The 71,838-nt window shown below is 44.7% G+C and overlaps 2 protein-coding genes and 1 non-coding gene across 3 annotated transcripts; all 3 read right to left on the bottom strand.

The window, feature by feature from the left end:
• Positions 1–20,961: 20,961 nt before the first annotated feature.
• LOC125931424 (melanoma-associated antigen 9-like) lies at positions 20,962–24,026 on the bottom strand. The gene is given in 5 exon segments (XM_049643309.1): positions 20,962–21,196; positions 21,340–21,509; positions 21,511–22,800; positions 22,957–23,059; positions 23,928–24,026. Coding segments are annotated over 2 exon segments (1,332 nt in total). The 5' UTR covers positions 22,786–22,800; positions 22,957–23,059; positions 23,928–24,026; the 3' UTR covers positions 20,962–21,196; positions 21,340–21,452.
• Positions 24,027–41,423: 17,397 nt separating this feature from the next.
• On the bottom strand, positions 41,424–41,576 carry LOC125932458 (small nucleolar RNA SNORA62/SNORA6 family). The gene has a single exon (XR_007460620.1). It is a non-coding gene; the product is annotated as a small nucleolar RNA SNORA62/SNORA6 family (small nucleolar RNA).
• A 5,892-nt stretch (positions 41,577–47,468) lies between these two features.
• GABRQ (gamma-aminobutyric acid type A receptor subunit theta) lies at positions 47,469–65,020 on the bottom strand. Its single transcript, XM_049644440.1, has 10 exons — positions 64,872–65,020; positions 62,584–62,672; positions 55,849–55,916; positions 54,027–54,247; positions 52,200–52,282; positions 51,593–51,730; positions 50,904–51,056; positions 49,112–49,362; positions 47,858–48,314; positions 47,469–47,794 (listed from the first exon to the last, which is right to left on the bottom strand). The coding sequence occupies exons 1-10, from the start codon at positions 65,018–65,020 to the stop codon at positions 47,511–47,513; spliced, it is 1,893 nt and encodes a 630-aa protein (XP_049500397.1). The 3' UTR covers positions 47,469–47,510.
• Positions 65,021–71,838: the final 6,818 nt, after the last annotated feature.

The following is a 71,838-nucleotide window of genomic DNA, read 5'->3' as shown; positions in this document are numbered from 1 at the left end:
TGATCCATTAGATAATTCCGTTTATGTAACTTGCTCTGCAAAGTCACTTTTCAGACAGAGGCTCAAATTTATTCTGGATGTTGCTAAGAGAATCACGCAGTCCCTGCTCCTTGCACTGTATATTGTGCAACAGCCTTTGACCACAAGCAATAAAACCTGACATGAACATTAGACAGGCACTGACTGTTCTGGCCTCAGAAACAGTTTCTAAGTCAGACAAGAAGCTCAGTTTCATTTCTCTATAATCATATCTTGTTCCTGATGCCAGTGGCACCTTCTGAGCCATCCCATTTGGTCTGAACTGTTTCTCCTAAGCTGTTTGATACCCCTAAGGCTTCACACATCCTTTTGTCTACAATGTCCTCTAATTTCTCCTCTACCCCCAGCAGATTCACTTTTAGCCTACAAGATCCAGCTGACCTGTCACATGCTTTAGGGGAGTTTTTTGTGACTGGCCCCAGGCTGGATCTATACTCCTCTCTGTGCTCCCCCAGCCCATGTCCTCTCCATCATAGCTCTGGTCCTGCTAGATTAGCAAGATCATCCACTCCACTGACCTTGTGCTTCAACTCTGCATCCTTGGGGCCCAATATCTACCATGGCCAGAGTTGACATACTATGTATGGAGACTTTGTAGCAGAGAGGTGGGGATTTATATTTAAAACCACAACTACCCAGGACACCTGGGTGGCTCAGTTCATTGAGTGTCCAACTTCGGTTCAGGTCATGATCTCATGGTTCACGAGTTTGAGCCCCATGTCAGGCTCTGTGCTGACAGCTTAGAGCCTGGAGCCTGCTTCTCTGTGTGTGTCTCTCTCTGCCCCTCCCCTGCTCGTACTCTGTCTCTGTCTCAAAAATAAATAAAACATTTAAAAAATTTAAAAAATATGTAAAAATAAAACCACACTACCATTTTGAACTTGGTGATGATTACATGGAAGTGTACCCTTGTCAAATTTCTCATTGAACTTTACACTTACAATCTGGGCAGTTTATTAGATGTATATTATACCTTGGTAAAACACTAGTAACCTACAATTTTTTTTTACTTTAGAGAGAGAGACAGCACAAGCAGCTCCACAAAATGGAGAGAGAGAGAGAGAGAGAGAGAGAGAGAGAGAGAGAGAATGAATCTTAAGCAGGTTCCACGCTCAGCATGGAGCCTGTTGTGGGGCTCAATACCATGATCATGATGACCTCATGACCTGACCTGAAATCAAGAATTGGACGCCCAACCAACTGAGCCACCCAGGTACCCCTAGAAAATTTTTTTAAAAAGAAAAAAAGAAGAAAAATCTCTTTAACTACCTGCAGTTGCTTTTGCTTTCCAGGGGAGTAACACAGTTTTGTCTTGGGGATGAGAGGAGAAATTCAAAGAGAGGGCTTAATTGCTCCCCCATGTGAAGGCAGCAGAATCTGGGATTTCCTGATGCAGCCACTTTAACACTAAAGAAAGGTGTCCCCCTAGTACTGAAGGGCTTAAGGACTTCATGCAGCTGCCACTTTACTTTGTAACACCTATCAAAGGCCTTGCATATCCACTCTATTTATTGTTTGGTCTTCAGGACCAATGTCTACATAGCCTCAGAGTCTTTCTGTGAAAGGAACCAACCTGGGTGATCATCTCAGCCTGGGGCATGGGTGCCAACCACCAGGAAGCTTTGAGACACTGGAATGCTAAGCAGAAATATGCTAGTCATGGGCAATAGGGCAGGAGAACTGTGCCAGAAGTCCTTGAGTCCACAGGACAGCAGAGGGACAGACATGCCCTGGGAAGTGCTCCAGATGTTCATAATTGGATGAGCTGGGGTGCAGTTCATCTAGGCCTGCTGAGTTGTAAACAGAGGCTTGGGGGGCAAACTTAGCTGAGTCCAAGTCCTGGCATGACAGCCTGGTAGCTTGGGTGATGCTGAGCAAGATATTTAACCCCTGAGTTTTGGGTCCCTTCTCTGTGAGATAGTCATAGTCCTTGTTTCACAGGAGTGGAACTGAAGGATACTGTATTAGTCTGCTTGGGCTGCCATAACCAGGTACCACAGACTGAGGGCTTAAACAACAGAAACATATTGTCTCCCAGTTTTTGGAGGCTGGAAATCTGAGATCCAAGTGTCAGCAGAGTTGGTTCCTTCCGAGGCCTTTCTCCTTGGCTCATAGATGGTCCTCTTCTCCCTGTGCCCTCACAGAATCTTTCTTTTGTGTGTCTGTGTCTTAATCTCTTCTTATAAGGGCACCAATCAGATTGGATTAGGGACCACCCATAGGACCTCATTTAACTTTAATTACCTCCTTAAAGACCCTGTATCTAAATATAGTCACATTCTGGCACTCCTGGGTAGCTCAGGTGGTTAAGTATCTGACAACTTCCACTCAAGTCATGATCTCACAGTTCATGGGTTCCAGCCCCATATCGGACTCTGTGCTGACAGCTCAGAGCCTAGAGCCTGCTTCGGATTCTGTGTCTCCCTCTCTCTCTGCCTCTCTCTCTTTCTCTCTCTAAAATAAACCTTAAAAAAATAAATATAGTTACATTCTGAGGTACTGTTGTTGAGACTTCAGCATGTGAATTTGGGAGGACACAATTCAGCTGAGAACAGATATTATCCCAGAGTCTGGCATGCAGGAATCTCTAAATCTAAATATGTATATGTATATAATTTTGCATGGTTATTTTCCCATTGCCATAGAATTAGTGCCTATGGGACAAAGAGATGGGAAAAGTCCACTTTCTAAAGAATCCCAGGCAGTAGGAAGCTGACATACTTTTCAGGGCTTTCTAAGACATGAGTAGAACCAGTAACTGCTACAACCCTGCCACCCACCCACCCCTGCCAACAGACTTGCCACTGCCCCAGACCTTATTCCAATTATATGTCCTTAATGCTGGCAGTTTCCTGTACTAGACTGGAGCTCCCTGAAACTCTACTTTCTCCAGTTCTCTGTTCAACCCCCAGAACAACTGAGAGGACCATGACTCTGGTCATTCTTATCTTCCTGCCATTGCAATCCCAGGGAAGCCTCCCCATGCTGAAAACCTGTTTGGGTTAAGCCCTTCCAGCTGCTGGTGTCTGAAAGCAGCTAAGGGCAAATACAGTCACCAGTAAGATGTGCTTTCTGACACATGAACTTGGGCTAATTTTATCTGCTTCCTATCGGTCAGTTTTCTCCTTTGTAAAATGAGGGTTATAATTATGATTGGATACATAATTTGTGGATCCCAGCACAAAATAAAAATCCAAGGCTTCTTGTTCAAAAATTGAATTTCAAGGTGACAACAGAGCATTATACCAACCATTCAGAGCCCTTTTAAGTAGGGGCTCTGTGGGACTGCCTAGGTTACACACCCATGAGGGAGGCTGGCATTAGTTCTAACCTTGGGCTTTCTTTTGAAACCAAACAGGTGTGTGCTGCATGATACTCTTAGGGAAAGTGCTTTATAGACAGCCAAATGTTGGACTTGAAGACTAAAACGCTTCCCAAAGCCCACCATCTTCCACCTCTTGGTATCTATTGAGCTCATTTGGAATTTTCTAATTAGTTTGCTTATTGTACAGCACTCCCTCCTGATCCCCCTCTCAAGACCTCTCACCCGGTGTGCATCCCCCTTTCACTTGGCTATGGGCCAGGATGACCTAAAATGATCAGAATCAAAAGGGATCATCTATTCCCTAGGAATAGACCCACAGCTGTGCTCACACCTCTGCCCTCGGGCTAGAGAAGTCTTGCTCAAGGGGCAACCTGGGAAATCCCAGCGTTCCCTAGCAACAAGGCAGAACCAGAACTGTTGCTAAGGAAACCCTGGGATTTCCATAGCTACCGAGAGCGCAGTGAGCATCTCTGCTTCCACAGCTGAATATATCTGGTGTCAGCAGAAGAGGGGGAAGGGCAGCTGATGTTTTGCTGCCAAGAGAGGCAGGGCTGGTTCCTCTGAATTTCATTATCTGTGCAAAGGGGGGCAAACAGGTCACCAAGGGCAAAACATCCTCAAGGCTGACAAGTGGATGGTCTCTCCTTTTTTTTTTTTATCTTATTTTTTTAATTTAACTTAATTTTTTAAATTTGCATCCAAATTAGTTAGCATATAGTGCAACAGTGATTTCAGGAGTAGATTCCTTAGTGCCCCTTACCCACTTAACCCATCTCCCCTCCCAAATCCCTCCAGTAACCCTCAGTTTGTTCTCCATATTTATGAGTCTCTTATGCTTTGTTCCCCTCCCTGTTTTTATATTATTTTTGTTCCCCTTCCCTTATGTTCATCTGTTTTGTCTCTTAAAGTTCTAATATGAGTGAAGTCATATGATATTTGTCTTTCTCTGACTGACTAATTTCACTTAGGGCATAATACCCTCCAGTTCCATCCACTTAGTTGCAAATGGCAAGATTTCATTCTTCTTGATTGCCGAGTAATACTCCATTGTACATATATACCACATCTTCTTTCTCCATTCATCCATCAATGGACATTTGGGCTCTTCCCATACTTTGGCTATTGTTGATAGTGCTGCTATAAACATTGGGTTGCATGTGTCCCTTCAAAACAGCACACTTGTATCCTGTGGATAAATGCTTAGTAGTGCAATTGCTGGATCATAGGGTAGTTCGATTTTTAGCTTTTTTGAGGAACCTCCATACTGTTTTCCAGAGTGGCTGCACCAGTTTGCATTCCCACCAGCAGTGCAAAAGAGATCCTCTTTCTCCGCATCCTCGCTGACATCTGTTGTTGCCTGAGTTGTTAATGTTCGCCATTCTGACAGGTGTGAGGTGGTATCTCATGGTGGTTTTGATTTGTATTTGCCTGATGATGAGTGATGTTGAGCATTTTTTCATGTGTCAGTTGGCCATCTGGATGTCTTCTTTGGAGAAGTGTCTATTTATGTCTTTTGCCCATTTTTTCACTGGATTATTTGAACAGATGAACACTAGGGAAGGGAAACAAAAATAATATAAAAACAGAGTAAGACAAAACATAAGAGACTTAAATATGGAGAACAGAGGGTTACTGGAGGGGTTGTGGGAGGGGGGATGGGCTAAATGGGTAAGGGGCATTAAGGAATCTACTCCTGAAATCATTGTTGCACTATATGCTAACTAATTTGGATGTAAATTAAAAAAATATAATTAAAATTAAAAAATTAAAATAAAAAGCAAAAAAAAAGTGAAGGTGAAATTTACTTTTCAGAAATTGTGCTATTGGGCATTTATCACAGAAATAGGAACTTAAGGAGATTTAACCTCAGTACTCAGTCTTTATCCAGTCCTTGTACCCAATGTCTGGCTAACTGGACCTAAAAGTCTGGCCTCAACCCTGCAGAACCCACCTTCCTCCCTTCTCACATACGTGCTTCTTCCCGTCCCCCCTCCCCACCATCAAAAACTTGCAGAGACACACATCTTCTCACAACACTTTGATTTTATTTTAGTCATTACTGTTGGTGTACCCTATTGGTGTAAATTTTGATGTCTATACAGTTCATCATTTCTCAGAAGCCAGATCCCAGAGACTTTGTAGATAGTTCTGAGGCCTCGGTCATCATTCCAAAGTTACTGGCTGCTCAGGTTGTCACTTGAAGTAGTGGGATTCTCCATGCTCTCTTGGTCCTGGTATGGCTCATTTTTATTCAGCCTATGATAGTGGCCTAGTAGTGTTGATACTCTAGGTTTCTTAGATTTTATGGAAGGGGTGGGAATTTTTGGAGAGGATTTTTTTCCCCTAAAACTCCTTTAAAGGAATCTTTTTACCCCCATGGTTGTCTTTGCCACCTGGAAGGACAATAGGATGAGCATAGAAAGGCACTGGTTTGGGGGAACAGGGTGAGGGGTGGATGAAACTAGCAGCTTCAGGAGAAGGGGTGCACTCTTCTTGTGAGGAGGGGATGTGTGCCACACAAATACAGGAGAGTAGTCTTGTTGAGGGTGTTAATGGAGAAGAGGAGAAAGAGCTTGGGTGTGGTCACCTTACCTTAACACTGCATCTGGACATGGGTTGACAAGGCATCTTCCTCTTCTTCATCCCTTTGGTGCCTAGAGTAGGTTGTTCCATAAATGTGCTAGGAGTTTGAGGTTTCCTGGTCACCTTTGCCATATCACCACTTCCCAGTGGTCTACTCCAGATTTCTTGAACTCCTTATATGTATATACCCTTCCCCCAGACAATGAGGGGCTACACCTTTCAGCTTTGATTGGTCAGCAAGGCATTCCCCCAGTCAATGGTAGCCCTTAGAGCAGCTTAGCTATCACAAACACCCTCTTGACATTCCCATAGTGGGCGAGGAGATGCTGGGGAAGCCAAGATGCAGCTTACACATCTCACAATGCATCACCCTGACCCCTGGCTGAGGGAGGGATGATGGAGAGCCTAAATATTCTGGTTGGAGAAAGCGAGTATTTTTAGCACCCCTAAAGGGCCCTTCCAACTGACCTTCCACCCCCTTATCATCTTCCCATGTTTAATCCTGGTGAGTCACATGGCAGGGAGAAGGAAATACTTTTCCCCCTGGTCACCCTATTCAGTGGTTCACTGTGTTCTCTCCCACCCATCATTACCTAGTGTTTGTATGGTTTACCTAAAATTACTCCAAAGCATTGTGGATGTATTTAAGTCTTTGTGGAGATGTGAATAATCCCACTTCCCACTTTCAAACTGCTCTTATGCACCGTGAAAACCATCCACTTTTTGGCTACACCAGGGAATTTTTCTAACCATCTCATTTTTTCAGTGTCCATGTCCCACTCTCCTAATTTGCTCAGTCCAAAACAACTGATTTTGGCTGTCAAGACTTCAGTGAATAAACTTGTTCCACTGAATATCTTGTTTCAAATTAAGTCTTGTTTCAAATCTGGCGATCATGTTCATCTCAGTAGGTGTAGTATCTAGTCTTGGGTTTTAACAGTGTAGGGGCTATAAAGGAAATATTTCCATATGGATGTTGTGCAGGATGTTTTCATGTAGAAAACTAAAGCCTAAAACTAATGATATCACAGTGTGGGGGTGAGGAGGGGGTTAACACTGTACTTGAAGTTCTGTCTAGTACAAGGGGGAAAAAGACCTCCTGATTGAAAGAGAAGAGTAAAACTGTCTTTATTTAAAGACCACAAGACAGCATAAAATTCTATCAACCTAAAAAAATGCTTTTAGAACTAATAATTGGGTTTAGCAAAATTGCAGAATACAAGATCGATATGAAATATCAATTGTATTTTGTATATTATAGCAATGAATATTTGGAAATTGAAATAAACAACAGTGCAATTTAAAATATCTTTAGAAAATATAGTATATTTAGAAATAAATCTCAAAAATATATGTAGAGGTTTGTACACTGAATACTATAAAACATTGCAGAGATAAATTAATTAAAACCTAAATATATGGAAATAGATATCTTGTTCAAGGGCTTGAAGACTCAGTACTATTAAGATATCAATTCTTTCCAAGTTTATTGATAGGTTTAATGCAATCCCAACTAAAATCCAGAAAACTTTTTAGTAGAAATTGGCAGTTAGATTCTAACACTCATATGGACAGTGGATAGGACCTACATAACTAAAAGAACTGTACATAGGGGAACAAAGATGGAGGGGTTACACTAATTGATTTTAAGGCATATTATAAAGTGGGAATAATCAGTACAGCATGATATTGGCATAATGACAGAAATATATCAATGGAACAGAATAGAGAGTGCAGAAATAGACTCAAACATGTCCACATATACAGACAATTGATTTTATTTTTAAATTGTTTTTAAAAATGTTTATCTATTTTTGAGAGAGAGAGTGCACAAGCTGGGGAGGGGCAGAGAGAGAGGGAGACACAGAATATGAAGCAGGCTCTAGGCTCTGAGCTGTCAGCACAGAGCCCAACACGGGGTTCGAACCCACAAACTGTAAGATCATGACCTGAGCTGGAGCCAGACGCTTAACTTACTGAACCACCCAGGTGCCCCACACAATTGATTTTAAATAGGGATGCAAAGAAAGATTAGAGAGGGAGAAATTGTCTTTTCTTGTGTGTGTGTGTGTTTCCACAACGTTTGGTTTATTACTTTTTTTTTAAGTTTATTTATTTAGAGAGAGACAGAGAAAGAGAGTGGGAAAAGAGCAGAGAGAGAGGGAGAGACAGAATCCCAAGCAGACTCTGCACTGTCAGCACGGAGCTCAAAGAAGGGCTAGAACTCAAGAACAATGAGATCGTGACCTGAGCCAAAACCAGGAGTGGGACACTTAACCGACTGAGCCAACCAGGTGCCCCTCCTTTTCAAATTTAGATTCAAGTTAGTTAACATATTGTGTAGTATTGATTTCAGGAGTAGAATTTAGTGATTCATCACTTACTTATAACACCCAGTGCTCATCACAAGTACCCTCCTTAATGTCTATCACCCATCTAGTCCATCATCCATTCACCTCCCTCCATCAACTCTCAGTTTGTTCTCTATTGTTAAGAGTCTCTTGTGGTTTGTTTCCCTGTCTTCTCTTACACTCTTCCCATATGTTCATCTGTTTTATTTCTGAAATTCCACATATGAGTGAAATCATATGATATTTATTTTTCTAACTAACTTATTTTGTTTAGCATAATACACTCTAGTTCCATCCATGTTGTTGCAAATGGCAAGATTTCATTCTCTTTAATCTCTCAGTAATATTTCATTGTATATATATATATATGTGTGTGTGTGTGTGTGTGTGTGTGTGTGTGTATACACACACACACACACACACACCATTCCATTGTGTGTGTGTGTGTGTGTGTGTGTGTGTGTATACCACATCTCCTTTATTCATTAGTCAATGGACATTTGGGCTCTTTCCATAATTTGGCTATTGTTGATAGTTCTGCTATAAATATTGGGGTGTATGTGCCCCTTCAAATCAGCATTTTTTAATCCTTTGGATAAATACCTAGTAGTGCAATTGCTGGGTCATAGGCTAGTTCTATTTTTAATTTTTTGAGGAACCTCCATACTGTTTTACAGAGTGGCTGCACCAGTTTGCATTCCCATCAATAGTGCAAAAGTGTTTCCCTTCCTCTGCATGTATGATTCCATTTATATGAACAGGCAAACTTGTAGAAACAGAAAGTAGACTAATTAAAGTGTCTATGGCTGGGGGTGTGGGATTGGGAGGAAATGAGAGTGAACACTAATGATACAGGATTTCTTATTGGGTTGATGGAAATGTTCTAAGGTTGACTGTGGTGATGGTTGCATAACTGTGAACATACTAAAAATCACTGAATTGTATACTTTAAGTGGGCGAATTTTATGGTATGTGAATTATATCTCAATAAAGCTGTTTTTAAGAAAGAAAGTTGCAGCATAATGTGAGCAATATGATGAAATTTATGTAAATTAATGGATGGTTGGGAATATTGGAAACCTCTCATAAACAGCTGACATTTATACTTACTGAATCAATTACTAATTTGAGTAAATATTATATATCCCCATTGACAGCCTAATTCTGTGTTAGCTGGTCTGCTTTTATCCCATGACAACAGGCCATGCAGGAAACTTGATGGCATCTCTAAGTCTCCACATACCCCCAGTGACAGAAGAGACAGACCCAGAGAAGGGATTACACTTGTAACTTAGTAAATCAGTGGCAGAGCAGTGACTAGAATGTGAATTCCCTAAAAATCCCTGTCCTAGGTTTTTACCACTAGACAGTTTTTCATTAACCATTTTTTACTTCCTTTTGCTTCCCTTTCTTTTCTGCTCGCCCAATAACCCCCTCCAGATCAGCCCTTTCAATTATTTGCTTCATGAATTCATAAATAATTTTCCTTTCCTCCTTCCCTCTCTCTCTCTTTCCTTTCCTCCCTTTTCTCCTTCCTCCCTACCTCCTTTTCTTCCTTCCTTCCTCCCTTTCCTTCCTGTTTTAAAAAACAAAGTTACTATTTTCTCAGGGAGCAATTTTACCTGGTTCTATATAGTCTACTGTAATCAAGGCCACACTTTCCCTTTAATCCTCATCATTCTTCAAAGTTTCAAGTTCATCCCTCTGAGGTTTGCTTTACAAGCACCATAGGCAGTGAGGATTGAAGACTTAGCAGGGGATGGGGGAAGGTCAGTCAAGAATGGGGGTGGGAGAGGGTTGGGGCAATCGCCATTCCACACAGGTCTGAGGCTGTGCACTTTCTAACTGAGTGTCTTGGTTTCTTAATCTTATTTCCTCCTCTCCTCAGTGCTGCTGAGTGTCTTTACATTCCAAGTGGGAAATATGCATTTAAATCATTCTGTCTGGTTCTTGGACCAAAGACTGTTATTTTTTTCTCCTTAATAGTCTGTCTTATATTTGCAGCCTTTGTTTCTGATTATTTAGAGGGTGACTCATGTCTAGCTGTTGGATGGAGGGAGAGAAGAAGCCTTCAGGAGCATGGTGTGGGTAGGGCATGTGGAGAAACTCATCCATTAATGCCTGAAGTCTTGCTGCATTTCAGGTAGTCCTAAGAAGGCAAATGGGGCCTTAGGTAGGGGTGGGTGCTCTGCAGGTTGATATTGCCCCAACGATAGTGTTTTCCACAACTTGGTGGGGGGGAGGGTGTTCTTTTCAGAGAACCAGGTCTGGACTGACTGCCCAGGTTTGGCTTTCCTGTTGTCTCTGATTTTCAAAGATCCTTACTTTCCCCTTCACAGCACCTTCAGAACACTATTAAATCAGATTTCTGTATTTGAAATATAACCACAGCAGACTATCGGCTTCCCTCTTACATACAAAGAGATTACTATTCATTTCCTTCCCCAATACTTGTGCATTGTTGGTCTGTTTCTGCAGTCCTGATATTCAGCCTAGAGATCAGGTATACTCTTCCTTCCTCCTTTCTCTTACTATTTTTCTCTTTCCACTCTTTTGCTTGGAAACTGACTAGAGTGGAAGCTGTAGCTGCAGTGGGTCCAGAACAGGTGGGAGTGGAATACCCCAGGGATCTTGCCTTAGTCAAAGGGCAGGACTGACCCTGACTCCCCCGACTTCTAGAAGCCTTCTTAAGCACCATTCAGAATTTAGTACACAGTGGGTACTGGACACAACTGCCCTTAGTCTCCTTTCTGGTGCAAAGAATGTATCATGACTCTAACCTCTACTTCTTAGGACCAAAGGGCTTAGGCTAAGTGGGTAGGCCTCTGGCTGGCCAGTCCATGATCTTTTCAGTGGGTGAAGCACTAGGCATTGTGTCACCTTTACTAGTGAGGGTACAGCTTAGGAAGGCTTGGAACGCATCTGCTGGCTTGGCACTCTGTGGGCCTTTTCATATCAGACAGCCTGGGAGGGACGCAGAGACTATCACAAGGAAACTACAAGTTCAGCAAGGTTGCAGGATACAAGATCAATACACAAAATTAATTATACTTACACACAGCTACAATTAAAAAATTGGAAACCCAAAATTAAAAACTTACCATTTTCAATAGCTACAAAAATGCAATACTTAGGTATAAATCTAGTAAGACTTGCACAGGATCTGTATGCTGAAAACTACAAAATGTTGATAAAAGAAATCAAGACCTAAATAAATAGTAAGTACAGAGACATACTGTGTTCATGGACTGGTAGACTCAACATAGTGAAGATGTCAGTTCTCACTAAATTGATCTATACATTCAAAGCAATCCAATCAAAATTCTAGCAGGATATTTTTTTTGGATATAAACTAGCTGATTCAACAAGTTTATGGAAAAGCAAAGGAACTAGAATAGCTAAAACAACTATGAAAAAGCAGAATAAAGTTGGAAGAATCACACTATTTGATTTTAAGACAAGGCTATAGTAATCAAGATGGTGTGATATTGGATAGAGGATACACATATAGATCAGTGGAACTGATTAGGGAGTCCAGAAATAGACCCACACAAATAAGATCAATGGAGTTTTTTTACGAAGGAGTAAGACAATTCAATTGAGAAATGTTGGTCTTTTCAATAAACGGTAACAGAACAATTAGACACCCATATTAAATAAAAGAAACAAAAGAAAAAAGAATCTGTACTTAAACCTCACACTTTATGGTACAAAAATAAAATATATCACAGATCTAAATATTAGGTGAAAATTATAAAATTTTAAAAGAAAATATAGGAGAAAATCTCATGACCTGGATTTAGGCTTACTCAAAATTAAAAACTTGCTCTGAGAAAAAAAGAGTAAAACGTCAAGCTAAAGACTGTTAGAAAATATTTGCAAATCATATATTCAACAAAAGACTTGTATCCAGAATACATAAAAGTTTTTCAAAACTCAAAAATTGGGAAACAAATGACCCAATTTTAAAAATGGGCAAACAATCTTGATAGACACTTCACCAAAGTGGGCATATGGATGGCAAATATGCACATGGAAATTGTTCTACACTAATAAAGAGAAATGCAAATTAAAATCAAGATGAGGTAACACAACACAAATTTGAGATGTGCTAGATGGGTAATGGGTATTAAGAAAGGCACTTGTGATGAGCACTGGGAATTGTATGTAAGCGATGAATCACTGAATTCTACTCCTGGAACCAATATTGCACTGTATGTTAACAAACTAAAATTTAAATTAAAAAAAAAGAAAAAAAGAGAGTGACTAAAATTAAAAAAAAATTACTGACATTACTAAATGTTAGCAAGGATAAAGAACAACTTGAAATCTCATATTACTGGTCAGAATGTAAAATGGTACAGCCTCTGTGGAAAATGATTTGGTAATTTCTTCTAAACATACAGACCCTACATGACTCAGAAATGCCACTCTTGGAAGAAATAAAAACTCATGTTCACACAAAAACCTACTAATGAATGTTTATAATAGCTATATCCATATTTGCCAAAATCTGTTCATATTTATTTAAATGTCCTTCCATGGGTGAATGGATAAACAAACTGTGGTGTATCCATACAATGGGGTACTACTCAGCAACAAAAAAGTAATGAACTATTGATACACACAACAACTTGAATGAACCTCAAATACAATTTCCTGAGTGAAAGAAACCAGTCTTAATAAATTACATGCTCTGTTCTTCCATATCTGTAACATTTTTAAAAAGACAAAACTACAGTGATAGAAAACAGATGAGTGGTTACCAAGGTTAGGTGTTGGGGAAAAGTATGATTATAAATAAATAGCATATGAGAGTTTTTTTTTTTTTGGAAGGAGCATGAGGAAACAATTTTGTGTTATGGTTGTGGCTACATAAATCTATACATCACTTTTAGCTGTACACCAAAAGAAAAAACTAATTTTACTGTTTGAAAATTTAAAAATAAGAAATATAGAAATCTAGAGTGACTATATTAATATCAGAAAAAGTTGACTTTATAAGAAGGAAATGTACCATGGACAAAAAGGAACATCACAGGGGCGCCTGGGTGGCTCAGTTGGTTAAGTGTCTGACTTTGGCTCAGGTCATGATCTCACGGTTTGTGAATTCGAGCCCTGTGTCGAGCTCTGTGCTGAAGCTCAGAGCCTGGAGCCTGCTTCAGGTTCCATGTCTCCCTCTCTCTCTGCCTCTCCACCGCTCACACTCTGTCTCTCTCTCTCTCTCTCTCAAAAATAAATCAATAAACATTTACAAAAAGGAGCATCACATAATGATAAAAGAGTCAATTTGCCAAGAAGACATAACAATCCTAAGTGTGTATACACCTAAAAGCAGAGCTTCAAAATATAAGAAACAAAGTTTGATTGAACTGAAAGAATAGTCACATCTACAGTTAAATTTGGAGACTAAACACTCCTCTCATAGAAGTAAACAAAATGTCTTTGCAATGTTCTGGGGAAGCAGAGGCAATAGATGTAAATAAAATGAGCCAAGCTCCACACTCTTGTTGAAGGTGCTTGAACTTGATCTGAGGATACTTTAAAAAAAAAAAAATTTTTTTTTAATGTTTATTTATTTTTGAGACAGAGAGAGACAGAGCATGAATGGGGGAGGGGCAGAGAGAGAGGGAGACCCAGAATCAGAAGCAGGCTCTAGGCTCTGAGCCATCAGCCCAGAGCCTGACGCGGGGCTCGAACTCACGAACCGCGAGATCGTGACTTGAGCTGAAATCGGAGGCTCAACCGACTGAGCCATCCAGGCGCCCCTACCTGAGGATACTTTTAAAAGAAGGAAACATGGGTAAGAAGGTAAAGAAGGCCCATAATGTTTCTTGGGGCTGAGAGCTAGCAGGTAAAGCACAAGTAGAAGCCTCTTTTATTTCTTTTTTTTTAAATTATTTTTTGAAGTTTATTTATTTTGAGAGAGACAGACACAATATGAGTGGGGGGAGGGGCACAGAGAGAGGGAGACAGAATCCCAAGCAGGCTCCATGCCATCAGTGCAGAACCCAATGTGGGGCTCAAACTCACAAAACTGTGAGATCATGACCTGAGCCAAAACCAAGAGTCAGATGCTTCACTACTGAGCCACCTAGGTGCTCATAGAAGCCTCTTTTCAAATTAGAATTTAAGGCAGGTCTGGAAAGAAAAAACAGGGATGGTGGGTTGGAGGGAGGGTAGCCAATTCTGTTCTGACAGTAGAGAATAGTAGAAAGATAATGTGTGCTTATGTGTGTCTGGATTGAGGTGGGGGGGGGCAATGGGCAATGAGGACTTTGGAAAATAAATGGGATTATAACGTATGTTGAACACACAGAGGTTAGGGCACCACTTGCTTTTGGCAGTGCTGGAAAACCCAACAGCAAAATTAGAAGTCAGTGCGTTGGGTGCATTGGAGTCCACACAGATAGGTGTCTATGCAGGAGCATGAGGAAGTCCATGTCTGAAGAAGGGCCTTGTAGCACACAGCTTTCACATCTATGCTCAGGAAGACCCTAGAGTCTGTGGCTGAGTGTCAGGGTCCACTTCTTTTAAGGCTTAGGTAGGACTTTAGGATTATAGTCCTCACTTCAACAGTTCAACCAGAGTTCTCTGCCTTGCTCGTGTATATGGAGTGGATTTCTGTGGAAGGCTTCAGTTGAAATAAGAGGTCCTACATCTAAAATTTTGATGTCCACTAAATGACCCATCATGGGTCTAGCCTCTAGAGACTTGAGTCCAAGGGTGTCCTCCAGGCCCCTAGTCTGTTTGTAATGAGCAACTTCTGTTACTGAAGAGCTGCCAACTGCCTAAAATGCACACACTAGGTTTGAAAAGATAGTGTCTGGATATTGGAGGCAACAGAGAGAGAGTGTAAGCTTAGTTTTGCCAAAGGCTATCAAGAGTAAAGTCCTTAAAAGTGATCCAACACAGCAGATGTGAAATTGAAAGGTCATTAGTGTAACTGTACGTGAGCCACAAATGCAAGAATATATATATATATACATATGTATATATATATATGTACATATACTATACTAGTATAGTATATGTACATATACTATAAAAACTTTCTGTAATTATATTTTCTGGTTCTTTTCTCCCATTAAAGTCTTTCCTAAATTTAATATGTGACTTTAGTTTCCAACTGTGTTTGCTAACACAGCCTAACAATGTCCAGTCCAAGCTCCTCTCCTGTTAGACCCATGTTTCCTACTACCCACTGGATAGACCCACCTGGACAACCAGCAGAAGTTCACCACCCACATGGCTCATACTGACTGCATTCTCCATATTTTCCTCATCAACTCACCACTACCTCTTCCTCTCTCATCCTCAATCTGAGATGAGAGCAAAAGCTCCAACAAAGTGAGAAACCTCAGAACTCTGGGTCATTATACACTCTCCCCACCATCACACAGTTCCTGAAACTCTTTTACATCACATCTCTCACCATCCTCCCACTCAGGCTGAATTAAGTGCTTTGTCGTCTTATTTGGCTTTGTTTGCTTAATATTCTTTCTCAGCATATGTTCAGTAAATGTTTACTGTATGAATGAGTGAATCAACCAAATTACTGGAAAGTGCCATTCATCAGCTCAAAATGTGGAGCCTGGCCCCTGCCTGAGCCTTCCACTTCCATAGATGAAACCTACAGTTCTCCAATGGCTCATGAACTTCAGAATTCCCATAGGAAATTATTTCTGAGGGTGTCCATGGTGCTTCCTTCCTAGGAAACATAGTCTATCAGAAGGTTTCCCCAGCCCATTCATGTTCCTTGTCGTGCATTGGGGCCCACACCTCCTCATCAGTTGAACAAGAAAAAGTGCCATCTTTACAGGTTTTCCATCCACCTTGCAAACATCTGCATCTTGGGCCAGTCCTGTATCCCAGACAGAATCTGATGGCAACACAGGCCAGTCATCATGGCCACAGGACATCCGCTCCTTCTATGCCAAGGCCCCAGAAGCCCTGCAAGGCAGTCCGAGCCAGGGACACCATTTGGACAGCGTTCAAGCGTGTCCATGCCCAGCCGTTTATCTGCAGAGTCTGAGATGATTAGTCCCAGGGCTTTCTCCTTCTGATTTCGCCCTCCTTGCCACTGCACACTTCCTTCCACTGCTCTTGGCTGTTCCTGGCCCTTCTCAGCCATCATTCCTCGGCTCACTAACCCCTCACTCACATAGCCCCGCCCTTTGTGGGGGGTTGCACTGCACCCAGAGGGAAAGTCCCCAGCCTCCAGCAGGCATCCTGACAGCTTCCAGCCCCAGGACCCTGGCAAGGATGCACTAGATAATGCTATAATGCTAGAGTAATCCAGAGATGTCGCTCACCTGAATGACGCAGGGAGCCAAGTGTACTGTTCCTGACAGAGGTAGGGGGACTCTAAGGCAGCGGGGTGTCTGGCATGGTGCTGGTCCATTCATCCAATAGACCTGCCCTGTTCAGACCACCCTGAAACTTCCAGCTAGTGATAATGATTCAGAGATTTCCCCAGCCTGTTCATGTTCTTTGTCCCAGGTCCCTCTCCCTCCCCACCTTCTCTCCTTCTGGCCCCTTTGCCCCTAAGCTAGACTCTAGATTCAGAGCCCCAACTCCCAGCCTGCCTGGGGGCTCCCTGGACTTGGTTTTGTACTCCTTTTCTCTCATGGACTGTGGCAATCGCTTTCCGCTGGATGCTCTCAATGCCCCTTCCTAGCTGAGGGTGTCCTGTCTGGTTCCCTCCCCTGGCTCCTGGTCACTCTGGCCAAATCCTTCTTTCTCAAAGTAAAGGGGAAATATCTTGTTGGTATTGCATAATCTCAAATCATTTGCAATTTTTATGAGAATACAAATCAGTATAGCATTTTTGGAATAAAATTTCAGACGTATCTATAAAATGTTAAACTGTCCACACCCTTTCCACTTTAACCCAATGTCTATGTTAGTATGTATATGTCATTAGAAAACAATGTTTTCTAACGTTTACCCAGGCATTCGTATTCAAAGATGTTGTTTTCACTTCATTAATCATAGGACACAGGGAAAACCACTTACATCTCCACCAGGAAAAAAAAATGTTTATGTTATTAATTGTGGTATATACATACTTTAACACTCCAGGGAGTAGTTTCAAAAGTGAGGTGGATCTATATGTGCTGTCACGGGAATATCCTGCGTCCATTTTATTAAGTACCAAAAGCTAGTGGCAGAACAATATGTCCACTCTTACCTATTATGTTGAAGAAAACCGATATATTCTGACAGCACACTATTGAAAACCGTAGTCACCTTTAAATAACACACACTAGATTGTTAGTCGTGGGGACTTCTGAGGAGAAGGCTGAACTGTGGAAGATCTTTGAAAAGGGAACATTGTGACTTACCTGTATTTTTAGAGTTTTTTGGAAGCAGGAAGATATGCACTACTACCTTTGTACTTGAAATTTCCATGTAAGTCTAACAACAGAAAAGCAGCCATGTCAAAGTAACTGCTAACTGATGCAACAGACAAACCCTGACACTTGAAGGGCTAGCACAACAAAAGTGCATGCTGGTGCACGTAAATTCTGATACAGTTTGGCAGGGGCCCTCCGCTTTTCCTAGACCCTGGAGAGACAGGTTGCTTTCATCCTGTGGCTCCCCAATCTCAACATGGGGTGGCCATGGTGAATCAAGGGAGACAGCACGGAGCTGACATACCGACATACTGGCTCTGAGATGCCTGGATGTGACGAACGATGCTTCTGCTCACGTCTCCGTGGCAAAGGGTCATCACATGACCCTTCCTAACTACAAGTGGACTGGAAATGCAGGGTCCCCTGTGTCCAGGAAGGAAAGCAAAGACACGGTATGGATGAGCGTTGAAATTTCTCCCACGTATCGCTACACAGTAGGTGCTCAACCAAAGGCAACTATCATAATTTGTTAGGACAACCGACTTTATTGCTCGGAGGAGTAATCGGAGGTCAGATTTGCCTTGGTTTTCTTTGAATTTTCAAGTGCCTACCACATGACAGATACTTTCAAATAGAGAACCACATCTAATGTTAAGAGGATCCTGTACCTCTCAGCAGGAAGCGTTCACCTTCTTCACTCAATAGTACTTTTCTGCATTGCCTGCAGAAAATCCCTGCATTGCCATCTGTAATCACAATAGGCGAGGATTTCCTCCTTCTTTTTGAAACATGGGTAAAGTCTGAACCTGTGAGTCTCTGCTACCCTCCACGTGACTAAACTTGCCTCAACACCTTACCTGCACAGGTGCCATTAGGCTCACTGGCCGCCAGGGCTTTTCCGTGGGGCTGGTACCAGACAAGAGGCAGTGGGAGGATGGTTCTTTCTTTCTGGTTCAATTTGGCCTAATATGTCCACCGAGGAACCATTTTTTGCCACCCAGGAGCATTCCAGGGATTTTAGGAATTTGACTTCAGTGGATGTTTGCTCATCTACCACTTGTGATGAAGCATTACTATCTGACCACCTAAATAAGCTCCTTCATCTGAATATGTGTTCCGTTCCCAGCTTCAAATAAGAAAATCATTGAAGTCCTACTGCAAACACCAGGGTGGCTTCAAATATCCGCTGTGTAACATCAGGGTTAATCCCCAAGTCCCTGTAGGTTATAGGTGCAATGAGACATTCCTCACAGCCCATTGGGAAAACAGAGAGTGTATGGAAGACTCCCTGGGGAGGGATGAACAGATGTCTTAAGGTCACAGTCCAAGTCCCGTTTCCCATCAAAAGGGCTTTAGCTGTCAGAGGGGTTGGAGGGTAAGCTCCAGGAGAGCCAGGGAACCTGGGCAGGGAGGAGGCATGCTCTATGTCATGGGAGGGCATGAAGCCCTTGTGCAGCCAGGAGAGGAGGCGGTGGTGATGAGCTGGCCGGCAGGCCAGGTTCCAGAGTTGGACAGGAGGGCACATGTGGGAAGACCAGGGGCTGTCATGGGGGAAAGTGTTGGGACTGGAAAGAAACGGCGGCACCTAGCAGAGTCTGCTCTGGACAAGACTCGGAAAATCCCCAAGTTGTGTTTGATTCTTCTTGTCACCTTTCTTCCTTAGGCCTGTTTTTACTACCTGGGCCTCGGGGTCCTACTTTATGTCACCTGGGAAACACCATGGGAGCGAGAAGAGAAACGTAGGAGTCAGACGGTCGGCCACAGGCTGGGGTGGGTGGGAACAGCGTGGGCTCTCCATGAATTCAGACCAGGGGTCCGGTTTCTGCCCTGTCACTTACTAGCCGTGTGATCCTGGGAAAACGACCAAGCCCTGTGGGCCTCAGGTTCTTCATCTGTGAAGTAAGTGGGTTTCATAAGCCCCATCTTGCAGGACTGCAGGAATGTATGTGATGTATGGAAAGCACCTCGCACTGTGCCGGGCACATATCGGAACTGTGATGAATGGCAGTTGTTTCTAATGTTGTTTTGATCCCAGACCCTTCTACTCTCTCCTCTGGGATATTTTTTGTTTTCCAGGTCATGCTAGAGAATATGCAGCTCAACAGAACATGGAACAGCTAATAAGCCAAAGAGGGTGCTTCATAAATAAAACTCAGTCCATTTTCTTTTTTTAATTTTTAAAACATGTTTTATTTATTTTTGAGAGAGAGGGACAGAGCACGAGCAGGGGAGGGCCAGAGAGGAAGGAGACACAGAAACTGAAGCAGGCTCCAGGCTCTGAGCTGTCATCAGATGCTTAACCGACTGAGCCGCCCAGGGTCCCCACAGTCCATTTTCCAAATAGGGGATATATGTGGGATATATGAGAATATGCGTGGAATGTAGGCGTGGGGGAGTCGTCCCAGCTGGATACAGCACAAAGCTGCTAGAATTTGAATCAAAGACCAACTTCCTCCCTCCTTCCACATGCTCTTCCGTCCAAACCACAACTTTCATTCATTTCTCCCACACCAAAACCTAGACCTGGCTTACAGCTGTCTAAGGACACTCAAGATAATCAAATGAAAACATCTTTATAATGCACTTGGTTCTGGTTTCCCATGGCCAGGAACAACAGTGTCCGTCTAGAGCCTTCTGGGCTCGACTTTAAAGGAATATTATTGCATTTCTCCAGAAATCCTTGCAGATGATGGGTAGAAAACACCTAGTCCGTGCACTGTGTTCAACTACACCGGGACAAGAGTGCAGGACACTTTCACTTCCTGACCCAGGAGGAGATTTCTTTGGTTTGTCCATGATCCAAAAGGAACTTCTCAGAGCAATTATCTATTTGAGATTTTGCTCATACCCCTAAGGGACACCATCTGTGGGCCTGGCCACTGTCAACATCCAGTTTCATTGTGATCAGCTGCGCAGAAGGCATCACACTGACCAGAGACACCAAGCCAGCCTGGCTCAGGATGTCTCCATTGTAGGGCTCCCCCTGGAGCCACACTGCCTCACCCTTCTTTGGTTTGTTCTGCTCCTCTTAGGGGACCTTTCCCTGCCTTCCCATGGGGACCGCAGCTGCTAGATAGTCACCTATGGGCGAGACGTGTCCTGCCTCTCCTAGTGTCCTCACTGCCAACACAGGGCCCTTCCGAGAGCGAGCAGAGCTCGGCGAATGTCCGGCCACAAATGTCCCAGTGAGCTGGGGACCTCTGCTCAGATCGAGTGTCTCCTCCTTTCTTGGAGACCCAAGCAAAGGCAGGCACACATCTCTACGTCCCTTGTCCAGAATGACAGACGACAAGGGACGAGAAGCAAGAACGAACATCTTTTACTTCTCCATGGCCTGAAACCATCCGTTTACTGCCAAGGTCTTCACGTTTGCAAGACATCCCTGTCTGTGCCCAGCCCAGGCACCGCGATTCCCTTCTGGATCCCGAACGAGGACGGAAGGGTTCCCAGCTCGTTGCACCAAACGGCAAAACTCTGACTCTCGAACACCTGCGGCGTGGGTGCCACTCCCACGCTGAGCCCGAAGCTCACGAAACCTTCTGTGACAAGGAACAACATCTGAAAACTTCCTCGAGGAAACAAAGATCGATTTCCGAGGCCACGTAGACAGAGAACAAGAACCCACCCAAACGTGCTCTTGGCCCCGCTTTCCCCCAAGCCGCCCTGGCCCTCCACTACTCACAACGCCCAGCGCCCGCTCTGCTCGCACTCGCAGGCGAGAAGTGGCCTGGCTTCGTGCCCCGCAGGAGAAGCTGCTCGACCCCAGGCGGGAACGGGCCCGGCTGCCCCTCGGGCTCAGGCCCGCTCTTCCTCATGGCTCACAGCCTCTTCGGACAGACACGGAGACCCCGGGCTGCCTGCTGTTGACCGCGAGGATGTGCTGCAGCACCTGCACGCCGCTGGTTTCTGCGTGGGCCCTGGGACCCCACAGGAACTCGTAGCGTGCGGGCTCGCTGCCGGGCACCTGCCGGTACTCCAGGTACCCTTCCTGCACCCAGACTTCGGTCAGCAGCTCCCTGGGCTCCCCATAGAATACGTGCTCCCTGCCGGCATACACCCCCATGACCCCCAGCGCTTCCCACACCGCCTCCTCAGGGGCACGGTCGTCCTCCAGGAGGATCACCCACAGGACCAGCACCAGGAGGCTGGTCTTGGGCATGCCGTCCCTACCACTCGGCGTCCCATCGCAGCTGAGGCCCAGGATGCTGACCAGGACGTAGGAGTGCTCGCGGGGGTCCACTTCCTTCACGTCGACTCCAAAGACCAGCTGCAGATACTCGCAGGCTCGGCGGAAGATCACGGGGAAGCGGTCCCGGTCATCTCGGCTGACCGCCGCCAGCATCTCCGCCCGTGTGGTCGGCTGCTTGGTGCGATACTTGAGGAGCAGCAGCAGCACCAGGCCGGCCACCTTCACGCGGAGCGCATCTGGGAGCGAGGCCTGGGCCCCCGCCGGGGCCCCCCAGGTGCTCGACCCCTCCTCATCGGGGCTGCTGGAGCCCTGGTGGGACTGGCTCCCCGGAGCGCCTGCCATGGCACTGGGGGAGGGGCAGGTGCTCCGAGGGCTCTGGGGAGGACTCGGGGACCGGGCAGCAGCAGATCCCTCCTCCAGGGGGACCAGAATGAGGACAGAGCAGGAGGAGGACACGGAGGAAGAGGAGATGGAGGAGGAGGTGGAGTTAGAGGAGGAGGTGGAGTTGGAGGAGGAGAAAGCAGAGGAGTAGGAGGGGCGGGGCCCGTCTCCCTCCTCCTCCTCCTCCTCCTCCTCCTCCTCTTCTTCCTCCGACTCTACCTCCTCCACCTCCACCTCCACCTCCAACTCCACCTCCAACTCCTCCTCCTCCAACTCCTCTTCCTCCGACTCCACGTCCTCCTCCTCCACCTTCAACTCCACCTCCTCCACCTCCTCCACCTCCTCCTCCACCTCCTCCACCTCCTCCTTCTTCAACTCCACCTCCTCCACCTCCAACTCCACCTCCAACTCCACCTCCTCCTCCACCTCCTCCACCTCCTCCTTCTTCAACTCCACCTCCTTGTCCTCAGGCTCTGGCAGCGGTGCATCCCATGGCAGCGGGACCTCTCTTGGCTCCTCCTTAAGCTTGCAGAGCGCACCCCTCTCACCCAGGGGCATGATGGTCGCGAGACCCTGAAGACAGATGAGGGGTGGCTCCTCAGGGGGAGGCCCAGCCCACAGAGCCCGAGCTCCCAGGCCTGAGAGCGGGGCCGCGTGGGGGTTGGGGGCCGAGGGGTCCCCTCTGGGGTGGGATGGGCGAGCCCGCGGCCCCACGCGCGGAGCACGCACCTCGCCTGGACAACCGACTGGCACGCGGCCGCGCCTCCTCTGCTCTGTGACCTCGGGACTCCTGCCTCAGACCAAGGCCTCAACTCCAGAGCTCTCCGAGCCCCTGGAAGACGGAGGGAGGGAGGGAGGGACGGAGGGACAGACGGAGGGAGGGACGGAGGGGGCGCCTCAGGGTCTCAGGGTGGGTGCAGACCGCGTGCACCGCCCCGGGCCCCCACCCCCCACTGCGGCCAGGAGGTTCTGGCCAGGACTCTGGGCGCCCCCCCACCCCGGGAGCCCCCACCCCATCCAGCCTGGACCTGCCCCTTCTGGGCCTCCGCTGACAGCCAGAGCGGACCCGAGCGGCAGGGCAGGCCTCCTGGGCCCTACGTAGGTGTCCTGGGCTGGGAGGCAGCGCCTCCTCTCTCCCCTGCACCCCGGCCAGGGCCCGGGATCCTGCCTCGGCTGACCGGGGTCCAGCCCCGCACACCAAGGCCCTCCCCTCGCCCAGACCCACCGCGGGGGCGGCTTTCCGACGGCGGCCCCGGGGCTGGGGTCCAAGGGGCCTCCGGCCGTCCTCCCGCACGGCTCTCCCGGGGAGCCCCGGGCCCGCTGCCTCCCACCAGAGCCCTCCCGGCCCGGCGAGGTCCGGGCCAAGGCGGCTGGCGTCGCAGGAGGCGACCAAGTCCGGGGAGGCCCGGGGCCGATGGCAGGGGCTCACAGGGGTTCCTTGGGGTCCCTCAGCCCTGTCCTCTCGTCCCCATCCGGACTCCCTGGGCGGCCTGGGCCTCGGGCTCTGCCGCCTGACGCCGGCTCCTCGCGCGCAACCAGCTCTCGGTCGGGCTGGGACCCAGAGCCCGAGGCCGCCCACGCCTCACGCCCTGGTCACAGTCGTCGTGGTCGCGCCACCCTGCGGCCTCCACCGCCGCCCCCACCGCCGGACTCATTCCCCTCTGGGTCCCGGCTCCCTCGCTCCTCCCTCTGGGCCTCACCTCGAAGCCCACGAGGCTCGGCGCCCTTCCCGCGCCCGACGGGCTTCGAGGCGCAGGCCGGAAGACGCCGACGACGCCGAGGCCCCCTCGCCTCGCCTCGCCCCGCCCCGCCCCGCCTCGCCCCGCCCCGCCAGTCTCTTGAGACCCGGATGCGGAAGTCCAGACACCCCAGCGGGGCCTCATTCCCACTAGGGGCTTCCCTAGGCTGCCGCTAGGGGTCGCCTTCCGGGCCGGGGCCTCCGTTCTGGGGGCCGGAGTCCCTCCCTCGGTGCTCCCTCCGTGGCCTCCTGCACCCCGGGGATGGCCTGGGCGCGTGGCCGCTGACGAAGGGAACTCGTGCCCCTCAGACCAGGGTCCGAAGGTCTCTGGGACGCACCGCCCAGGCTCAGTGACGGGGCGCCCGCCACCTCTGGCCACCCGATGCAGGGGCTCCCCGGGCCTGCGGCACGGACTGACTTCATAGCTCTGGGCTGGGGTGGACCTGGTCTCCTGACAGCACCTGGGCCCTCTTCACCTCTGCCCACCTGAGCGGCTGCTCCCGACAGACAGACGGTCCCCTGTCCTCCCCAGCTCACCGATCCTTCCCCCTGTTCTGCCCTTTCGCACCCCACTCCGCGGCCCTGGCTACCTGAGACCCGGATGCATGAATCCAGTCTTGCCCAGTGTCTCCATCCCGCCCGGGGGCCTTACAGGACTGATTCTGATGTTGGGTCCAGGCTCCTTCCGTCCTCTGCATCCTCACCAGGAATCGCCGCAGGACCTGGGCCCTGCCCTCTGACAAACTGAGGTGTCGAGCCCTCTCCTCGCCCCCCCACCCCCTACTCTGCCCCGTGTCTCTGAGACCCTGCTGTGGAAGTCTGGCCCGACTTGCCTCCAGGAGTCCCCATCCCGCCCCGGGCCCTTACTGGAAGGATGCCAGGGCCCAAACTCTGTGAGGTCCCCTCTGTGTGTCCTGGGGTCCTGAGTCCCTTGGCCCTGGCCCGGCCCGTGTCCCTGCTCTCTCCTAACTGGGATCTTGCCCCTCACCCCAAGGTCCTCAGCTCCCTCGGATCTCGGAGGAGCAGGTGGCTGGACGCGGCCTGCAGCCACCCTCTCCAGGGACCCCAGGGCCGCTGCAGGGGCAGAGCGCCTGTCGCCGGGGTGGAGTGGGCTCCACGGTTGTCCCTCAGGTCCCAACACCTGCTCCATGAAGAGCCGGGGCGCGTCCCTCTGGGGCCCCGTGTAGACAGCCCTGCTGGGAGAGGGGCTCCGCCTGACGACCCTGCCGGGGTCTCTCTGGGCTGCCGGCGGGGCTGACCTGGATTCCTGGCTGCGGTGGCCCGCTGTGCTCCCTCACAGGTCGATGTATATGCCTGTTTGCCGGGTCTGGGCCCCTTCCCTTGGCTGACCTGAATTGGGCCTTCTGGACCGAGACCCCCACCTCTGTCACCCCTGTCTGCAGGGAGGACGTCGGCGGACGTCACGTCTGGACCCCATGGCCACCGGTCCCCAGGCATTGATAATATCCCTCAGAGGTGGGTTTCGGAGGCTGGCGGAGGTTGGGGGGGGGGAGTCTTCCCTCCTCTCTGGGATCCTCACCTTGATTCTGGCAGGCTTGGGTCAGAGCCTCATTTTTACTTTGGCACCGGCAGGTCAGAGCCTCAGACCCAGGCTCTCACTCCCTATCTTTCCTGAAGACATGAGGGAACGTTTTTGAGGGTTGTGCCCAGCCTTTTGCCCTGGCTTGAGGTCTCTCATAGCTGCCAACAGGGGCACAGGTGGGCTAAGTAGCCCCCAGTATTCTGAGTCATGTGCCATCTTCAATCCTTACCCAGGAGGCTCTCATCAACACTTAGGGAATGCACGCAGTTGCAGGACAAATGCCTGAAGTGGAGCTTTAGTGCCCATAAACCTGGGCAAGGGTCAGAGAACATGCACTGCTTCCCATGTGGTCCCTTTGCCAGCACCCAGACTTCAGAAATATGTTCAAGATTTAATTTACTGAGGAGGCTGAGGAGCTCCAAGGGTTTTGGGGGATGATCCTACGATTTTATGGTTATCTAATATTGCAGGGTCCAGTGCAGTGAGTTTTCCTTTGTCATGCTCATCCATAGTAAGAAGTACATTGTCCAACTCTACCTAGTGTGTGTACTATATACATATATATGTATACACACATATATATGCATGCCTCTTTATGTTATATATTTATATGAGTGTGCATATATATGTGTATATGTGTGTAGACTATACTTATTTGATGAAGACTAACTTGTCTTACTACATGTGATTTGCTTTGATACTCTCTATTCTAGTCTGTTGTTTATATTCTATTTACATAATAATTTTTGGAAAGGGTATTCCTCCCTGCTAAGATGATTTCAGATGGTTATTAGCACAGACTCTGGACTCAAATGCCTCAATCATCCCATCTTTCCCTCTGTCTTGGTATTACTCCAGGGCTACTGGCATGTGTGCTGCCAGAACCCGCCTCAGATTTGTGCCAGGATGTAGGGGCAGAAGTTTAAAATAATTTCTCCTATCCATCCTGTCATTTGCATCTATGCAGCCTACAGTACCTTCCCACATCCCTGTTGCTCTTCACACCCCAAGCCCAGACACAGGCACCAACTCACTACTCCCTATTCTCCCGAAGAACTTTCTCCTGTTTGTTGTTTATAATTTGTTGTTGATTCCCCTTCTCCCCTTCCTTCTATAGTCTTCCAGGTTTGGTATGGGGAGAAGTCAGCAGTCTGAGCTTGATAGTCATCTTGCCAGCTACACGGTAGGGCACTAAATCTGTAAATCATTTAAACAGAATTCTGTGTTTAGAATATTCTGGAACAATATATACTGGTTCATTTATTTGGGACCTCTTTTACCTGAATCTATCAGTAAACCTGTGTACTTGTATACTTAACTATATTTATAAAGATATATAAAGCTATGTGTCATATATATGTATAATTGATATGATTATGTATAGGCTTTTTTTTTTTGAGAAAGAGAGAGAGAGAGGGCGCAAGTGAGCAGGGGTGGGGGAGAGAGAGAGAGAGAGAAGCAGGGGTCACCCAAAGCAGGTCTCTAGCTCACCCGAAGTGGGACTTGAATTCACAAACTGTGAGATCATGACCTGAGCCGAAGTCAGATGCTTAACCGACTGAGCCACTCAGGTTCCCTAGTTATATAGTTTTCTGTATAGTTACATAGATCTTGTCATTTTTGCTGGGCTTCTTTATAGGTAATTTTTGAATTTTGTTGTCATTGTGAATGGGGTATATTCTATTACATGTTCTAATTTGTTAATAATTTTGTGTGGCAGAGCTAGGTAGTTTGCTATAAGGATCTTTCATACACTATCTGAAGTCTCATCCCCTTGAATATCGCACGTGCCTATTCCTTTGACTTTTCAAAATAAGTGAAGAGATTGTTATTAAACACTATCTCTTTATTTTCAATGTGCATACATATTATTTATATGACACTCATAGGTCTGGCTTTGTGTTCCAGTACAGGTATGAATGGTGAAGGTGAGAGTATCTACCTAAATGTAGTTCCTGTCTTTAATGGGAATGCCTCCAACATTTGACATTTAAATATGTTCACTATTTTAGGAAATGGAAGTTCTTCTCATCTTAGTTTGCTAAAACTTTTTACTATGAATTCATCTTGAATTTCTTTAAAATACTTTTTCTTTACTAACTGATGTGATCAAATGCTTTTTATTTCCTCTAATTTGTCAATGTAGGGAATTACAATTGAAATTATTTTTTAATGTTAAGTCATATTTTCATCCCTTAGACATTACTGCTCATTTAATTCACTGTTGGGTTGAATATGCTATTAATTTACTTAGGATATTTGCTGCTATATGAATGAACTTGGCACAAGTATTCTTTTTGTGGTATGTCCACATTTAATTTTTGAATAAAGAATAGCTAGGGGCACCTGGGTGGCTCAGTCGGTTGAGCATCCAACTCTTGATTTTGGCTCAGGTCATGATCCCAGGTTGTGGGATCAAGCCCCACATCAGGATCTGTGCTGAGTGTGGAGCCTGCTTAAGATTCTCTCTCTCTCTCTCTCTCTCTCTCTCTCTCTCTCTCTCCCCCCCCTCCCCCCCTCTTCCCCCCAAAAAAAAAAAAAAAAAAGAATAGCTAGCTTGGGAGAATGAGTTGAACAGTTGCCCATCTTTCTATAGTTTTGGAAGAGTTGACATAAGATGGTGATTAGTTTTCCCTGATATTTTGTAGAATTGGCTCCCAAAACTGCCTGTCCTAGAACTTTTGAGGGTGACTTTAGTTTTGAAAACAGTTTCAGTTTGTATTGTTAAGGTTTTTTTTTTTAATTTCTGTATGGGCCAATTTGGACATTTTTCCCCCCTAAAAATGATCATTTTCACTTAGGATTTCAAATTTAATAAAATGATAATTATAATGAAATGTTTTCTTGTGGAAAGTTATAAATATATACAATAGTGGAGAGAATAGTATAATGAACTCAATATACCTGACCCTCATCATCAAAAACCTTAATTATATGGCCAATCTGGTTCCAATTATTTCTCCACCTACTTTGCACCTCAGCTGCTGGAATAATTATTTTATGTCTAAATATTTCAACGTACATTTCTAAGCATGAAATGTTAAATATTGAAAATATCCAGTTATTTTTCATATTTACCTGAGGGCCTTATACTTTTTCAAAAATTTGAATTTGTGTCCAAATATGGTTCACAGCTGTGATTATTCATTATGTTCCTTAAATCTTTAAAAATCTATAAATTCCCCTCACATCACATCTTTTTCCGTACAATTTTTTTGTTGTTGGAAAAAAGAAAACAAACCAAGTCTTCTATTGTGACCTGTTTCTTGTAGTGTAGATTTTACTTAATGTAACAATTTGGTGTCCCATAACATGTGTTTTAGCCTCTTGTGTTTCTTTTAATTAGTGGTTAGAAGTGTAAGCTTGATCAGATTAATTTGCTTGTGTTTGTTTTGTTTTATTGTTGTTATTATTGTTGTTTTGCAAGACCACTCCATAGGTGATGCTATGTACTTCCATTAGACATTACATATTGTCTGGTTGTCTCTCTTTGTGCTGATGCCGGCAGTCATTAATAATTACCACCTTTATCAGGGCACCTTGGTGGCCCAGTCGGTTAAGCATCCAACTTTGGCTCGGGTCATGATCTCACAGTCTATGGGTTCGAGCCCCGCACCAGGCTCTGTGCTGACAGCTCAGAGCCTGGAGCCTGCTTCAGATTCTTTGTCTCTCTAGCCTTCTGCCCCTCCCCCACTCACACTCTGTGTCTCTCTCTCTCTCTCTCTCTCTCTCTCTCTCAAAAATAAACATTAAAAAATAAAAAAAAACAATTACCACCTTTATTAATGCAGGATGGTAATTCTCTCATTTTCTCTTTCATAGTTTATTGGCTGAAATACTTCTATATGTTATGTTAACCTTAAAAATAAAACAGCCAAGTATTTTACCAGCAAAATGTTTTTTTTTTTTTTTTGTAATAAAAGAGAATTGCAATATTAGGACACACAAGCTACTGCAAAACCATAGGCAATGCTGGAGAACAAAGGAGGGGTTCTTTTATAGAGAAAAGGGGAAAGTTTGGAGGGCTCTTATGAGCAGAAAAGCCTATGGGAGTAAACTGGGAGTTTGAAATATAGTGGCTTTTCATTGGCTAAATTGTGACCTTCTCTCATTGGCTGGGCTGTTGCTAGGTGATAAGGAAACCTTATTACCTTTGTTGGGATTATAAAGTAGTTGCTAAAGTAGAATCTACTTGCAAGGTGGGGCGCTTTCTGTTGGGTCTGCAATTGACCAAGAGTGGTAGTATGTGAGAGCTCCCCCTACTGGACTTCTGACTCCATTTTAACCAACGTTTCCTTAGTTTTCACAGTAGAGACCTTTCCTTGTCCACATCCACCATTGGTTACACTGAGGAAAAGGTGGAACATATTTGTAGTGTTCTCTTATAATATTTAAATCTCCTGTGCACCTATATTTTGTCCAATTTTATTTAAATTAATTTGTTTATTTGTGCTTTTTTTCAGTAATTGATCATATTTGCAAAAGTATTTTGTAAGTATTTTCAAAGAACTGGCTTTTGTTATTTAGCTCAACTGTTATTTGTTTCATTATTTCTTTAAAAATTTTTTAACGTTTATTTATTTTTGAGAGAGAGAGAGAGACAGAGTGTGAGCTGGCGAGGGGCAGAGAGAGAGGGAGACACAGTATCCGAAGCAGGCTCCAGGCTCTGAGCTGTCAGCACAAAGCCCAACAAGGGTCTTGAACCCATGAACTGTGAGATCATGACCTGAGCCAAAGTCAGGCGCTTAACCAACTGAGCCACCCAGGTGCCCCTTTAAAAAATTTTTTTTCTAAAGTTTATTTATTTTTGAGAGAGAGAGAGACAGAGTGTGAACAGGCACATTATTTCTGCATTTATATTCATTATGTCTAATTTTCTACTTCTTTAGGTTTATTATAGTATTCATTGCCTAGCTTCTTGAATTCCTTGGATGTTATAAATATTTCTTATTTTTTAATACATTCAAGGGTATATATTTCCAGTTAAGTATCATTTAGACTAGTATCCAGATAAGTAGCATTTAGACAAAGGTAATATTGTATAGCTTTATGTGTATTACTTAAATATTTTACAAGTTGAATATATCACTCTATAACTTATGGTATTAGAAGTTTTTAGACATACATATACAAAAACTAGAGTGTAGAATTATTATTTTTATTTATTTATTTTTATTAAGACAATATTTTAGAGCAGTTTAAGGGTCATAGCAAAATTAAGGGAAAGGTACAGAGATTTCTTATATACCCTCTGTCCCCACACATGCATACCCTCCTCCATTATCAACACCCCCCACTAGAGTGATAATTCCCTCTAATGTTTTTTAAATTTCAGTTATTGTATTATTCAACTTTGATGGGTTCTTCTCTATATTTTCTATCTCTTTAAAATTTTTTTAATGTTTATTTTTTTGAGAGAGAGAGAGAGAGAGAGAGAGACAGAGTGCAAGTGGGAGAGGGATAGAGAAAGAGGGAGACACAGAATGTGAAGCAAGCTCCAGGCTCTGAGCTATCAGCACAGAGCTCAACATGGGGCTCGAACTCATGAACCACAAGATCATGACCTGAGCCAAAGTTGGATGCTTAACTGACTGAGCCACCGAGGCATCCCTCTATCTCTTTGTTGAAGTTCTCACTCATTTTTTTCTACTCTTCTCTCCAGCCTTGTGGGTATCTTTATGATCATTACTTTCTTTATCAGGCATATTATTTATCTGTTTACTTTAGTTCTTTTTTAGAGTTTTTTTTTCTTGTTCTCTCTTTTGGAACATATTCCTGCCTCCCCATTTTACTTGACTTTCTGTGTTTGTTTCTATGGATTAGGTGGAATAGCCACTTCTCCTCAGCTGGAAGGAATATATTTGTGTATCATCATCCCCTGTGTTAACTGTGTGTGCTTGGTAAATTTGCTGGCTGGGTGGAGCTGTGGCTGGCATGGGCTGAGCGTCCTGGGGCTTTCCACATAGCAGGTGCCCTGTCAGGACAGCTAAAGTGGATGCAGGCCAGGGTGTCCCGGGGTTTCTATGTGCTGAAGGAACCCTAGAAGGACTGTAAAAGCTGAGATGGGTGCAAGATGGAGTGTCTCATGGTGCTCTGTGCAGAGGGTACCTTGGCAGGGTGGCTAGAGCTGATGCGATGTATGGGCCCTAGTAAGTTCTCTATGCTGAGGGTGCTCTAGTAAGATCGCTGAAACTATAGTGGGTGAAAGCTGGGGGGACCCAAGGCTCTACAAACAGAGGGCACCTTGGCAGGAATAGGTGAAGCAGATGTGGATGTAATCAGGGGTGTTTATGGACTCTCTGCATAGAGGGTGCCCTAAAGTGGCAGCTGGAGCTAAGGTGAAGTACAGACTGGGAGGTCTTGGGGCACTCCAGGGGGCATCCTGGCAGGACAGCTAAAAGCTAAAATGGGCACAGGCTGATGTGGTCCCTAGGCTCTTCATACAAAATGTGCCCTAGCAGGACAGCTGAAGCTGAATTGTGTGCAAGCCATGGTGTCTCAAGCTGTTTAGCACAGTGGGTGTGCTGGTTGAGATACTGAAGCCAAGGCCTTTGCAAGTGGGTTTGTTCTAGAATACTCCATATAGGGAGCATCCTGGTGGGTTAGCGGAAACTGATGCAGGCACAAACCTGGGATTCCTGGGGTGCTCATCTTAGAAGACACCCTGGCAGGGTGACTGGATTTAAAACAGACATCAGATGAGGTGTTCTAGAGAGCTCTGCACCCGGAGGGTCCTAGCAAGACATCTGAAGCCAAAGTGGTGTGGGCCTGGAGTGTTCTAGGGTGCTTTGTGTCTGCGTCACCTTGGCACGAAGGCTGGGGCCATTTTGAGTGCTAACTAGTGGTGTCCCAGTGTTCATTGCCCTTTGGCCACCTTGGTAGGTCAGCTGGGGCTGGTGTGGGCTAGGGGCCTGGGGCTCACTGAGGCAGCAGGCCAGTTAGGGTGCCCAGACTATGCACTGGTCTGTGATTCAAGGTGGAGATGGGGTGTAGACTGTATCTGTTAGCTTCTCCCATCTGGAGAGTGTTCCATCAGCTCCCCTCACTGGTGGAGTTCTAGGGCTGACTGTTTTATATCATAGTTGGTCTTTTGAACAGTGGTTTTTTAAAGAAATAAAATAATAATAATATAAAATAATTTTTAAAATAAATAAAAGAAAAAAGAAAAAGAAGCAACAAAGAAAAAAAAAAGCAAAAAGAACAAAAACAAAACAAGACCAAAAAACCACAAAACAAAACCAAAACGAAAAACCAAAAAAACACACACAACAACAAACCCCTTATTGTCTGTTCCCCAGTGCTACTGGTGCTAGTGTGGGCTTGCAGACTCTGGGATCACTGTGGTCCCAAGCTTGTTGTGATGCCCAGACTTGCCAGTTTGGACCCTGCTCCCTTTTGGATATTTAAACAGGAGTGGGAATGTAAACCATGTTGTTCTCCAGTCTCTCTGACCTGGAGAGTGTTCCCGCAGCTCCTCTACCTTTTGGCAGAGTTCTAGTGGTTGTCTCTTTCATATGCTATTTGCTCTTTTAAACTGTGGCTTTCTTTCTGTGCCCAAGGACAGAGGAATCTGTTCCTGGTCCCTTGGTACTATCCTTCCCCACTGCTGTTCACAGCATCAAGGGTAGGGCTTCCCTTTGTTACTGCGTCTCCATCTTTCTTGCTGTTCTCTTTTGTAGTTCTATTTCTGGTTGTGCAGAAATTGTTCAGTCAGCCCTCTGTTCTTATTTAGGAGGAGTTGTTCAATTAACAGGTGTAATTTGGTGTGTTCCGTGGAGAAGATGAGTTCAGGGTCTTCCTACATTGCCATCTTGGACCCAACAGTTACTTTAAAAGTACGCATTTTAACCTGTATATCTTTTTTAGTAAGGTGTCTGTTAAGGTCTTTGGCCCATTTTAAAATCAAAATTTCTTAGTTTTGAGTTTTAGGTGTGCATTTTATATTTTGGATGACAGTCCTTAATCAGATGTGTCTTTTGCAAATATTTTCTCCCAGCCTGTTATTTCTCATCTCATTCTCTTTATATTCTTTTTCATGGAACAGAACGTTGTCAATTTTAATGAAGTCCAGTTTAATCAATTATTTCTTTCATAGATTGTGTGTTGCATCTAAGAGGTCATTGCCATATCCCAGGGCATCTAGGATTTCTCCCATTATTTTCTAGGAGTTTCATAATTTTGCATTTCACATTTAGGTTTGTGATCCATTTTGAGTTAATTTTGGTGAAGGGTGTAAGGTCTCTGTCTAAATTAATTTTTTTTGCATGTGGATATTTAGTTGTCCAACACTATATGTTTGAAAGCACTATCTTTTCCCCCATTGTATTGTCTTTGCTCCTTTGTCAAAGATCAGTTGACTATATTTATATTGTCTATTTCTGGGATCTCTGTTGTGTTCTGTTGTTCTATTCATCTATTCTTTCACCAATACCACACTATCTTGATTACTATAGTTTTATAATAAGTCTTGAGGTTGGGTAGTGTCAGTCTTCCAACTTTATTTTTCTCTTTCAATATTGTTTTTGGTCTCTCACATTTCTTTCTGGTTCTTAAATTTTTTTTTCTTTCTACTTACCTTGCCTAGCCAATCTTGCATGCTGTCTATCTTATCCATCAGATCCATTAGCATGTCAATCACAGTTGTTTTGAATTTCTGGTCCAATAATTCCAACAGCCCTGCCACATCTAATTTTGATGCTTGTTTTTTATCTTTAAATTGTGTTTTTTGCCTTTTGGTATGCCTTGTAATTTTTTTCTTGGTAGTTGGACATGATGTACTGGGTAGAAAGAACTACTGTAAATAAGACTTTAACATAGTGGTAAAGTGTGGGGGGATGGGAAGTTTTCTTTGGTCTTATGTTAGATCCCAGTCTTTTAGTGAGCTTGTGCCTCTGCACTGTGAACTTCACAAGTGTTTCTATTTTTCCCCTCTCCCTTTCCCTTTGATGGAACAGGATGACTACAGTGGGCTGGAATTGAGTATTTCCCTCTCCCACGTGAAAAGCTAGAGCTGACTGGAGTTGGGTATTTCCCTTCCCCTAGTCAGTTATGCTCTGATAATACCCTACCAGGTTAGGCTCTGGTTAACTAGGCTTCCCTGAAGTCAGGCCTTGTTACAAAGAACAGAGTGCTCTGGTGTATTTCAAAATGGTTCCTTTGTACCTTCCTCTACCAGAAGCATGGGGGGATCTTTCTCTGATATTTACTCTGGGAACCTGTTTGAGTGCCTGGAGTAAATCTCACAATAATGTTCCCACCCCTACAATGACTCCCCCAACCCGGAATTTTTAACTCTCAAAGTTGTCTACACTGAGCATCTAGCAATTCATCACTTACAGTACAGGTCACCCCAGAACTGGTTCCCACAATGGTTTCCATTATGAACTTCTGCTCTGCTAAGTTCTCAACCTCCTGTATTCACCTGCCTGTCTCAATAATCTTGAGAACTTGTTTGCCCTGTGTTCTCACCTCTTCTATGGATCTAAGTAAAGTTGTTGATATTTTAGTCTGTTCAGCTTTTTATTCATTTTTAGGAAGGAGCGGCAACTTCCAAGTTCCTTACATGTGGAACTGAAAATTGAGTCTAAAAATTGTTTTTGAGAAGGATGTGAAGAAGATGAGAGAGGTAAAATGTCATTTAGAGGAGATTTCAGGGTCCAGAGTATTTTGTTTTATTTTATTTTATTTTATTTTATTTTATTTTATTTTATTTTATTTTTGTTGTTAGTTATAAAGAGAAACATATTTGATTGCTGGCAACAGAGTTGATTTATCCCAGGAAAACAAAGAAATTTAACACTAGAAAATCAATCAATGTAAATGGCCTCATGTAACAGTCAGGGATTGCCCAGGAAAATAGAAACATCTCTAAATATTTAACACAGTGAAAATTTAATGCAGAGGACCGATTACACAAGTGATGGAGGAACCCAATGAGGGAAAGTTGGACAACCCAATAATTAGCAACATGAGAAAGTCAATCTGATCTCCAGGCTGGTAGGACAAAGAGAGGTGATAGTGTTACTATAATCTAAATATTGGATTCTAGTATCTGGAGGCATGGTGGGCCAATGTGATGGTGGCTGGACCCATAGGGCCCATGTAGTCATTGAAGGAGAAGCCACTTGATGCAGAGGAAGAAGGAGGAAAAATGTCTGACTCTCTATCCTCCTGGGTTCTAATCTCCTGCTGGTGCCTCCAATTGGCTGCACTAGAATGGTAGCCAAATATTGGTGAGCCTAAGGATTGTAGTCTTCAGGGACTAGCCCCTGTATAATTGAGGGCAGACCAGGAGAAGAATGAGGGATGGATCTAGGGACAAATAGGCCCAAGACTGCCTTACTATATTAACAGATTGAGTGAGGAACATCATATCTAAGTAGATAAATAAAAATATTTAATAAATATCTATATCTGGTCATAATAAAAAGAAATGTTAGTCCCAGAGTATAAAGTGTATATTCATGAGTCCATACTGATGTAAATAAGTGACTGGATAAATAAATAAATTGGAGACTATAGATACACCTCTCATGTGGTGGAATTACAAATCATTTTTGTAGGTACTGAAAAGGCGGGCCTACGCCGGCCGACTCCATGTTGTTCTGTGTCCTTCACCTTGACCACGCCTCCTCCCCTTGTAACCTCCCTCTCACCTGCCTAACAGGACTCTGACCCTTACCCAGCCAATCGGCTGAGGCCACAGCCATTACCTCACCAACTGCCCCTAGGCCCCAATAAAACATTTGTCCTTTTGAAACTCGCTCTCTCTCCCTGGTATCTCACCACTGCCTCGGTGCAGGTAGGGGATTGAGCTCGAGCTAGCTCGAATAAAGGCTCTTTTGCTTTTGCATCGGACTCGGCTCCCTGGTGGTCTTTGGGGATCACGAATTCTGGGCATAACAGGTACTCCCCTTTCAAGGTGGGGGAGCATAACTCTTCACTCCTTAAGTGTGTGATGCATAATGACTTCCTTCCACAGAAAGTACAATGTGAAAAAGGTGGGAGAGAGAGTAATTTTATAGTAGAGAAGCCTGAAAAATATGACCTCAGCCAGGTGATCAAGATTAACATCAACTCTCATGGCATGTTGATAGTATGTACCCTTGATATGATGTCATGAGAATAGCCCTTTACCTTTGTGCTATTCCTCCCCAAAGCCCATAACCCCAGTATCTTTATGACAAAATCACCCAAAGGATGCCAAGAGTGGAATCCTATAATATACCTGAGTGGTACTCCTCAAACTACTCAAAACTATCAGTCATCAAAAATAAGGAATGCCTGAGAAACTGTCATAGTCAAGAATATCGTAAGGAAGCATGATGACTAAATGTATTGTGGGATCCTGGATGGGATTCTGAAACACAAAAAGGACATTAGATAAAAACTGAGGAAATCTGAATAAAGTATGAATTTGTGTTAATAACAGTATAACAAAATTGGCTCATTAGTTGTGACAAATGTACCATGTGAATATAAGATGTTAATACTAGAGGAAATTAAGTATTGAGTATATATGAGTACTCTTTGTACTATCTTTGCAAAATTTTGCAAACCTAAAACCATTCTAAAATAAAAAGTTTCTTAGCAAATGAATAAAAGGGAAAGTTTAGCCAACTAGCTAAAGGATAAGTATGAAAAACCTATAGCAAACATCATACTTGTATGAGGAAAAGTTGAACACTTTTAATTTGAAACTGCAAACTAGACAAGGATACCTACAATCACCATTTCTATTCAATATTTTCATAGAAATACTAGCCAGTGCAGGAATGAAAAGCAGAAAAATAAAAGAGGTAGAAATCAGAAAAACAAGAAACAAAGCTTCTATGATTCACAGATGATTAGATTGCATGCGAAGAAAATTCAAAAGTACTTAAGTTACTATTCAATCAATAAAGTGAATATAAAGTTTGCTGGGCTTAGTATCAATATATAAAAAGTAAACTTTGTTTCTACAGTAACAAACAATATGAGAATGAAAGTGAGAGGGGCGCCTGGGTGGCTCAGTCGGTTAAGTGTCTGACTTTGGCTCAGGTTATGAACTCGCGGTTCCTGAGTTCGAGCCCTGCATTGGGCTCTGTGCTGACAGCAGAGCCTGAAGCCTGCTTTGGATTCTGTGTCTCCAACTCTCTCTGGTCCTACCCCATTCTCTCTCGCTGTCTCTCTCTCTCTCTCTCTCTCTCAAAAATAAATAAACTTAAAAAATAAAATTGTTATAAAAATATTCAACTGTGCATGTAAGTATGCACAATAGTAAAATGATCCTTCATATATTCTATCATCTGGAGAACCAGCAGTCCCAGTCAAGTAGGACATGGATAATGCTGGAGGGGGAAGGACTAGAAGAGGCTGGGGATATTGGTCAAATCAATAACAAAAAGGGTAGAGATTATATGAATTAGAGAGGAGGAATGGAAATGGTAGCTCCTTCTGCCCCCTTATTGCTAACATTGATGGCTTTGCCACCTTCATGGGCCTCTGCCTTCAAAGAGCAGGACCTGGTACTTAGCAGTGGCTTGGGAGAAAGCTACTGGGCCAATAATCAGTTTATCCTGCCTCCTACTGGACCAGTCTTTCTGCTGACCTCTGGAGCTCTGGAGAGTATATCTTTGACATAGTCATACATGTATGACTTGATAGTGTAATTCCAGAGACTCATGACAATGAGATGCTGGGCTGACTACAAACACCCTGAACAGGCCCAGTAGTCCTTTACTGACTTAAAGTCAGTGCCAGGTTATTGACATGTGATGGGAGCAGAGTTCTACCTCCCTCCCCACCTGGATGAGAGCTCTTGCTAGAGGGAAGGACTCGGAAGCCCTGGCCTCACTCCTTTTTTGCTCTGGCAAAGGTGACCTTGCAGAAAATGCTTTATGCAGACCCCCACTACTGGGGCTTGGGGTACTTACTGGAGCAATGGAAGGGCCTCTCTTTTCCCTGAGGTCAGGGATACTCTAAGTGGGGAGATGATAGGAATAATGGAATGATTCCACAGTGGTCAGGGAGCTTCCAGAAATGCCAGTGGGAGCACCTCCTCCTCTAGCACATGAAGTACCACCAGTCTGGGCAGCACTTCATGGAAGTGTTTAATAAAGTCCCTCCACCATAAAAATAGGATTTGAAGCTCCTAATTAGAAAGGCCTCAGGCTGGCAGTCTCATTCTCTAAGAATGGTATCACCCATAAGTAGGGCCATAAGGTTATTAGCTGAGGGGACCCCACAGGAAGAAGGAGTCCATTTTGGTCATCTGATCCACCCATGGGGAGTTGCTAGCTCAGAAATGGACCCACCCCATCTCTGCTCCACACATGTTTTTCCCCCAGCTGCTCTCAGTCTTGACAGGACTCTCAGAAGAATTCAGAAATACTGAGATCCCAAAAGAAGTTTACCTGTAGTCTTGTCAAAGATTTCAATGGAGGCTTGAATTATCTCCAGGTCCACTTCGCTCAGGACCAAGTTATCCTGGGATGGGTGGAACGACTAATTGCACTCCTGGCCATAGGGAGGGTGCAACTTCATCCAGAGGCCAGAAATCCCTCCTTTAAGAATGGTAAACACTCTCACTGATGATTGGCAGCATTTTGGAATTTTAATATATGTTGCTGGCTCATGTGTCAAAGTTAAAGATGAGACGACTACTATAAAGGAGGGCATAACTACCTCAGAGTGGGAAGAGGAACAAATAATATTCCTGCAAAGATCAAGGGAAACTTCCAATGGTTGTCCTTAGTACTTCTCAGTGATTATGTATGTGGTTCACCTCTCCTAGGTACATAGCAAAGTAAATGTCCTGGCTCTTCAAGGTTGGGTTGGGCTATAATTCTAGCTAATGAGTTGTGTGAGTGATGTGTATCCTTTCTGAATATAGCATTTAATCACTAATGTGAGACACCTCCCCCCAAACCCCCAACTTTACTTGATGACCTGCATTAGACACACAATGTGAGATGGAAATAAACATGCTTTGTGGTTAAGTTACTAGGATTTTGTAACCTCAAGCAGCACTCATGTAACCTTTCCTCACTGATTATCCTATAACAAATTGGCTATCACATGGTTAGCCATTGTCTGGTAGTGTGATGGGACAGAGTCCCTTTCACTCATTAGAGAGGAAGGTGGGAGGTCTCACTTCCCTTAGCAAAGCATCCACATATTCCTGTATGTAGAGAGTGCCAGGATGGAGACTGTCCTGGAGTCCTGGCCTATACCAAACCACAAGCACAGTAACAGAAGAGGGTCTTTGGTTAGGTGCAAAATAGTATGCTGAAAGAAGTAAACCAACATTAGCAATAGTAAAATGTGTTTGTTTTGTGGCCATGGAGGTGTGCCACTCAGATGTTTAGCAAGACAATCTATTGTAAGGGGCATAGTTGCTTGCCAGCTTCAGCTGCATTTGCAATAAGGCCTTACTTCTCCTGGGCTGCTTGCATCCAATGATACAGCATGGTAGAGATACTAGTGCTGGCCTGTTCTAGCCTGAGTAGTAGCAGATGACCCAATTACATGAGCAGATAGCCCAGACCCCCATACCACCTGCTACAGTTGCACCAGCACCCCTTCCCCAGCTTGCACTTATGACCGTATGGGATTCCTTTGGGCCCTGGCTGGTTGAAACATGGGCTGGTTTTAACATGGGTGTGGTCTTGAAAGAAAGTGGGGAGGGAAAATCTTACTAATGGGCAGAACTCTGAGTGGTGCACCTGGCCTGGGGTGAGAATGGGCTGGGAAAGGCGAGGAATGGAAGAAGTCCCCAAATGATCAGAGTCTCACCCAAAAGCATGCAGAGTATTCTAGACAGAAGTGGGGGCTGGTGTCCACTATCTCCAATAAATTTTTAACATCTTTCCCCCATGTGATATTAAGGGGAGACTTCCTAAGAAGCTGATTTGTAAATTGAAATTGAGAAATCTAGAGTCAAGGATGCTGGACTGCATTCTATTGCAGCAAGTCTTAGCCTGGCCATGGGAAGAGTTCATGTTCAAATTCTGGCACTTCCACATTGGGTGCAGTCTCTGAACTGCTTCCAGACCATTGGACAGAAACTCATTTGAGTCTCATGAGGAATAGTCTCTTATCCCCTATTAGTTTTAAATGTATCAGTATAAAAATGCACTTACGGTTATTAAAAAATAAAACAAATCTGCCTCAGTCTTGTATTACTAATTCTTTTGAGATTCTGATCAGGGGGAGAGCTTAGGAGAGACCTGGACTGGGAAAGCAGTACCAAGGAGCCCCTGGGAGGCCTTGCCAGGGTTTGGAGGAAGGTAGGCCAACATGGGAGGCTGGGAAGAGAGGCCTTGATGAAAGCCTGGAAAGGTTGTGGCAAGGGCTCCTTCACCCTAAGGGAGGCTGTAAAGAGAGAAAGAGGTCACATTCCCTTTCTTCTGACCTATTCTTTAGGGTAGCTGTATAATCAGTGGGCAGCAATTGACAGTAGGACCATTCAAGGGCAGCAAGCTCCACCTGGGGTCGCTGGCTACCCTCAAAACCTGACTTGTACAAAATAAATACAAAACCTGACTTGTGGCAAGAACGTAGCCAGAAAAGAACTTGGTAGCTAATAGCAGGATCCAGGTGTACTGTGAAAACTCCTCCTTACCTTCAACTGCATTTTCTCCTTCTGTGTGTACCTATAAGGACACCAGGCCCCTCCCACCATGAGCAGACCAGCAAAGCACGCTGTGAATGCACAGTTCTGCGGGCCTGTTTTGGGCACAAAGGGGACCACAGAGGAGCCACTAGGTTAGGGTTCCTGTTGTAACTCCAAGGAATTCATCAAAAGGTGCTTGGAGGTGGGTGCACTCACAAATGTGGGCCACAACAAGGACCTTCTGGGCCAGTGGCAGGATGTTTTAATGTGACTCTACAAAGTTTTTTATTTTTAAAAATTCTATTATTATTTTTTTTTATTCTTGCAGCAAGAATTACTATCAAACTCCACTCATTGTGCCAGAGACCCTCGTGGTGTTAGTGAAAGGCTTGCCCCTCATGTAGCATGCTATCTACCCCTGTGAGTTTATCGCTAGCCAGGGGCCTCAACTCCAAGCTCTAACAATGTGCAGGACTCTACAAAATTTTTAAAACCTGCTTCCACCCCCATAGGGCTTTCTTGCTCTCTATTCTGCACATCCACACTGGCAAAAAAGATTTAATTTTTTTTTAATGTTTATTTATTTATTTTTGAGAGAGAGAGAGAGAGAGAGAGAGAGAGAAAGAGTGCGAGTGGGGGAGTAGCAGACAGAGACAGAGACAAAGAATCTGAAGCAAGGTCCAGGCTCTGAGCTGTCAGTACAGAGCTCAATGTGGAGCTTGAACCCACCAACCATGAGAGCATGACTTGAGCTGAAGTCAGGCGCACTTAACCGACTGAGCCACCCAGGCACCACAAAAGATATATTTAAAAAATTTTTTTAATCTTTATTTATTTTTGAGAGAGAGACAGTGTGTGAGCAGGGGAGGAGCAGAGAGAGAGAGAAACACAGAATCTGAAGCAGGCTCCATGCTCTGAGCTGTCAGCACAGAGCCTGACGCGGGGCTCGAACCCACGAACTGTGAGATCATGACCTGATCTGAAGTTGGATGCTCAACCGACTGAGCCACCCAGGCACCCCAAAAGATACTTTTTTAAAAATGTTCTTCATAAAGATGCCCCTGCCACTGGAAATAAATGTCCTCATTGTATTCTGGCACCACAATGGCTTGACATGTTTTATAATTTTTGTTTCATATGATTAAAATGGCTTGTGTGAAAGTGTAAACTAATTTCAACTGTACATTAATATTTCCAGTCTGCTTGAAAACTATGGATTCAAATATCTCAGGGTATGAGGAGGTCAATATGCAAAGCCTTGGGAAGGTAAAGGTGAGCAATGAAAGCCAGAGGCTTCTTAGGTCCAGAAGGCGCTCCCTTCCAATCCAAGAGAGGAAACACAACAACCCATAAGTGTAATTGCCATTATATATATTAATTTTATTTTCTCCTTTTGGCTATTTACAACCTTTATTTCAGCATATTTTTCAGAAGCATAATTTTATGTTTCTTCATGTTTTCCTTCTTTGAAGTCCAGACTGGTCAAGGTCTTTTTCATGCAAAAATGTACATTTAATGAGGACAAAGAGGGAACTGGGTCATCTTGGGGGGGTCTCTGCCATTCTGCATCCTTATGTAGCTCAGGACAGCAAGACATGTAGTTTTTCTTCTTGGTCCTTTCTTGGTTTTCTTGAAGACCTCCATGTTTGTGGATTTACTGTATTTGATCTGCCTCAGAATGGCACTGCCTTGCCTGTCCTCTGAAGAATTCTCTTGCACTGCCTGAAGTCAGGCACCACAGCCAGTTTCACTACACTCGGGCACCTTTAGTTCTGCTAATGACTATTGACCCCAGGGATGCAGTCTGGCAAGATAGTGGGTGTAAAGTCTCACACATGTTAACAGAGGTGACCCTGACCAACTGAGGCTATTTCATAACTGAAATATATCAGAGAGACATTGTAACACCCTCCCCCCTCCCTACCCTGAAAACACAACACTGACAATAGGGATTTCATATTGATCACAGGACACTACACAACAAACACAAATACACTGCACTTTCAATAGCACAAGTCAAGATTTCCTTTGATGCTCATCACCAAAGCAAGGTACCATGCAGGTGGATGGTTTAGCAAATGCATTCATTAGTTAATAGCTCAAAGTGTTAGTTCTTTTAAGTACAGAATAAAGAAACCTCATTAGGAATGGCCATGGTCTCAGCAAAGTTCAGTTCTAAATATGCAAAGATACCACAGCCTTGCTATTAACAAGATGACACAAATTGTAAGAATACATTGTATAAGCTACAGTAAGACCCAATAGATCATTTGTTATCTCTGCAAAGGCACCCCACAGTGGCAGATGGAATGGGCAAGAATGGGTAGGAAACATATCACACATCCTCACAACAAAATGACACTCTGAAGAGACAGAGGATGCCCTTCCTGTGGTAGTGGTGGAGAAGGAATTCTAGAGGGAAAGTTAATGGGATAGCCCATGTGAGGAAAAGAAGGAAAGCTGTGCAGAAAAGTGAAGTGAGGGTTGCTCCATCCCAAACTCAACAAGACCCTTCCCTCTGCTCAAGCTGTGAATTATCTTACCATAAGCACTCTCTGATTGGCTGGGGCTGAGAACGGCTCTGTGGGCTGAACCCTAGTAGTTCTAGTATCTAGCCCTGCTAGATACTCTGCACTTCACAGTTACTTGGTGTGGGGTGAGGAGTGGGAGGGGATGTAGGCAGCTGGCTGAGGATAGGGCTTTACAATGACACTGACGACAGAACACACATAGAAGACAACAAGGGGAGATCTGGCAATTTTCAGGCTAAAATGACCAAGTCCATGAAAAACTCAGAAGGTTCAAGTTTCTGCAAAGGTGTCATTGCCAAACCTCCACATCACCTTGACACTTAACCTCACGCAGTGTGAGTTGCAGTAGAGTTCAACTGCTCTCATTGCAGCACATTAGGGCAAGATGTTCTTTTTTTATTTTATTTATTTAGTTTTGGGAGAGAGAGAGCGTGAGCAAGGGAGGGGCAGAGAGGGAGACCCAGAATCCGAAGCAGGCTCCAGACTCTGAGCTGTCAGCACAGAACCCGACGTGGGGCTCGAACTCACAAACTGCGAGATTGTGACCTGAGCCGAAGTCAGTCGCTCAACCGACTGAGCCACCCAGGTGCCCCCAAGATGTTCATTTTAAGGTATAAATATTTTATCTAGCTACGTGTATCTACAGACATGTTTACAACTGGCCTCTATGCCCTTCGTCTGTGCTCTGAAGCCTTCCTATGCATTGCTGCCAGACCAATCTTCAAACCCACTTTCTGGTCCCCACTGCTCCAGTCTTTCTGTATGACATCACCCCAGATAAGCCACTCACTTCCTACAGGGCTCGAAGGTCCTCTAGGATCCCGGAAACCCAAATTCAAATCAACCAACCAATGTTTAGGCTCCAGGAAGCAAGACTTTCAATAGCCATGATGGGAGCTTCAGATTTGGGGTCATTGCTCTCCTCCCAACCTGTATCTTTCTGCGAGATGTGTCCAAAAAGAAAGAGGCAATCTTAGATATTCCATTGGAAACTTTTTTGTTTTTAGCTGTTTTATCTGTGTGTGTGTGTGTGTATGTGCACGTGTGTGCATGCACATGAATGAGGGTAATCGTGTGTGATTGTGCATGTGAATATATATGTAGCTATATGTGAGTGTGCATGTCTCTGTGTATATATCCATTTATTGCTGAGAGTGAGTATCCATGTATGCATGACTGTCTATGTCTCTGTGGGTGTGTATGTGTAGGAGGCTATATTTGTATGTTGTGTGTATAGAAAATAAGAGACATGGCAAGCTGGACCGACCTAGACAGTCAGTCCCTGGGGCTCCTTTGTACCTCTCTCCTTGGCCAATCCTCTCACCCCTCTAACAATCTCTTTTCCTGGAGTGGGTAGGAGGAGGGATTTCTGGACTCCAAATCCAAGGCTGTCCAAAGATGCAGGATGGGTTATTACAGTGCCCCTAAAAGGGACCACTCCTACTGGCCATGCCTGCAGGCCTTTCCCAAGCACCTTTAGTTCTCTGCATCCAGTGCTACAGCTGATCCCCTGGGATATGTCTTCACATCACCCACCTGCTTTTGGCTGCCTTCAGCCCCCACACATGTTGGGCGTACAATGTGATTGCAATAAGGGAATAAGTTATAAAGGCTATATACAACTCCCTCTCCAGTTCTTTAGCTGTCCCCATCCATTGTCCACATATTTCTGTTCTTAATGCATCTTCAAGGAACCCCCCTCAATCTCTGTCTTTGTTATGCAAACATTCGTTTCAGGACAAAGCAAAATGCTCTGCACTCCCAGCTTATCTCACATTTGAGCACTTCCTACCTCAAGGCACTAAACTGTAACTTCCTGGGACTACATTCACTTCTCCTATGTCTTCTGTCCAGGTGACAGCACAGATGGGTGGAGGGAGGAGGAGAAGAATGGATGGGGGCCAGGAGACACTGCTCCCTGGAAGAAGGAATCGGAATGAAACAGTTAACCAGCCCGGCCAAATAAGGCCCCCCACATATGTGGAGGCCAAAGGAATTATGGTGGTTCCAGAAGAGCCACCAACAGGAAATAAATATGCTTTCAGGTGTATTTCCTTTCACACTCATTCAAATCAGATAAATTAACATAGGTATGCACATATGCTGTTATATACACACAGCACATACTCATGTGTATACACACAAGCACACACACTCTTTCCTAGGGGTATGCACACACATACACGCATCCACATGTTGTTATATATACACTCTTATACACATCAATATAGATTTACACTGATATACATAGAGCTGTACAGCTTCTCAAATGGTTGTACGTGCACACAAAATTGTTTTCATGCACACATACACTCAGCTATACACAGAAACACAAACACAGAAACACAGTTAAAAGGGTAGGTGGCTGAGGGGCTACGGGAGAGGCTGCCTAGGGAGGAAGGAGAAACGCAGGCTGAGTGCTTGGCAAATCTTGTTCCCTGTGGCCTCTGTTCATGAGGTGGAGCTGCTAAGAAAGTTGGAGTGCAGGCTACTTTCTATTTCCCTTAGGAGCCCCACTGGGTGAGCAGTGCTCATGTTCCATGTGCTCAGTTCACACTCATTGGCTGGTCACTGGCCACTTCCAGCAGAGATGTTCCAGGTGCTATCAAATGAGGTCTGGTGCCTGGCAGATAAGCAGAACCTGATGGAGCACCCCCATTTGTAAAGGGGCAAGGAGAAAGGGGAACACTTCAGTTGAGAGAGTTAAAAGGACAAGAAGAAGGAAGAGCAAGTGGAGTGGATCTACCACTCACTGGCTGCATGTCCCCAAGCATGATACATAAGCTCCATTTGTTCCCCTTGGAACACTGAAGACCATGTGCCTTGCCTTCCTGCCTCACTGGCCTCCTGTGAGGGTGTGACTCTGTGATGGGTCAGTGAGCTTGTTGACACTTGCTATGCACTAGACAAATAAGATTACTATATAGAGATTCACTACAATTGTTCATTTGCTGTTCTAGACCAGATGATGAGATAGCAAGTCAGAAATGTCCTGACCCTAGTCTTCATTTATCAAGTGCTTTCTCTGTAACTAGTGATCACGTCAGCATCTGACCTAGACAGGTGTACTCAGGCTGTGTTGTCAAGCACTATGAAGCAGAATATAGACAAGAGAAGTTCCAATCCCTCCAAAGATGCTAGTTCCATCTGGGTAATCTCCAAGTTGACCTCATCACCCCCTGTAAGCTCCTCCTGGAAACATGATCTTTCACTCTGACATCTCACTCAGTACCCCTACCCACTCATATTCCACTCCCAACCTCATGCCACAATGCCACACTCAAAATACAACAGAAAAAAGAGTGGGGAAGAGGCACTTTCAAAGTTTCCCAAGTTCCCTAGTGCCATCCCCTTGCACTTTAAAGCCATGGCTAGCCCTTCCCCTGTGTACCTCTGTTCAACCCAGCTTGACTTTGTCCTGTAAAACCTTAATCGGGGTGAGCAAGACCATAATCCCTAGGAGGGAAAAACAGAAGAAAAACAGTAATGAAAAAGAAAATTCAACACCTCGGGGGGACAGGAAAAGCCCCTAGAAATGTTCAGAGGACAGAGCCAGGTTGGGGGGGATGGAGGAAGCATCCAAGCCCTATGCATAAACATTTCTAGGGGTTTTTCTGTGCTTAATAGATGGTAGAAGTCTTTGGAAAGGTGATAGTCTTCTAGCAGAAAAGGGAAATCAGTGTGCTATTTACCTCCAACTCCTCCTCAATACCTTTCCTTCCAGCCAGAACGCATCCTTTCCAACCACTCACCACCTCATGTTTACAAAGAGAAAGGTAGAACTGATTCAACTGCCCAAATAACCACAAAGTAAAATGAACAAAGAAAAGAAGGCAGAGTAGAATCAAGTGGAACCATGAAAAGAGCACTATGGGACTAATTGATATGATACACCCAGTAAACAATGTTGAACACCACAAAGGCAAGAGGGAAGAGGATCCGGGACCACCTGTCGACCTTAGGGACATAGTCAGGGTGAAAGAGCTTGGAGGACAACCCTTCACTGAAGGAGCACCCAGGACTCGGGGGGCAACTGTCATCAGACTCTGAGTTACTATCCTTGCCTTGGTCAAAGCCCATGAAATCATCAACATTAAAGCTCCAGGTGCTGTCAAGATCACACTCGAGTTGCTTCTCAAGGTCAAGGTAGCCGCTCTCAACTTTGATGTCATCAGGCAAGCTACGGATCTCATCAAGGTTGCTACGGATCTCATTAAGGTTGCTACGGATCTCATCAAGGCTATAGCTTGCCTCTTGCACACACCTGTGGCTGTGGAGAAGCAGATGCCTCCCACTAGGGCCACAGCCACGACTCTCATCTGAGCTCGAGTTCTCTTCAGGGTCTTCTGGGTCATGGGTCTCAGCATGGTCATGAGCCTCCACACGGTTGCGGATTTCAGTAGGAATAACACTGTCATCAATCTCAAAACCATTAAAGCGAATGCCATAGCTGTGCAGGGCCTGCTCTGAGGTGGAGGGGAGATCGCTCAGGCTTTCTCTAGAGGCCATCCAGGCCTGCTCTGAGAGAGAAGATAGTGAGCTGAGGCTTTCTGAGGTGGCCAGTGGGGCCTGCTCTGGGATGGAGGTCAAAGAGCTGAGGCTTTCGAGGCTTGCCAGACAGGCCTGTACTGGTGTGGAGAAAGGAGAGCCACTTTCATCTTCTATGCTAACCTGGTCATCCTTTAAGGGGATAGTAGGTAGACTTACGAAGTCAGGAGGTTCACATCCTACATGAATAAGCACTGGTGGTGGGGAGGGAGGAGGGAGAGGACTTTCCTCAACAGCAATTGCAATGTGATTGTTGATCTCTTCCACTGACAGAATCATCTCTTCCTGGGATCTCCGGCGTGCAAGGGGCTGAGGAACAAGACCAAAAGGCTGTTAGCATGTAAGGGAAATCCATGGTGGCTGCCAAGCCTGTGTCTCCCTGGGGCAGCTGCTCCCTCTGGAGTGCTGTGTGGTGGATGGAGGCAAGGGCTCCTCAGGCAATGTGGCTGGGCTCCCTGTGAAGGAGGGGGTACTGCTGGACATTAATGTACTGCCAGCAACAAAAGTCTCAGCATGGCTTTGGGAACTGAAAGAGCAAAGGAAGGAGCGGTAGACAAACACCTCTGCTGCCTATCTTTTCCTTTCAGCCTGCCTGTGTTCCTCTTCCCTCTGGTTCCATCACCTGTCCTTGGAAAGTATGCTAAGTGGACTGGATTTGAAGTCAAAAGGTCTGGGAAAATCTAGTTCTGCCACTTACTGCTTTGTGACTTTAGGACAATGATTTGACCTGTAAAGGAGTGATGATAAATTGTTCTATTTGTTATCTGGTGTGTGTGTGTCTGTGTGTGTGTTTGAGCACACACACACACATGTGCTGTGTGAGGCTAAAAGGAGCTAAGAAATGTGAAAGGGTCAAGTGCTAAACTTAGGTTGTAATATGTGCCCAATCTCTAATCAGGGAAAGCTGATTGTCAGTCAAAAAGCCAAACCTGCAGCATCAATTCTTGGTAGCGGTAGCGGGCCATGACTCTTCGGGCTCTCCTGTGTCGCCTGAGTCTGTGCCGGGATCCACCTCGGCTGTAGAAAAGATAGTTGATGTAGACATATTCCAGCAAGGACAGGAACACGAAGAAGAAGCATACAACCATGTAGATGTCAATGGCCTTAATACAGGAAACTTGGGGGAGTTTATCCCGCAGATGTGAGTTGATGGCATTCAGGATGAGCATTGAAGTCAGACCTGTAAAGAATATGGCAGGGTTAGGATCCTCAGGTGGCTGAAGTTCTTGGCAAGCCATCAGGTCCACATCCCACAGGAAGGGAGCAACGATCATCTCTGGGATAAGGAGGACTCTCAGCAAAATTCCTTCAACTCCCTAGGCCTGGGGACTTTGCTCAAGTGCTCTCTTTGCTCCTCCCCGCCCCCCCCCCCCCCAAGCTTTACACCCAGCCATGCTTTGATGATTCAGTGACTTCTCATTGTTCTTAGGGTCAAGTCCAAAATCTCCAGCCATGGTTTCACAGTGACTTACATCTCCAATCTCTTTTGCCTTCCAACACATAGGCTTTCCTTTAGATCACATCCCTCAGAAAGGTTTGTGAGCCCTTAAAGTATTACACAAATGTTAAAGGCTTAATCCAACATGTGCTCCTAAAGAAGGAGGCCGAGGAGTCTGCCCCAAAGATGGTGATGGAAAACCAGACCTGGATGTGGGGCACACTGGGACCAGATAAACTTGGGAGCTGATCTCTTAGGCCCCTCCTTGGTACTGCTCAAAACCCTCTTGTTTTCCCCATTGCTTGGACATGAAGTTCTAACTGCTAAAATTGGAATCTCAAGGTCTTTCCAATTCAACCCTCCTGTCTTTCTGCTAGTCTCCCTATTTCCCCAGCTCTTGCCCCAGGCCCTCTGTGATCTAGTCCCCTCTTAGGGCCCCTGTGCCTTTTAATAGCAATTTCCTGTTTTAGTGAATGACAAATCTTATGCTTCTGCCTCCCACAAGTCTTGAAAACCCAGTTTGAGCAACATTTTCTTGGTGTAGTTTTAGACAACAAGACCTGGGTCATTTCCTCCTCTAGAATCTCCTAGCATCTGTTGCTTTTTGGCCTTTTGGCTAAGATCAAGTGTAGAATCTCCTAGCATCTATCTTAGCATTCCATTAGACACTCATTGAGGGCAAGCTTCTCTGGAAGTCCTCTGATGCCTAGTAGGACACTTTGCTATGTTGCTCAATCTATGTTTATTGTATTAAATTTCTACACATCTTTAAAAAAATTTTTTAATGTTTTTTTTTTTTGAGAGAGAGAGAGACAGAGTGCAAGTGGGGGAGGGGCAGAGAGACACAGAATCTGAAGCAGGCTCTAAGCTTTGAGCTGTCAGCACAGAGCCCGATGTGGGGCTCCAACTCACAGACTGTGAGATCATGACCTGAGCCGAAGTCGGATGCTTAACCGATTGAGCCACCCAGGCACCCCTGCTGTATTACATTTCTGATCTAAATTTATGACCTGTTCATTTATGTATCCAGAAAATAATGAATTCTAATACTTTGGGCCCAACATATCAAGATCCTATCCCTGTTGTTTTTTCACACTTGTCTCCAACATCAGTGTCTCTGCTAGGGATTGGCTGAGGACCTGTATAAATGCCTGTTGGGCAGGCACCATATTGCTTCCTTGCCTGTGCAGTCACATACCACTCCAGGTATTCCTTTCTTATTGTCAACTTTTTTTCTGAGCAAGATGATCCAAGTTCCTCCTCAGGATGAGGACAGGACCTACCAACTGTCACCCTGGCTGCAGAGGATTCATAGTTCATCCAAAACGATATCCAAGAGACAACAGTGGTGAGAACAGTAGGCCAATAGATCTGTACAAGGTAGCTGGTGACTTCCCTCTGGACCAGGAACCTCAGTATCAGACGTACATAGGAACCTGGCAAGGAGACATACTGGTATTAGGGTGGCAGGGCTGAGGGGATTTTCAGGGTGAAGTACAGGATGGAGGAGGGGAAGCTGATGGGCAGTTCAGCCTCTAATATTCCAGCCTGGGCAGTTTGTAGATCTGACCCTATTTGCTGCCTTAAGGCCAGTGACAGTGGCATGTAAGTAGGCCCATATGGCATAGTGAGTCTGTTCTCTCCTCCTTCCTTCCTCACTTGCTTCATGTCAACTGGAGTTTTGAAATGGGAGATACAGGATATTTCAAAGCTGCAAACAGATGGAGGGGGAGAGGCTGGCTTTAAGAGGAGGCCTATTTTTATCAGCAAAAGCATGAACCTTTTATACCTGTAGAGTGTCAAACCCAGCCAAGTGCTTCCACATCCATTTCCTCATTTTGAAGGGGGTTTTGGAAGGTGTACAGAGCCAGAAGGAAATAGGACAGGAGTGCAGAGGTCAAAGGCAGAGAGATGTCCAGGAGTTTACCAGGGTACAAAAGAGAGAAGAAATAGGAGAGAATATCAGACCCACCTGTGTAGAAAAACACCTCTTTGCTAGCCATTGTTTTCCCCAGGAAGCTGAACTGAGGAATGTGCAGCTTCTCAGTCCCCTGGATGGCATTCCCATTGCCTTCCCAGTATAATACAATGTCTTCAACCGTGTAGCCATCTGGGAGAGGGAAAGAAGCAGGTCAGTCTGAGAAAGCAGGCATAGGCAGATTTTACACCAGAGCAGTCTGTGGAACCCAAAGAATGGTTGGAACCAGCACATTTGGGGCACCTTTGTGGTTTGCTGAGTCTGAGCACAGAAGAGGGGGGAACTTGGAAAGGGAATTCTCACTTTGGAATTTCTCAGCCAGGAAAGAAAGCAAACAGATGTGCTCCTGCACACTAGCTTGTACACAACTTCCCAATAGCAAGGTACAATTTCCTCATGGGACTATTTACACATTAAAGTCCACCTTCTCCCAGATACTCTGTATATACCTCTGTCTGTCTGTCTGTCTACTGAGGAGAGAGAGAATGGGGAGGGATGGAGTAGGGGAAATATGCTATCCCTCTCACTCTCTACTCTGCTTTTGGTTTCTGGATAACCATAACCCCAAGTAGAAACGAGGGGCCTTGGAGGACATACGTACAGCTCTCTACTTCCAGCTTGCAGGTCTGCTTGTCCAGGGGGAATTTTTGCAGATTTAGGGAACAAGCTGCTGTGGTGGTAAGTCTGCAAAGGAAAAGCAGAAAGAAGGGAAAAGCGAATCAAGTTCAGGCAAAGAACCATTCCTGAGAAGGCTGCAGGGGTGTGCAGGAGAGAGGTACTCCAAGTGCTGACCCACCTAACACCTTCCCATACTGCTTACACTAGAACTGGGTCCTCCTCTCCCTCCAGTGTTTCTTTCCTTCTTTTTCCTCTTCCTTTCCTTCCTTTCTCTCTAGAGGAAAGCTAAGTTGCACTTGTGGAGGGAGGAGAGAGGGAATGTATACGCCAACAAGTCTGGCAGGGCTTAAAGAACAGGTGTATGGCATGTCGGGAAGTCTCAGGGCATCAGAATGGGAAGGGCTCTTGAGGAAACTGGATGGAGAGACAGAAATTGGAGTTTCTTGCTGCAGAAGGAGCAAGGCTACATTGGAGCAGCTGATGTGCCAGATCCCATGTGGAGTGCCCGTATGTGTTGTGCAGGCATGGATGTGAGCTGTAGCCCAGGCCCACCTTTGGCTAGGAGAGGTGCTCCCATAGCACTCTCATCTCTGCATATCTGTCTAAGTACATGGGCCACTGGAGCTGAGCAAATTGCCAGTAGTAGGTATAAATGGGTAGGAGGTATTAACATATCTAAGGTGGGTCATGCAGTGTTGGGCAGGGGCTTCAAGTTGCCAGGTGGTGCGTCTGTGGGAGGAATCTGACGAAGGATCTTGGAGGAGCTAGGGAAGTGGGCGGAATGGCCTGTAGGAAAGAGGGTAATTACAAACGTTCTCTGTAGCCTGGGAGGCTGTCCCACACTGGGAGGCTGTCCCCTATCCGTTATCCTGCCCTTCCCAGCTGCTAATCCCAGTGTATTCCCTTTCAACCCTTTAAGCAATTTCCATTTTGTACTCTGGGTAGAGATGTGTGTGTGTGTCTCCTTTCTATGAATCCTCCATGCAGCGTTTATCAGCTGAGGACCCCTTTTAATGAAACAGGTATGACAAGTCACTATTCCTTGTAAGTTTCGTTGTTCTTTAACTCTAGCACCTTGGGCCATGGAGAAAGAAGGGAGAAACAAAGGGATAGAACAGGAGCACCCAAGAGAAAGAGAGACTCAGAGACAGGGGCTGAACCCTGGCACAACTACCTTTTGGAAAAATTTTCTGAGCTACATTTATCTTTTACGCTTGTCTTAAGTGATAGTTTATAAGAGATGACGCTGTGGGGAGAGCCTTGGTGACCATATACTGTGCTATAAATAAGCCAGTGAGGATTTCCAGCATGTGCACATCCTATGTGTACAGAGCCATAGACAATAGACATATATTGCACACCGTGGGCTCCCCTGCATGATGCAAATATGACCAATGGCAGAGATTGGTCCCCTTCCCTCATTACATATGGGCTTCAGCATTCATTTGTCTCCCTCCCTCACTGCATGGAAGAGAAGAGAAACAAAGATAAATAACAGAATGTATAGAATGCTAAAGTGGAGGGAGAGCTCTTCGAGTTGAGATAATCAAGGAGGATTTCTTGACAAAGAGACCATTTAAGTTAGGGATTGAAAGATGGGCAAGGTGTGGGGACAGGACAGCCAAGGATGGTTGTGGAAAGCTCTGAAGGTTTCACTTTGACTACTGGGTAGGATGAGTGAGGGGGCAGCACAAGACAGATGTGGAAAGCCATGGGCTCCTTTGTGTGTCTCTTACAGTGTGTTTATGGGATACTCGTTTGGAAGAAGGAAGCCCGTGAGGATGGTCCTCAAGTGCCTGGGGAAACTCACCGGATGCCATATCGCACTGTTCCATCTGGATGAAGCTGAAACACACGATTTTCCACAGTCACATCATGCACAAAAGCATCCTTGCTATTTAAAAAGTAGCAGTCAGGGACCCACAACTTCTCTAGCATCCGGTAGTCCAGGGTCAAGTTCAGGTTGGTTTCATAGTATGCTAAACGTGGATCTTTCCAGGTCTGATGAAAAACCATTGTGATCGTATAGTCCTGGGGAGAGAAAGGTGAATCCCAGCTGTAAGTGAGGTTGTCCTCCTCTCCATCCTCACAGTGTGTGTGTGTGTGTGCATGAAGGTGTATGAAATATATCACAAATATAGACGAGTACTGAAATATGTAAGAATGTTAAATGTTAAAAATGAACTTCAAAAAAAAAGAATAACTGAAATTCATGTAATTAAAATCGAGGTTAAGAAATGAAACATTACCAATAACTTTAAGTTTCAACGTGTTGCTTGGACCCATTTTTAAATTTTTTTTTCCAAATGGAATTACACTGTATGTATTATATTTGTGAGATTCATTCAAGTTGATGTCTGTTAATAAAATTTGTTCATATGAATATACTACATAGACACCACTCTGTGAACACATGATACATACCCAAATCAACATGAAATAAGAATTATGAAGTGAAAGTTCAAGTTTACACCCACACTGCGGACAGATGAGATTTCTCAATGCTCCTGCCTGGCCAACTCCTGCCTGGTATGGTCTGACTTTTGACTTTTGCCAATCTGGTGGGTATGTGATGGATTCTTGCTCTGGTCTTAGTTTGCACTTCACTGACTAATAATAAAGTCAAGTATGTTTTCACATATTTGCTACTTGGTTTTCTTCACAAATTTTCTAATCATTTTTTCTTTTTCTTTAAATGTTGATTTATTTTTGAGAGAGAGAGAGGAGAGAGAGAGAGAGAAAGAACACACACATGAGCGGGGGAGGGACAGAGAGAGAGGGGACAGAGATGGGGAGAGATGTGCAACTCAAACTCATGAACCAGGAATGGTGGCCTGAGCTGAATCAGGTGCTCAACCAACTGAGCCACCCAGGCACACCTCTAGTCATTTTTCTATCATTTTCAAAATATTCTTATTAATTCACAGGAATTATGTATACTTTCAATATCAGTTTTTTTGTGTTGCAGATATCTCAGTCCACTCTGACTTATCCTTTTACACTTGTTATACTGGTTTTGTCTGTTTTGCAAAACAGAAGTTCCAGAAGTTTTGGCTACATAGAATTTAAAATAGTTTAAATTACCAGTATTTATTTTTATGGTTTTATGCTTTCTGCTTTCTATGTCTTTTTATTTATTTTTTTTAAAAGGGCTGTGTAACTTTTTTTAAAAAAAGTTTATTTTTGAGAGAGAGAGCATGTGTGAGCAGGGGAGGGGCAAAGAGAGAGGAGACAGAGAATCCCAAGCACTGTGCTATAAGCACAGACCCAGATGCGGGGCTCAAACTCAGAAACTGCAATATCATGACCTGAGCTGACATCAAGAGCTGGGCGCTCAACTGGCTGAGCCACCCAGGGGCCCCTCTATGTCTTTTTAAACAAGTCCTACCACAAAGACACAAACACAGTATTCTATATTATCTTTTAAAAACTTCATAAGCCTTTCGCTATTAGGTCTATAATCCATTTGGATTTATTTATTTTTTTGTTCCAGTGGCTATAGTTTACAAAACCTACCATGTTCATCTATGTGGGCTCTGTTGTGAGTCAGAACAATTGGAGTTGGCTTATGACTCTGCTCCTTGCCACATGTCCCTTGTCCCCAGGCCCATGGCTGAAGGTGACACACTTACCATAGTCATTTCTGAGATCTGTTCAATACTGGAGACATAGATAGATACTCCCACAGGCACAGGGGCACCTACAAGTGGGAAAACACTATTACATGCAGGGTATGATAAAGCACGCACTCAGGAGCAAGATTGCCTGGGTTTGGACCCCATCTTGACACTTACTAGCTGTGTGACCCTGAATAAGTTTCCTAACCTCCATACTGTTTTCCAGAGTGGCTGATGTTCCTCAAAAAGTTACAAATAGAACTGCCCTATGATCCAGCAACTGCACTACTAGGTATTTACCCAAAGAATACAAAAATACTAATTTGAAGGGATACATGTGCCTCAATGTCTACAGCAGCATTATCTGTAGTAGCCAAACTATGGAAACATCCTAAGTGTCCACTGACTGATAAATGGATAAAGAAGATACAGTATACATACACACCCAAATGTATATATAGGTGCTAAGTCACTTTCTCAAGGCACTGATAGGTTTTTATATCTTAACGTATTTGTCAGAGTTCTTCACTGATGACCCACTTTTTACAGAGGCAAGTATGATGCCAGAATAAATTTTCATATATATATGAATTGCCATATTAAATGAGATTGTTTATAAAACATAACCACACACACACACACACACACACACACACATACACACACACTCAGGAATATTACTCAGCCATAAAAAATGAATGAAATCTTGCCATTTTCAATAACATGGATGGAGCTAGAGAGTACTATGCTAAGCAAAATAAGTCAGTCAGAGAAAGACAAATACCATATGATTTCACCCATATGTGGAATTTAAGAAACAAATGAGCAAAGGGAAAAAAGAGGAATAGAGGAAAACCAAGAAACAGTCTCTTAGCTCTCGAGAACACAGTGATGATTACCAGAGAGGAGGGGGAAAATAGGTGATGGGGACTATGGAGTGCACTTGTTGAGATGAGCACTGGGTGATGTATAGAAATGCTGAATCACTAGATTGTACACCTGAAACTAATATTACACTGTATGTTAACTATACTGGAATTTAAATAAAAATTACCAAAAAAAAAGGTTACCTAATCTCTCTGAGTGCAAGTTTCCTCATGGGTAAAATAGGGATAATGATAGCACTGATCTCATAATTAACGCAAGCTAAGCTCTTACAGCTGGGCCTCACCCATATGATGAAGGGAAGGGTTCATGGTAAGATAAAGAGAAAATATGGAGATGAAGCACTCTTTTTTCAAATGGTTTTCTGATAAAAACTCAAGAGCAATGAGCCCAAAAACAGAGCTAAGATTTCTGGTGTGTATGAACATATTTGTGTGAGTGCAGGTGAGTGTGTCCATATGTGAGTTAGTATGTGTCTTTGTGTGAATGAATGTGTGAGTTGTGCACATGAGTGTATGTGAGCATATTCACATACATGAGCAAATCTGTGATTGTGTTCACATGCAGGTGACTATGCCAGTGTACATGCACGAGAGTATTGAGGATGTCTGCCTGTAAGTGATTTGTGTGCTTAAGTGTGTTGTGTGTCAGTAAATGTGTGTTCATATGCAAATGAATTTGTATTTGTGTGTTTGAGTGTGCAACTATGAGTGAGTGAATGTGTGACCGTATGAGTGTATGTGAGCTTGTTAATGTGCAAGGAAATGTGTGAACATGGGTGTATTTGTGAACTTATTTGTGTGTGTAAATGTGTGAGTATATGTATGTGAGCATGTCCATGCCTATAAGTGAATTTGTGTGTTCATGTGTGAGTGAATGCATGAACATGTTTGTATGCTTGTATATACTGCATGTAAGTAAATGTGTAAGCACATGCAAGCATGTAGGCAGGTTGATGTGTGGGAGTGTATGAATGTGCTCATGTGCAAGTGAATGTGTGAACATGTATATATTTGTGTGTGTGAGCAAATTTCTATGTTCATATATGTTAGCATGTTAATGTAGGAGTACATTCATGTGTGTGAGTGAATTGGTGTTTTCATGTATGTGAGCATGTTTGTGTGTGAGTAAATGTGTGAACACGTACATGTGTGGATGTGACCATGTATGCATGTATAAATATTGAAATATTCAAGTGTTTTGTGGGAGTAAATGTGTATGTCTATAAATATGAGTGCATTCATATGCAAGTGTGGGTGAATGTGTGAGTCTATGTGTGTTTGTGAGGTAGCAAATATGTGAACGTGTATGTATTGAAGTGTATTGTGTGGGAGTAAACATGTGGGTTGTCTGAGTCTGTTCACATGTGAATGTATTTGTATTTACATGTGAATGTAATGTATTCATAAGCATGTCCATGTGTGAGTAAATGCATGCTCATGTTTGTATGTTAAAGTTGTGTTTACATGAGTGTATGTGAATGTGTGTTGGATGGATGTGTCTGTGTGTATGAATATGCTCATGTGTCAGTTTGTGTGTGGGCATGTTAAGTGCATGTGTGAGGGAATGTGTAATTGAATGTGTTTGTGTGAGTGAATGTTTAGGAAGGTGAGTGAACTTCTGAGTGTGTGACTGTATGTGTCTGTGTCATTGTGCATGAGCATGCTTGTTGTGTAATATGTGAGTTGTTTGCATATGTGACCTTATTTGTATGCAAGTTTTAAGTGTGATTAGTGATCACACTTATATTCTCACACTCATCATACTTATATATGTGGGGATATGAGTCTATGTAAGCACATTTATGTGCTTGAGTGGATGTGTGAGCATGTTTGTGTGTGATTGAATATGAGCATACATGAGTGTGCTGGTGTGTAATTGAATGTGTGACCATGCTGATGTGCAAGTGAATCCATGAACATATTCACATATGTTAGTGTGTCATTGTGCAGGTATAAGTGAATGTGTGAATATATCTGTGCATGTGGATATGGATGTGCCTTAATGTGTGAGCCTGTTTGTGTGAATTGGTAAATATGTGAGCGTGTTCATGTGTATGAGCAAGCTCATGTGTGGGTGAATGCATGAGCCTGCTTGCATGCAATCATGTTAATGTGCATGTGTAAGCACGTGCATATCAGTGTATGTGCAAGCATTTTTTGTATGTGGACGAATAGGAGTTATTTATGTGTAATACCTGAACATGTTAATATGTGTATGTCCATGTGTGTGAATATCCAAGCATGTGTGTGTGTGTGTGCATGTTTCTATGTGTGTGAGTGAATTTGGCAGTGTTTGTACATGGGAGCATGTTTGTATGCAAGTATGAGTGAATGTGGGAGCAGAGGCATATGAATTTATGTGTGTGAATAAAATTTTGAGTGTGCTTGTGAGAATATGTTCATGTGTGTATGTAAATGTGTAAGCATGTTTTGTATGTACACAGATGTGTGCACACGTGTAAATATGTGAGTGCAGGTAAGCATGTATACTGAACTTATGAGTGAATGAACTTGTGAGTTTTTTCCTGTGAGTGCATGTGTGAGGATGTCTGTGTATGTTAATATGTGTGTTTGAATGTGTGTCTGTATGAGTGTATTTCTGCCTCCTGCTTTCCTTTTTGGGCCTAGGTGTTAGCACTGCCCATTCAAATGTGATAATGGATGTGAAAATATGTAGTAAACTATATAGTGCTGTGGAAAAACACTTTTTGCTGTTTCCTATTGGCTCAAAGCTGTCTTCACCTGGCTCCACAGCTAAGCCATTATTCTATATGTATTACACCACACTGCTGCTATGGGTACATGTGTGACACTTGCAATTTACCTGCTGGCTTCACTGCAGGCTGATGGCCCAGAAGCTGAGCAGAAAAGAGGGAAAAGGCTTATCCTATCCCAATGCTTCAGTGACCTGGGATTGGGCATCAGCATTTGAATGGCAGCTGAGAAGTAAATGGGCCTTTCTGAGAGGCCACAGCCCAGACTCCACCATTTAGGGCTATTGTGAATGATCCCCAGCACTGTATGTAGTCATAGAGGTCTCTAGAAATGCAGTTCTTTATTATAGCTTGTCAGGCTCCTTACATGCCTTTAGAGAGTGGAAAGTGTGTTAAGCAGGCAACAAGTCCTAGAGGGGCCATCCATCCCCCGACACCTCACTCTTGGGTCAGCCTTCTCATCTTACACCATTTTGTGCCAATCAGGCAGCCCCATCCCTTACAGTGGAATTCTGGGGGACCTGAACCCTAAAGGGCCAAGACATAGCCCTGTGCAAGGGGCAACTGGGAGCTGAAATGTAGTCCATAAGTCCTGGCCTGGGGATGTAGCCTGGAGGAAGGAAACCTGGAACTGTTTTCTAATTTACTCACCTAGAGGGGACACCTTATGAGAGATTAGCCAAGGTATCCCATGGAGGGGAACAAAAATTTTCCAGATAAGGTGTGTAAATGCTATCTCTGTGGTGATGGCCTCAGCCCCATATTCCTTCCTGATGGGCTCAGGAAGGCAGAGAGGGGTTAACCACTTCCTCCCTCTTGGAAATTTTGCTACCCCAAGTCCTTGTCCTCCCTAGCAGCCATCAGAGTATCAGAGGAAAAGCAGATAAACGGAGGAATGGTGAAGATGTCCCACTCATTCCTTCACTCTGTGCCTACATTGTGCCAGGTGAGGAACTAGGTGAAGTCCTCAGGGACCTGCCTTTTGCAATACTGTAGAATCCCACTTTTCTTGCCCAGAAAGAAGCAGCTTTGTTAACTTCCCCTGGCTCTTCCTTCTCCTCCTCCTCTCAAGGAAGTAATAAGGCTCCCACAGCCTCATTACTGACCCACTGAACCTGACCACAGTTAGGTGAGGCCTCTGCATGTGGGGTGTGTGTATGTGTGTGTGTCTGTCCTTGAATCTCTATATCACTTCAGACACAGAGGGGAATTTGATTCTGTGTCTAGTGGGAAGCATTACAGGGAGTCCTGGGTTACCCCAAAGGTGAAACCCTGGACCCAGGGTCTCATTGATTGGCAACCCCCTCCCTGCCCTATATAACAGTCCCAGACTGAGCCTGTAGTGCCTTGTTCTCTCTAAATGCTAGAAGGTCCTGCATTGTCCTTGCTCTCGCACCTTCATCTACTGTTTGGCCAAATCAAGGACCCATCTTTCCTCATACACCCCAGGTGTACATGCCCATAAAGCTTAGTGTACTCAGGTTAGGAATCAGGTGTAAACAAATTTGAGTTAGCTCAAAAGACACTGCTGCGGTGCCTTGGAGAGACTGGACCAGCCACACCAGACAATCCCCAGAGGGTGGTCCTTGCCCCTGCTCCCTCCCCCTGATGCTGGATGCCTGCAGGGATGGCAATCCGAAACAGTGGGAAGGGTGTGCTTGGTGTACATGAATGGCTGTTGGGTAGCCTTTGCTGAGAAACACGAAAATGAGGAAAGGAGAAAGTGTAGTAGCTACTCCCTTGACAGCCACCAGTGCTTGGTGCAGCTGTTCAAAAACCATTGTCACTCAACAGAGTGCTGGCTGTGCTCTAGCATCTGAATGTCCACACTGAAAAAGCCTCACTTCTGCCCTCTCCACTCCAGCTTTCTAATGCCCAGTGCACACTCACCTTACTTAGATCCAGGACTGCGCCTTCTGTCCTGAGACTCAGAGGGAGCAACACAACAAAAGCAACACCAGTTAAATGTCCCACTTCCAAAGCCTGGGGCCTTGGTTTTCCAGGTGGCTTTCCCAGCAAATCACAGCACCCCCAGAATCCTGTTACTGGTCTACCACAATGTACACTTCCTAGCTGTGGGCCCTTTAGAGTGGAGGCATTGTGTTTTTGGAAGACTTCTATTCCTATGTACAAATGTGAATCATTAGCATTCATTAACCCCTTAGAGTAGGTGTCTAGGTCTACCACCTGCAGGAAGTGGAGTGCTTTCTTCCACTTAGCCACTCTGATTTTTAGCTTTCTGTTTCCTTTGAGCTGAAGTGTGACTAACTCCTATTTAGTGACTAACTCCCCTTCCTTTTGTCTGTCCTTGGTCTAGGTTTCTCGGGTCGTCCCTGGAGAATGCTACTCCTTTTCTGTGGGGTTGGACTAGAATGCCTGTCCCCTAAAGCTGTGTGATTGAGCCCAGTCACCCTTTCCAAGGGTGGGGGCTAGGCAGGAATTAGAGGAGAAACTTATATATTGGCTTTGTGTTTCAGTTCCCTTATCATTTCTCATCTTTGTGCTTGAGGTCTGAGTGCTAGGCTAAGGGTTATATTTGGCAGTTAAATAAAGCCATCAAAACTCTGAGAGGTGATCAGGCTGGATTTATAAAGATCACACTGACTTGAATGTGTTGAATGAAAATGAACTTGGTGGAAGCTAAAGGCTTTGGTAAGGGGTGGCAGAGGTGGAAGTGCCTGGGACCCTGGTGGGTAAAGTAAACTAGACAGAGAAGACCATGCCTTAGTTTTGAACTAGCTGAATGGGGCAACTGTCCAAAGTGCAAAGAATGTGTGCTCAAGTAGAAGAATGTGTGCCCTCCCCACGAATGTAGCAGAAAACTCTAGTGCACAGTCCATTTCTTAGTTACTGCTTCTCCAGCCACGCCCGGGAGTGCACTTCAGGCTGTTATAAGGGAAGGGGCAGAAAGGCCCCTTGCATAAGAAGGCAGAGAAGTGGAAGAGCAGAGCAGAAGGCCTGGGGGTTGGGGCCCTGAAAGTGCTCAGCTGAAGGTCTCCCACAGTCAGGAATGTGGGGTCTGGAGAGGCAAAAGTGTTGAGCCGGGGGAATGCCAATGGGCAGCAGGACTGAGTGGAGCTGTCTTGTTGCATCCATCTCAGCTCTATTCCATGTCACACAAAGGCTTCTAGTATCTGGTTGTGTCTTACCTCCAAAATTTGGCCTCAGACGGACATCATATCTCGACAGCACCCTGTCCAAAATCTTGTGAACCACAGCTTCATTTGCACAATTTTTGCTGAAACAGAGAAATCATCAGTAAATGCTGGTCATCAGTAAATGCCACATTGCTTCTCAGAGGACAAACAGCAAAGAGAACCCCAGATGTCAACTTGTCAGGGCCTTCTTTTCTCCTGTACACATGCAGACATGTACAGTCATACATGTACACGTTTCTCCCCACTCCTCTCCCTCCGTAGAGTGAGTCAGCCAGAAGCGCAGCAGTGACGCAGACTCCTCTTTTCCCCCTCCCCCCCTTCCGCTTTTATCCAGAGAATGGGGCACAAAGACTGGATACTTGTTACCAGGCAGGATTGGGGAGGAGCGGGGCATGACGAGAGGAGACAGTAGGGGAGGTAGAGAAGGGAGGGAATGGGCAAGTTCCGGCCCTGGGATAAACACATTACTTCAGCCCCTTAAGAAGGCCCACCTTGCCATCAGCCTGGATGAAGCTTTCCAGGTTGGTGAAAGTCCTTCCAGGGGCACCTGACTGGCTCAGGAAAGGTCATATTCCACCCTCAGTGACCCCCCTGAGCCTCAGTGACATTTCCCCTACCTGGGCTAGGACCAGGCATTTTGTGGTCACATCTATGTAAATCTTGTGTTTATACAACTCTGTTTTTAAGACTTGATATATGGCACATGACAGAGAGAGAGAGAGAGAGAGAGAGAGAGAGAGGGAGGGAGAGAAAGAGAGAGACAGAGAGAGAGAACTCTGCTCATGTAGCAGAGATTTAAGACCCTCACCCAACCAAACTGTTTAGATTTTGGGGGTTCAAGGGCTGTCTTCCAAAAGACATGTATTCTGAGAGCAGACATCTCTATGGCTAAGCATATGCTTCCAGCCTAGACGTGTTTTGAGTGAGCCCATGTTAAGTGGATCCAGCTCAGCCTTGCAGACAGCTGGCCTTTCTAGAAGTCTCTGAGGTTCATCCGATTCACCTAGACCTTCAGTAGGGCTCTTTCCAGAAAAGGGGTTTGTGAATGAGAATAGGCCCTGGGCTTCACTATAATTTTTAGGATCTCTGACACATCCACCAGGGAACGTCAGCCCCTGCAAATCTCTGTGTGTGTGTGTGTGTGTGTGCACGCGCACGCACATGCGGATGTGTGTGTGTGTGTGTGTGTGTGTGAGAGAGAGAGAGAGAGAGAGAGAGAGAGAGAGAGAGAGTTCACTAGCGCAGTCTGGTATGTTGGGTTGAGGACACTGCAGGGCTGTCTGCTGGAACCTTGCCCAACTATCCCCCCCACCTTTTTTTCTGAATACATGTTCATTTCTGGTTTGTCATTAAAAAAAATATTTCTAATCATCTTTAATTACAGAATTTCATTTTGCATTACTCCAAAGTGTACACATGCATTATTCCCGAATTAAAGCAATGCATTCCCGCCTGTTTAGTACCACACATTACCCATATGCCAGAGCTCAGGATCCATGGCCACTGCAAACACACATTTCTGTGTGATCTACATGTAAAGACTGACTGTTTAATATCTCTTCAGATATTTGCAGACCCAAACAAACTTGAAATCAAACAGAAAAAAAAAAAAAACAAAAAACAAACCCTGAATCTTCAAATGTTTTCACAGGACTAAGTACAAAAGCACACCCATCTCAGGCCACACAGGCTATACGGTTATGCAGCTACTGATCCCACTGTCTGGGCTCCGATGAGGTTGAGTCAATAATTTCTATCTGCAGCATTGGAAAAGGTCCCTCACCGTTCAACACACATACAAACACACGCACGCGCCTCAGGGAACAGATTAAAATCCGGACTCAAACAGGTGTCTGTACTGTCTATGTTTTGTGAGTTGTCCATCACCCTGTACTGCTCCCCCTCCCAGTCCCCAGGTGCCAGTGGAAATGACTCGGAAAACCTGCCCAGTACCTTAGTCCCGAGGGTGGATGGCAGACCCTGGGTTGAGGGCATGGTTTCCCCCCGCCACCCCCCCTCCGCCCGTGGCTGCAGTTAGGGCACACGCGGGGCTCTGTCAGGCGCCGCGGTAACAGGTGGGCTGAAGCACAGAGCTCTATCTCTACCGGTCGCCCCCACTTCCATCCCATCTCCCTCCAGGGACCGGACGGGCAGGACCCGCGCGCCATGACTCGGCGGCAAGCTGGGTTCAAGATACCCCAGCCCGCTCCGTCCAAGAGGCCCGAGGTGGCCCGCCGGTCCTTGTCGCCGCCATGCCCAGGCTGGCGGCACCCGCTTACCAGTCGAAGAGGTTCAAGATGACTTCGGGCACAGTGGGGGAGAGCTCGAAGTGGAATTTTGAGGTGGGACTGGGGTCGTTGCCCTCCGCGAGCCAGGTCCTGATGAGTAGCAGGAACACGGTGACTCGCAGCATCCCTCTGATACCCATGACCGCGCAGCTCGGGGCTGGAAGGCGCGAGAGACGGCAGTTCACAGCTGGGGAAAGGGACGGGGTGGAGGCAGTGCGGGGCCAGAGGGAGCTGGGGGTCGCTAGGAGTCTCTAAGGAGACAGTAGCGAGTGTATGGGAAGCAAGGAGCGCGGGGGTTGAGCGGGAGCCCAGAGCCCAGGAGGAGCAGCCCCCAGCAGCTCTGCTCGACGCGGCAGCCCCGGGGCGCAAACCGCCGCTGCTAAGTGCGCTCCGTCTGCAACCGCTCCTGGTTGCGACTGGACTCCGAGCCTGGATTCCGGCTGGCTCCGCCCACTCCGACGGCAACACTGACCGAACCAATCCAGTGGGGGCCTGGAGCCCCACAAAAAGGCGCGCGCTGACGCCTCCGCCCTCACCCTGCACGCCGCCCGGCCCCCCGCCCCTTCAGGCCTCTGCAGTTGTCCCCCGGCCAGCTTCAGACACAGACAGGGGCGGGGCCAGGCCGGCAGAGGAGGACGGGATCCGGCTGCTGGGGACGGGACACAGATCCTTGACTTTGGGCACCCAGTGGGTCTTGCTCTTCCTATCTGCAAAAATGCAAAGTGTACGTTTCTCTTGGAATAGCGTATACTCAACAGTTTGTTTGTAGTTGTTGTTTTTGTTGTTTTTTTTTTTGCGGTGGCTGGAGTGAGGTGATTTGAATGCCTTGACTGAATTTGCATTCTGAAAGAGCTGGACACATTTGGACATCAGAAAATGTCTGATGCTCATTCCCAAACCCTTGACCCACAAGTAATCCCACGTGCTTTTCTTCTTAGTGGGGTGGAAGGGGATCACGAGTGGGTTTTATGACAGAGCTCTGACCATGCAGGATTGGAAATTGGATTACATCAGGCTGGAAATTGGATTCCAGGAGCCCAAGACTTTTCTTAAAGACTTTAGTATCTCAGCGTGCTCTTGATACCAAGTTCAGGGCCCTGGGACAAAGCTCACGGAACAGGAAGCGTTCACCAATCTGGATAACCTGGATCACTCTGAGACGTGACTCTGTCCCATAGCCAGGGCATACAGAGTTGAAGTGAGGGTCCAGGGCTGACACCTTGGAAGGGGAAAGAAAGCAAAGGCCAGTATTTCAGATGTTGAAGGGAGTTAGCCTTTGAAGAGCAGTCCACTTCAATGCTTTTGCATTCTGGCCCCACCACATGGAAAAACCTGAAATTTTGACTAGAGGGCTCTTATTCTTCCTACTACCTCAAACACTGTCCTATGAAACAAAAGGATATCAGAGGATAAGGAAATTCTGCCACTTAATCCCCTGTGTCTTTCCTATCTTTGACGCATGACAAGTTCAGAAAGACGTCCCTCAAGCCCATGGCCCAGATGGGCAATCAACAAATAGACCTCAGTCACATTCACAAACACTGAACTTCCTAAGGCATGCCATTGAGAAGGGTTGCAATGAAAATGAAATTCAGGGTCACTCTTGGTTAGCTAGAACGTTCACACAGAAATACGGCCCTCTTCCACTTTCCCTCAGTATTTGGTGAAGTGGGTTGGAATTGCTTGTGCCCAGCAAACCTTCAGTTGCCTGGTTGGCTGAGTGTTTCACACAGCTAAGGGTAATTTAACTCTTTATCCCTGCTTTCTTAACCATTTTAGAATCAAACTTTTATTTTATTTATTTATTTATTTATTTTTTTTATTTTTTTTTTCAACTTTTTTTTTTGGGGGGGGGGGGACAGAGAGAGACAGAGCATGAACGGGGGAGGGGCAGAGAGAGAGGGAGACACAGAATCAGAAACAGGCTCCAGGCTCCGAGCCATCAGCCCAGAGCCCGACGCGGGGCTCGAACTTACAGACCATGAGATCGTGACCTGAGCTGAAGTCGGACGCTTAACCGACTGAGCCACCCAGGCGCCCCTAGAATCAAACTTTTAAATAATGTGTCTCATAGTTCCCTGCCTTCTTTTAAGAGCAGAGCACCCTCACACCTTATCCCCTCTTTTCCTTGCCATTGCAGCAAATGCTCTCCTTTCCACATGGGTGCATAAATAAAAAAGGATGGTGGGATCCATATGTCACTATCAGATACAGAAGTGGATCCTATTGTCTAGAGACAATCCTTGTTTGATAAAAATGGAAGAGCCATTCCAGGTCATTTTGTTCAACCATCTGGATTGTCATATAGGGAAACTGAGGCCCAGAGAAGGAAAAGGGATGGCCTGTGGTCACATAACAGTAGAGGCCCAAACTAGAATCCCTGTTTCCAGGTTTGCCTACTTCCAAATATGTTGTTTTGTTTTGTTTTGTTTTGTTTTGTTTTGTTTTGGTGTGATTCAACTTTGGATGTTCAGGCAATCACCAGCAGATGGGAGTAGATTTATTTAGATGCAGGATGTTCACAGCACTCTGGAATCAAATTCCATAGGCAATCAGTCCCTCAGTTTTCATGGAGAACAAGACTAAAGCTTGAAGTTTTATTCCTAGTTGCCCTTGTGGCTGTGAAGATTGAAAAAAAGTTGATGATGATAAATTCACTTGCAGACTTTACATCCCAGAAAGCCTCCCCAAACTTCTGCTCTCCCTAGAGGTAATGCTTGGCTTAAATTTCTAACTCACAAGACAAATAGGCTGAAAAGCAACAAGAAATACAAAAATGCCACAATAAGTTGTACTAGTTGAATTTTGTTTAGTTAATTTATTACAATGTCCATAAATATACAGATTGAACAGACTTAAACCTGAATATGGGATCATGGTGTAGGGGAAAGAGCATTGACCTGGAAGTTAGGCCATCTGTGTTGTTCTGGACCCAGGTCTGCCACACAACAGTGAATGTTCCAGTTCGACTGGAGTGGAGGGTAAGTTTAGAGTAAGACAAGAGGTAAGAGAGGTAAAAGGCAAGAGATTAGGCAGAACCTACCATAGTGAGCACCACGCACTCAGTGTACAGTAAATAAATGAAGCAAGAAAGAGATATTTTCACCTAATTGTATAAAATAAGGAATTTGATGCTTATTTTAGAATCAACATTAAGCTTTTGAAGGGTTTGTGCAAGGAAATGACTCAATGAGAATGGTATCTTGGAAGAATCCCTGGTTACTTTGTGAAGGAGGAATTGGAGGGTAATGAGAGCAGTTAGGAGTGTATTGTATACCCCTGCTTCTGGTAATGTCAGTCTAGGTAATTTGAGCTAACTGTCCCAGTGAAGACAAGTAAATAAACTCGATAAGATATAAGAAGAAAAAGCTAAAAATAATAAGCCTAATCTTTTCAAAATTCCAATGGCATTTTTCATGGAAATAGAAAAAAAAACCCTGAAATTTATACAGAACTACAAAAGACCCCAAATAGCTAAAGCAATCTTGAGAAAGAAGAACAAAAGTGGAGGCATCATAATTCCTGATTTTTAAACTTTAGTACAAAGATATGGTAATTGAAACAGTATTATTGGTATTAAAAACAGATACATACAGGAGTGCCTGGGTGGCTCAGTCGGTTAAGCATCTGACTTCAACTCAGGTCACAATCTCACAGTTCATGGGTTCGAGCCCCGCGTTGGGCTCTGTGCTGGCAGCTCAAAGCCTGGAGCCTGCTTTGGATTTTGTCTCCCTCTCTCTCTCTGCCTCTCCCCTGCTCACTTTCTCTCTCTCTTTATCTCTCAAGAATAAATGAACATAAAAAAATAGATACATAGACCAATGGAACAGAATTGAGAGCCCAGAGAAAAGCTATTGCATATATAGTCAACTAATATTTGACAAGAAAGCCAGGAAGACTTAATGGAAAAATTGGATAACCACATGCAAAAAAATGAAATTGTACCCCATTTTACACCACTGATAACTTGAAATGAAATACTTTAATATAATATCTGAAACTGTAAAACTACTAGAAGAAAACACAGAGAAAAAGCTCTTTGGGGGGTGCTGGGGTGGCTCAGTTAGTTAAGCGTCCAACTCTTATATCGGTTCAGGTCATAGTCTCAGGGTTATGAGATTGAGCCCCGTGTTGGGCTCCATGCTGAGCATGGAGACTGCTTGGGATTCTCTCTCTCCCTCTCTCTCTGCCTCTCCTCCACTTGTACTCTCTCTCTCTCTCTAAAAATAAATAAATAAACTTTAAAAATAGCTCTTTGGTATTGGTCTTGGCAACTACTTTTTGGATATGACACCAAAATTATAAGCAAAAAACCCCAAAAATAAGCACGTGGGACTGTATCAAACTAAAAAGTTTTTTCACAGCAAAAGAAACAATAAGCAAGATAAAAAGGCAACGTATAGAATGGGAGAAAATATTTGCAAACCACAAACCTGATAAGTGGTTAATATCCAAAATAAGGAACTCATACAAGTCAGTAGCAAAGCAAAACAAAACCCAAACCCAAACCCAAGCCAAATCAAACAAACAAAAAACCAAATAAATAAACAACAACAAAAAAACAACCACAAATAATCCAATTAGAAAAAGGACAGAGGAACTAAATTAATATTTTCCCAAGAAGGCATACAGATAGCCAAATGGTACATGAAAAGGTGTTCAATATTACTCTTCATCGGGGAAATGAAAATCAAAACCACAATGAGATATCACCTCATACCTGCTAGAATGGCTAGTATCAAAAAGACAAATGATAAGAAATGTTGGTGAGTCTGTAGAGAAAAGAGAACCCTGTGCACTGCTGGTGGGAATATATGTTGCTGCAGTCACTATGGAAAACAGTATTGAAGTTCCTAAAAAAATTAAAAACAGAACTACCCTATAATCCAGTAATGCTGATTCTGGATATATATTTGAAGGAATTTTAATTCAGGATTTCAAAGAGATATCAGTATTTCTGTGTTCATTGCAACATTATTTATAATAGCCAAGACATAGAAAAAACATAGGTGTTCATTAATAGATGAATGGATAAATAAGACATGATATATATATATATATATATATATATATATATACATACACATACATACACATACCCACACAATGGAATATTATTCAACCATAAAAAGAAGAAAATCTTGTCATTTGCAACAACATGGATGGACCTTGAGGGCAGTATGCTCCGTGAAATAAGTCAGAGAAAAACAAATGTTATATATTCTCACATGTGGGATCTAAAAAAGCCGAACTTAAAGAAATAGAGAGCAGAATAGTGGTTGCCAGGGACTGGGGTTGTGGGAAATGGGGAGAGTTTGGTCAAAGGATACAAACTTCCAGCCATGAGATGAATATGCTCTGGGGATGTAATGTACAGCATGATGACTATAATTAATAACAATATATACTTGGAGGATCTTAAAAATTATCAACACACAAAGAAAGGTAATTATGTGAGGGGACAGAGATGTTAACTAATCTTATTGTGGTAATCATTTCACTATATATATATATATACACATATATATGTATACACTATATATATACATATATATAGTGTATATATATACATGTACACACATATATATGTACAGATATATATGTGTGTGTATATATATATATATATATCAAATCATCATGCTGTACACTTTTTTTGAGAGACAGAGAGAGACAGACCACAAGTGGGGGAGGGGCAGAGAGAGAGGGAGACACAATCTGAAGCTGGCTCCAGGCTCTGAGGTGTTAGCACAGGGCCTGACGCGGGACTTGAACCCACCAACCATGAGATCATGACCTGAGCCAAAGTTGGATGCTTAACTGACTGAGCCACCCAGAAGCCAGTATACACTTTAAATTACATATGTTACATGTCAATAATATCTCAGTAAAGCTGAAAAAAATGAAGCAAGAGGCTAAAATGTAGAAGATAAGAACCTAGAGAGGTAAGTCAAGCAGTAGAAGAAGCCAGTTTTGCCCTGAGGGCATTTGAGTAATCAGAAGAGAGTTATGAAACTTAGCTCTGGTTTTGGTGGCCTCATGAGCAAAAGGGATGAAAGTTGAAGCCCAAGGCCCAAACAAGTGGGAGATTTGATACGCCTCCAAGATAATGGTGAACCAGAAGTAAGCAGCCCCTGCAAGGACTTGCAGTCACTTAGGTGGTCCCAGGAACCTCAAGCCCTGAACTTAAATTAAAGTGGCCTTGTACAGGTAGTATCACCTCATGAAACACAACTGAAGAGAGAGTTATCGAATTGGAAGATAGGTCACAAGATATTGTCCACATTTCTGCTTGGGGAAACACATTATATGGAAAAAAGAAAAAGATAAGAGGCACAAAGGGTAGAGTGAGAAGAAATGGGGAAGAAAATGATGACCTAAAATTTGAACCCACTAGTTTAAGAAGCCCAGTGGATCCTTCATAGGATAAATAAAAATGATTCCAGTCCTAGAGACATCATAATGAAAGTGCGATAATAGTTGCAAATAATTGTCAAAGTTAGATAATGAGGTTCTTATCAAGGGTACAAGCAAGAGACATTGAGACAAGGGGATGGGAGCTATACCCTGGCTTTTAGAATGCCGTTTACTCAATTTTTCCATGAAAGACAATTTAATAAAGGTGTTATCCTCTTCATTGTCAATCAATAAAATGTATTTCTTAAAATTGGATTACTTAGGGGCGCCTGGGTGGTGCAGTCGGTTAAGCGTCCGACTTCAGCCAGGTCACGATCTCGCGGTCCGTGAGTTCGAGCCCCGCGTCAGGCTCTGGGCTGATGGCTCGGAGCCTGGAGCCTGTTTCTGATTCTGTGTCTCCCTCTCTCTCTGACCCTCCCCCGTTCATGCTCTGTCTCTCTCTGTCCCAAAAATAAATAAAAAACGTTAAAAAAAAATTGGATTACTTAGAACAAGCTGACGTGTAGGAGCTCTTCCCAGCTGTTGTGCTTGGAGGGACACCTTC

This window comes from Panthera uncia, chromosome X (assembly GCF_023721935.1).
Source record: "Panthera uncia isolate 11264 chromosome X, Puncia_PCG_1.0, whole genome shotgun sequence".
Classification (NCBI taxonomy): domain Eukaryota; kingdom Metazoa; phylum Chordata; class Mammalia; order Carnivora; family Felidae; genus Panthera; species Panthera uncia.
The sequence above is the reverse complement of the archived record's forward strand: the minus strand, read 5'-3'. Positions and strand labels throughout refer to the sequence as shown.

Coding starts and splice junctions, on each gene's coding strand:
- GABRQ (XM_049644440.1), bottom strand. CDS start 65,020: ATGGGTATCAGAGGGATGCTGCGAGTCACCGTGTTCCTGCTACTCATC. Junction 52,283..54,026: donor ACAGTGCGATATGGCATCCG/GTGAGTTTCCCC, acceptor TTTCCTTTGCAG/ACTTACCACCACAGCAGCTT. Junction 51,731..52,199: donor CAAGCTGGAAGTAGAGAGCT/GTACGTATGTCC, acceptor TCCCTCTCCCAG/ATGGCTACACGGTTGAAGAC.